The sequence below is a fragment of the Schistocerca piceifrons genome, chromosome X (genome assembly GCF_021461385.2).
Source record: "Schistocerca piceifrons isolate TAMUIC-IGC-003096 chromosome X, iqSchPice1.1, whole genome shotgun sequence".
Taxonomy (NCBI): Eukaryota; Metazoa; Arthropoda; class Insecta; order Orthoptera; family Acrididae; genus Schistocerca; species Schistocerca piceifrons.
In genome coordinates this window covers 287,125,641-287,197,729 of record NC_060149.1, presented here as the reverse complement: position 1 = coordinate 287,197,729, position 72,089 = coordinate 287,125,641, and positions in this window count along the sequence as shown.

Here is a 72,089-nt window from a genome sequence, read left to right as displayed (position 1 = left end):
ATTTTTAGTACACTACTGACCATTAAAATTGCTACCCCACGAAGATTACGTGCTACAGAACCGACATTTAAAGGACGGGAAGAAGACACTGTGATATGCTGCGAATGATTAGCTTTTCAGAGCATTCACACAAGGTTGGCGCCGGTGGCGACACCTACAACGTGCTGGCATGAGGAAAGTTTCCAACCGATTTCTCATACACAAACAGCAGCTGACCGGCGTTGCCTGGTGAAACGTTGTTGTGATGCCTCGTGTAAGGAGGAGAAATGCGTACCATCACGTTTCCGAATTTGATAAAGGTCTGAGTGTAGCCTATCGCTATTGCCGTTTATCGTATCGCGACATTGCTGCTCGCGTTGGACGATATCCAATGACTGTTAGCAGAATATGGAATCGGTGGGTCCAGAAGGGTAATACGGAACGCCGTGCTGGATCCCAACGGCCTCGTATCACTAGCAGTCAAGATGACAGGCATCTTATCCGCATGGCTGTAACGGATCGTGCAGCCACGTCTCGATCCCTGAGTCAACAGATGGGGACGTTTGCAAGACAACAACCATCTGCACGAACAGTTCGACGACGTTTGCAGCAGCATGGACTGTCAGCTCGGAGACCATGGCTCCCGTTAGCCTTGACGCTGCATCACAGAGAGGAGCGCCTGCCATGGTGTACTCAACGACGAACCTGGGTGCTCGAATGGCAAAACGTCATTTTTTCGGACGAATCTAGGTTCTGGTTACAGCATCATGATGGTTACATCCGTGTTTGGCGACATCGCGGTGAACGCACATTGGAAGCATGTATTCGTCATCGCCATTCTGGTGTATCACCCGGCGTTATTGTATGGGGTGCCATTGGTTACATGTCTCGGTCACCTCTTGTTCGCATTGACAGCACTTTGAACAGTGGACGTTACATTTCACATGTGTTACGACCCGTGGTTCTACCAATCATTCGATCCCTGCGAAACCCTACATTTCAGCAGGATAATGCACGACCGCATGTTGCAGGTCCCATACGGGCCTTTCTGTATACAGAAAGTGTTCGACTGCTGCCCTGGCCAGCACAGTCTCCAAATCTCTCACCAACTGAAAACGTCTGGTCAATGGTGGCCGAGCAACTGGCTCGTCACAATACGCCAGTCACTAAACTTGATGAACTGTGGTATCATGTTGAAGCTGCATGAGCAGCTGTACCTGTACACGCCATCCAAGCTCTGTTTGACTCAATGCCCAGGCATATCAAGGTCGTTATTACGGCCAGAGGTGGTTGTTCTGGGTACTGGTTTCTCAGGATCTGTGCACCCACATTGCGTGAAAATGTAATCACATGTCGGATCTAGTATAATATGTTTGTCCAATGAATACCCGTTTATCCTCTGCATTTCTTCCTGGTGTAGCAATTTTAATTGCCAGCAGCGTATGGTGTGAAAGGGAAATTTTAAGGTCAGTAACACTTTAGTATTCGCATTTAAAATTGTGCAAGCTAGGACCATACCGTAATTTTTGTTTATTTTATTATCCCTACAGATGAACGGAAGATGCCCCACGGAGGAGAAACGCGTTATTAATAAAAGAATAACTTGTAAACGAGACTGTTTTTAATTCAAATTTTCTACATACGGTTGATATACCAGACGGGCTAATGGAGTGGAAGATATATTACGCAAATGGAAAATCTCGGGTCCGTAGTAAAACAAACATAGTGTTCACCTGAAACCTGTCTTAGTATTTATGGGAGTGTGAACCGGCGGCTTTGACACAAGGAGCTGGTAGCGAGACTAGAAGTCGCAGCTACAGGAAGTGTGGGAGCCGGCCGTGTTTCGAAACTGTGGCCTAAATTGACGGCTCCAGCCGCAGAGTGGCCACGCGGGCTGCCAGGATCTGTTACCGTGCGCAAGGACGCTGAAGCGCTCGCTCCTCGACGCCTTCGGTTTCAGCCTTTTCCTGGGCTAGGGAAAATTTCTGTCGGCACTGATGACTCCAACATTGCTGCACACCAGCGTGAAAGATGGCCCGCCTATTGGTTGTATTCTTCTACACTTGCGGCGCTTCCTAATCTCGAGGTCAATAAATGATTAAATTCTGAGTCCCCGTTCAACGGCACAGATTCAACTTTTGAATTTCATCGACAATCAATGAGGAATTAATTAAACTGGCTGGAATGTACTCCACGAGCTTGATTCCAGGATTCACTTGCGCTTGGCACTCTGTTCCCTGTACCAGGTAGTAAGTCAAAGCCTGTCTCAATAGAATTACATAAACACAGATCACAATCAGAGTTCACAGTATCAACAGGGATTCGTCTTTTTTTTTCCAACCTCACTTCGGAACCCAATCACCAAAATGAAGTTTTGGGGGTCTAACGACCTACTTTGACAATAACTCACTCAGAAATACCTTCTGGAAACTCTCAAAAATCTGTATTTAACGTACCTTTCTCCACCAGCAAAAGGGAGACAAGGCCACTAAAACGAAGTTATTGAATTACTCGTAATGTATACAAATGTAGTTGCAACCATATTTGAGCCAACTATTCCTGCCACCAACCGTTCTGCCATCTCAACAAAATAAATATAATTTTTACGAAATAAAAAACAACTATGAAATTGTGTGTAAAATGTATTATCTTAAAGGAACTTTTGTGCTTATTCCAAAAGTGGTCTTAGATTTTGATATTCTGTAATATTTTCGAAGTCATGGACATTTAAACATTATGATTATTAATTCAGCTGAAGCATACAGGTTACAATTGTATGTGTGTAAAACGTCATTGGTTGTTCTATAGCGTCAGTTCAGTAACATTTCTTTTGAAAAAATTCACTTAAATGAATATAAATATTGCATCATAGCTTATCTCGTTAATATGTTGCGGTTTTGGAATTAGCCTGTTGAGTAGGTTCTGCATGAAACTTACCATGCTATTACGATCTTCAGCTGTTGTAGAAGTTCAAGTAATGATAGCAACATATGCAATGTTGAATTCAACTGGTTCCAATATTCAAAATAACGATTTCTTACAGGAATCCGAAAAGACAATTTCAGAAGGACTTTGTGGTATCAACGGATAGTAACGTTGTGATGTTATATACACATCTTATGTAAAAAGAAATAGAATGTACGTAGTATCAGTTTAGGTTAGGGACAATGGGTCTGTTGCTAGGAGTCACGATCGACTTTGCTTTATTAATCGATAATCGATTATGAAATCATATTACAACATCTGGGCTGTACTTCAGATTCAACGCCAACCATATGAGTAACAAGGTGCTCAGTTCTTTGAGAATATAGATATATCACGAAAAAGTCATAAATGAATCACAATTAGTCCAAATTAGACCTTTACCGGTACAACGAAACGATTAAATGTGCCTGAGAGTCTAAATCCCGCTACTCATTGCTGAGCGCAGTGACACTGAGGGGTATGCATATTCATCTCTTCTAAATAGTCTAGTAGAGACAGTTTGCCAATATCATCCTCCTACCTGTGGATAGTTAGTCAGAAATGTACGAGATCGTGCTGAAAAGTAATGCCTCCGAATGTATTGTTCTGTTCTGAATATCTGTTGAGGTATTACATGTCATGCATATTACTCGGTCGACTTCCTCGCTGACGCACGTTGCAACCCTGTGCCGCTCGAGGGCTCCGAATTGTAGCGCGTAACGTGGTGATGTGTAACGTAACTATGTTGGTACGTGAGAGGCCTTAGAAAACTGAAAGCATGAATTCGAAGAGTTCGTCCACAAATGGAGTACCCACTCCTTTTGCATGACAAGCAGAGGTTAGGCTGTAGTTCCGTCAACAAAGTCAAATATTCTACAGTGATGGTATCATCAAATTGGTCTCTTGTTGGGAGAAATGTGTTCGTCGCCAGAGTAACTATGTTGAGATAGAAATATATAGACATGACAAATAAAGATGTAGACTGTTAATAAAGTTTGTTGTATTTAAAATTCTTTAAGTTTTTCCACATAAAAAATCGGGGGCGTTACTTTTCAAAAATGGTTCAAATGGCTCTGAGCACTATGGGACTTAACTTCTGAGGTCATCAGTCCCCTACAACTTAGAACTACTTAAACCTAACTAACCTAAGGACATCACACACATCCATGCCCGAGGCAGGATTCGAACCTGCGACCGTAGCGGTCGCGCGGCTTGAACTGTAGCGCCTAGAACCTCTCGGCCACCCAGGTTCGGCGTTACTTTTCAGCACGCGCTCATAACTATATTGAGTGGGTCAGTGTGACGAGTGACTCCAAAGTGTAATGTTGTGTTTACCTTACTGTGGACTCTTGTTGAAGTAAATTGAAATCAGAACTTGCAACCCGGCATTGGCGCATATGCTATTCCTACGCAGTAGCGCGAAGAGAGCAGCAGTGTAGAGGCTCGAGACAGTGTTGAAGTCATGAATATGACAGCGGTAAATACATGCCCACTATTCATGAGACACTTTAGAGAGGTTTGTTACATAACCCAAGACCTAGGCGTATAGCATGCCTATTAATAACTGTACATCACCATACCCATTCATCTAGGACGGCCGGCCGTTGTGGCCGTGCGGTTCTAGGCGCTTCAGTTTGGAACCGCGTGACCGTTACGGTCGCAGATTCGAATCCTGCCTCGGGCATGGATGTGTGTGATGTCCTTAGGTTAGTTAGGTTTAAGTAGTTCTAAGTTCTAGGGGACTGATGACCTCAGATGTTGAGTCCCATAGTGCTCAGAGCCATTTGAACCATTTGAACCATCTAGCACGTCAAAAGCTGGCGATAAATGGCTGAAACAGCGCCCGAAGCAGCTTAAAGTTGAACGACCACATAAAACTAGTTGTAAAAAGTGTATGACAGGCTGAGGGTCATTACAAAAATCATATGGAAATGTAATTCTTCAACGAAAGAAATGATTTACAAAGTAGTCGATCGACCCACTCTTGAGTATTGTTTATTTGTATGGGATGGCCACCATACAGGTTTAATAGAGGAGGTATACAAGAACCAAAGAAGAGCCGAGTGTTCGTCATGGGTTCGCCTAGTAAGCCCGAGAGCATTGCGGAAATGCTCAAAGAACTCCAGCGGCACATGCTGCAAGTGTAATGTTGTGCAACGCAGAGATGATTACTCTTAAAACTCCGAGATCGTGCGTTCTAAGAAGAGTCTCAGATAAAAACTCTGTCCGTTTAGGCCACGGAAGGCCCAAGGGTTCCGACCGACCGCCCTTTCATCCTCATCCGACAGGCGTCACTGGATGTGGGTATGTAGGCGCATTTGGGCAGCACACCGCTCTCCCGGCCTTTGTTAGCTTTCGTGACAGGAGTCGCTGCCTCATTCGGTTTAGACGATTTGGAAAACCTAAGAAAGAACGGCCAGATTGGGATCTGAACCGCACTTCTCTAAGCTACGTTAGTATTTTTACCACTGCTCGTTATAGCTCGTTCAAACACATTCAGTGGCCAATATATAACGCGAATGAGATGTCCAGGGAGGAAATCGTATCTGTCTTTCTTTTACGTGTATAGGCAATGTCCTGTTGAAATATGGGTACAGTAATACGTTGTATAAACCGTTTAGCTTCAAGCTACAAAATTTCTCTCATCTAAATGTCATCCAAAGAAGGTGAGATTACGCATAATTCCCAATGGCGCTCTAGGTTATCACGCCAGCAGAACGTCCAGCGGCGTACATTCGTGACCGGGGTATTTTTAGCTGGCCGTCGCTCGTGTAAACCTCCTGGTTATTTTATCAGTATTGCACATTAAGCATATAATTTGGCGGTGAAACTTCAAACAACGATCTGTTTAACGGGTGCCTATCTCCAGCAAGTGATATTACTCTGAATGTATCTGAACACACTGTAATATTGCGAAAGCTGACTGGGATAACTGGGTTGATAAAGTGATTTGCTTTACGTAACACTAGGAAAACTGCAGTATTTTATAATGACTCTGAAAGCAAACACAAATATTTTCACAAGGTCCTCCCCCTTGTTTTTATTTCTAGTTTTTTATTATTTGTTTCCGGGTTTAGTCTAAATCATCATAATACTGGCGCGAGATGGATGCTGTGCACGTTCAGTCAGTAAATTCGACTATATAAGGCGTGTCATATCCTTACACACCCAAAGACGAAGACGAAGAATCGAATGCTGGTAATCACTACGTAGGTATAAGCTATAATTTGGCAAGTGAGCTAGAAGTTTTCAAGTATTTGTATATTTGGAGTACCATCTCAGTCTATTTATCTTATCAGAGATATCTCAGACTACTCCACGCCTTTCGTGTTGATATGGTTGATTTCCGGCACATTCATACAAAGCAGAAAAAGGCAGTCATTTATGTTTAGCCATGCAGGGTATAAAAAAAGTATTCCATATTTTGAGAGACGTAAACAAGAAAAAAAGTCCCGAAAACATAGGCTCGAAAATGCGTATCTTAAGGTCCATGAGCATTTTCTCATCTTCGCTACTATGAAACACAAATCTTCTACTGCAAGCTCTTTGCTATTAAGACCTATAGAATGCAGTAAACAAATGAGGACACTTTCCCCTGTTATTGGTCGAGGATACAGCATACAGTAAATATCTGTTAGTGTTGTTACTGCAAATAGTATTCACAGTTCTGGGTAACCGCAACGCACTCATCAGTTCTAAAGGCTCTAGTTTGTATCTTGATAATTTTTTGAAAGTGTAAAGTTAAAACAGTAACGTAGAAGCATTTTCAAAACAAAATCTGCTTCCATTAGAACTAATGTATGTGCTTCACTTACCCAGAACTGTTGATGCGGTTTATAGTACAAGGTGTATTGCTTTGCTTCCACCGTTTTTTCCCCAACATTTGAGGCTTTAATGAAACAAATTGGTTACACATATATCATTCAAAGTATTTTCTATCGCTGGTCACTACTCTCTCCCATCTTTCGGGCAGTGTATGTATCCCGCATCGAAAAAATTGTTCATCTTTAGAAGCGATCCTCGAATCGATACAATTTGTGACTTCTTCATGAGATCGGAAGTGTTGGTCAGCCAGGCCATGCGCCATTGATCTAAACATGTGATAGTCAGAGGGAGCAATGTCTGGAGAATGCGGTGGGTGAGGTAGGACTTCCCATTTTAACGTTTCCAAGTATGTTTTGACCTCTTTTGCAACGTGGAGTCGAGCATTGTCGTGCTGCAAAATCACTTTATCGTGCCTCTCGCTGTATTGCGGCCGTTTGTCTTTTAATGCTCTATTCAAACGCATTAATTGCGTTCGGTAACGAGCACCTGTGATTGTTTCACTTGGTTTTAACACCTCATAGTACACGACGCCGTGCTGGTCCCACCAAATGCAGCGCATGATCTTGGAGCCGTGAATATTCGGTTTGGCCGTAGACGTGGAAGCATGGCTGGGAGATCTTCATGATTTTTTGCGTTTAGCGTTATCGTAATGAACCCATTTTTCGTCCCCGGTCACAATGTGATGCAGAAATCCCTTCCGTTTTTGCCCCTGAAGCAACTGTTCACAAACAGACAAACGATGTTCAACATCTCTTGATTTCAGCTCACACGGGACCCAAGTTCCTTCTTTCTGAATCATGCCCATAGCCTTGGGACGTTTTGAAATGGTTTGCTGTGTCACTCCCACTAATCGTGCCAATACTTCTTGAGTTTGACGCGAGTCTTCACTCAGCAGTGTCTCCAATTCTGCATCTTCGAAAACATTCTCTGTTGGACCATTATGCCGGTCTACGACGTTAAAATTAGTGTTCTTGAAGCGTTGAAACCACTCACGACACGTTCTTTCACTAATAGCGTCCTTACCATACGTGCTTGAGAGCATTCGATGAGACTCAGACGCTGTTTTTTTCATATTGAAACAAAACTGTAACACCTTCCGCAAATGACGAGAATTAGGCTCGTAAACTGACATTTTCAATCAAGAGCAACCTTATGATGCAGACACAAATCGACTAATGTCTGCCTGACGTCTGCGATCTGTTTCTTTCGGCCGCTTCTTACCGTTGTCGCCACCTACCGGCATACGGCGGAAGCAAAGTTGTACACGGTTTAACAACACTGGCAGATGTTTACCTCACGCTGTATCCATGGACGACAATAACAGAGGAATGTGTCCTCGTTTGTTTACTGCATTCAGCAGGACTGTAGATTATTCGTAATAACAAAGAGCTTGCAATAGAAGAGACGTATTTCGCAGTAGCGATGATGAACAAGTTCTCATAGTTCTAAAGGTATGCGTTTTAGAGCCCGTATTTACTGGGAATTTTTGTCTTGTATTGGTCCATACTACCACCTCTCAAAATATGGAGTGCTTTCTTTATCACCCTGTAAAGGCAGAAAGAGCAGCCGTCTCATGGACATTCATTACAAAGCGTCACCAGCAAGCAGCTGCGTCTTAATTATCACCTTACAGAAACATTAGTAAATATTTCATTCTTATTTGTTACTGATAAATGTACGTCATTTCTGTCAGCGATATAAACGCGGTATTGTTAAAATTTGTTAGTAATCATCACATTTAAACTTAATTAAAGTGTGCATGTAGAAGTGTCACAATATTCTAATAATCCATTAAAGGTATACTATACTTCGATATTGTTATCTAAGAATGAGTACTGTAGTAGCGTGGGAGCTCTAGTTCCGCGAAAGATCCATAAGAATGTTGTATTTTACTTTTGAATTTTTTTCTCTTTCAATTTCATGACGTATTTCAAGTTTTCATTGGCAGTCAGGTAATATATTTTTATTTGATAAACGTGAATAAAAAATCAAGGAAAAGTAATAGTAACCCCGGCCTATTAGCCGAACAGACAGCCTGTCTACTAAATACGACTGCCTTCAACCGTTTAACCACAGTCATGCTTGAGTCTTACATTGTGCATCCTGCTTTAGTTAAAAAACGTAGCAGTAATCAACCTGAAAAATAGTTTGATTTCCGTAGTAATTTTGTAAGGTTGGTCATATTACAAACGACTTAATTGTGCTTCCTGGCCATATGACAATCTCCTAACCAGGCAGTTACGAGGTATCTGCGTGGTTTTCGAACCACATCCCAATAGGCTATTTTCATATGTTAAAAATATGGTCCGAATTGTTCTTATTCTGATTAATTATAACATTTAAACAACTTTTACGGTCAATATTCTCAGAAAGTATATATTATTTTTATGTAATTAAAGCCTAAAATTCATTAAATACCAAGATCTGATCACATGATCGAAAACGCCCTGTTAGTGGCTGATGCTCTAGTGACGCCACAGGCTAGGAGTAAGAAGAAGCGAGACGTGTGTTATAGCGAGAGAGGTGGCACACTGGTGAGTAGACTGGACTCGCATTCGGGAGGACGACGGTTCAAATCCGCATCTGGTCAGCCTGATTTAGGTTTTCCGTGATTTCCCGAAATCACTTCAGGTGAATGCCCGGATGATTCCTTTGAAAGGGCACGGTCGACTTTCTTCCCTATCCTTCCCTACTCCTATGGGACCAATGACCTCGCTGTTTGGTTCCCTCACCCAAATCAACCAACCAACTGAAGTTACGATGTTTTTCGTACTTTTTCTGCAAACAGTTTACCTATTTAGTGATTGCACCTTTTAAGTAACAATAGAAAGGAATTTTGTGAACGCTGACAGTGGAAGCCTTGTGAAAGTTGATGAGTTTATGTTACCCCATTTAGAGCGGCGATATGTGCAACGACGGGCATTCTTTTCCCTGCTCCCGGCAACATCATTAAACTCGCTCAGAACTAAGGAACTGTAGACTTTTACAAATGAGTCCCAATATTATAACTAGATTGTAAGCTATCAGTCATGAACTACGACACAAAGAACAATAAAATTCTTCTTGGCAAAGCTTAATGGTTATTTAGTCTGTAAAAGATACTCAGCAGAAACCGCTCATCCAGCAGGCGTTTGGTTGCGCAACAGGTAGCGCATCCGACTGCACAGGAAAAGGTCACATGTTCAACTCCTTGTAAAACTTTTACACGAAATACGAAAATAGTGTTAGCAAGAACTGATTGTAACAGCTGTTTCGATTGTGGGATGTGTTATTTATTGCTTCACATTAGTCTTAGTCTGATAAATGGACAACAGAGGATAAATGGATTTACTTTGCGAGCAAACAATTCACTTTTTTGGAAAGCATTGCTAGTAGTGAAGATACACCATATGCCCACAATACAAAGAAGTGTAGGACGATGAGGTTATGTGGAGAGATATAAAGCATGTACAGTATGCAGGTGAACCAAATGTAAGGGATATGACGTTTGTGCGTGTAAAATAACGTTAGCGTCTGAAACAGACTTACTTCATCTTTATGTAAGATGATGAAACTGCGAAAGTTTAAATAATAAGGATCCTAGCTGGACAGTATGAATACAAAAAACATTGTTTCCAATAAAGTAAAAAGCGTCTGGTCACATTAACTAGAGAATATCTTTTTGAACGTGACATGTATGAACAGTGATTGTAAATGTAAGCGCATGTAAGCAGCAAGGAAAACACAGTAATATTTTCTTTCTGATCGGTGAAGTGAAATTTTGTGATTTGGTTTTTATATGAGTGGGCCATCGAGTTATTTTACAAATAAATTAAAATGTTCTTTTGGGGTAGATTCGACCCAGCGAGCTATGGACATTATGTTGTAAAATTCGACGGACTTCCGCTGTAACGACTGAGCTCACGAATAATTGATATGTAGGTGGGTAAAACGATAGTTTTCAGTAGGGATTTAATTTCATTGATTGACGCTATCCTTCGTTGTAACAGTGGGAGAACATATCTCGGAGGTAAATTAATGTTAACTTCACATTTTTAATTAAGTTAGTGAACTTGTGCGTCGACGTGGTGGCAATTTTCCGGGACAGTGCAACCACATTTTACGCGTCTTCTCATTCTCTGGAACACTCAAAAACAACTTTTCGGGAATTTTTATGGGTCTAATTGTACACTACGGTACTAAACACCATTTGTAACACATTGTCCGAAACGTAAATCCCAAAACAAGACATCACTGTGAATTAGCATTATGGCAGGAGGAGCAGCGAGCTAGCCAGTGACACAACAGGCATCACATGACCCGAATGGAGCGTTTTAGCCGGCTTTCAGATTATTTGAATTTCATTTCCGTTTTTATAGAAGAATACTGAAATCCAAGTGGAGAAAAAGCATGTTGGGAACATAAAATGACATAATCAATCATTTAAGACAATTTCCATAAAATAGTCAAATATCCTATTCTTAATGTTTCATACACTGACCAGTAAGATAAGCCCATTAAATTCTTGACCAAAATAATACGAATAACCTCGCAAATTAGAAAAAAAAATTAGAGAATATTTTATTATTTATCTCAAAGTCATGAGGCCGTATTTGGTTTTCAAGTTGAAGAACACTATCTCTGAAAACGTTCTCAACCGCCAGTGCGTTTATGATTTTTGCGATATATCGTTGATGTGCTAGTGTGTCTGACTTTGCAGAGTTGTAGAGAGGGTGTACGCTCAGAATCCGTTCAGGTTGAGGCATCCGTGACAACAGTAACAAATCTATTACGGGTATGAAGAAATACTGTGTGTATTGTTAGGAAAGCATATTCAGCTCATGGAAAACACTTCGTCTGGTAAAAATGATAGAGGAGAAAACACTAAATATGTTGATAGAGACAGAAGTGGATTTATATCTCTAATACTAAGAATAGGTCCTTGAAACTACTCGTAACTCATGAGAATAATCTAAGTATAGAGAACACATTGTCAGCGGAACCAGTGTGGCAGGAGCTGGAAAAAAAACTATTTCTGGTAAAAGAAGAAGAGAGGAAAGGTTAGGGTTAATGTCCCGTCGACTACGAGCTCATTAGAGGCAAGGCAAAAAACCGACGGGGCAAAGGACGGGAAGAAAATCGACTATGTCCTAATCATAGGAATCGCTCTGGCGTCTGCCTTCAGCGATTTAGGGATCCATGGAGGAGCTACATCTACATGCCCGGACACGGATATAAACCGTTGTCCTTCCGAATACGAGTTTACTACGCTCTATATTTCTGACAGATCTTCCATTGTTGAATATTATGTGAATCATATGAATGAAAGAAACAGTTGTATTGGTGCAAATGGTTCAATACTCACAACTTCGTTCACTGGAATTATGTAATGTAGCCCATACAAGGTGATGTAGTTACTTATTTAAAACGGTTACATCTAAATACATACCTTGGAAATCGGTATTACCAATATAATGTGTTCGTTCGATTTAATATAACTAACATATCCCTAAACATATATACGATGTGACACGCTCCAGATGTCCACTGCTAATATTGTAATCGGATACCATGTTGTACTTTCGATTTGTGATAGATATTACCTGGAATTTGTGAACGTTTAAAGGTAGCTGCCACTCTTTACATCAAGTAGAAATAATATACATCAGTCTCAACTGCTGAACATCTTATAAAGACGATACTTTCCTGTAGATACTATACAGTCTAGTCAGCTTAATTTGACCACCACTTGTGTTCGACATCAAAGTGTAGTAACCAATCACAGATTGCAGGTGGCAGCACTATCAATGGGATGGGGTGGTGGTATGGTGGTATGTAAAGCGAAACGGGGGGAGGGGGGGGGGCGAAAAAAACTGCAGCAGTTGCGAAACGAGTAATGGTATTAAAATAAAAAGTGATTGAAGTAGTGTGCCAATAATTTTATATCATCTAATCTATTGCAGCTTTCATTACGGATGATATATTTGAAAAAATAGTAGTTTTCCGTGGAATCCAATGACCCGTCATCAAGGCTTTATAATCAGAATTAAAAATTAAATCAGAAACTGAAAATAAATTATATCCTTGCGTGAAGACTTACAAACTCATCATTGCCCAGAAAAGCTGTTGTTTAAATGGCTCTAAGCTCTATGGGACTTAACATCTGAGGTCATCAGTCCCCTAGACTTAGAACTACTTAAACCTAACTAACCGAAGGGCATCGCACACAGCCATGCACAAGGCAGGATTCGAACTTGCGACCGTAGCAGCAGCGCGGTTTCGGACTGAAGCGCCTAGAACCGCTCGGCCACAATTTCCGGCAAAGCTGTTGTTGCTCGAGGGATTCACTACAATCTTTTGAGAACGAAAATAAAAAAACAATGATGTAAAAGATGAAGTGTAAAGCAAAAGATGATCATTTTATTATTAATTTGGAGTCCATCAACCCTCATTGTCCAGAAAGTCGAGGAGTTTTCGAATGATGGAGAAGACGATGAAACTACAAATATGCCAATGAACCATCCCTGCGTTTGCGTGAAGTGGTTTAGAGAGATCACCAAAAACCTAAATCACGGATACTGGTCGGGGATTTGGACCGTCGTCCTCCCCAACGCAAAGTCTAATGTGCTAAGCACGGCGCTACCTCGGTCGATGGTGTTTTTAGTACTAGCAACTGAGAGACTGGAGTCCCACGAACCAGTAATGCGATCTCCATTGACCTCAGATAAGTGAGGAAAAATTCGAAAAGATGTTTTTCGCGTTATCTATTTCCTCCTCTTTACATAGCTCTTAACGTAATACTAGAAGATATCTCTCGCTGAAATGTCAGAAGTGATGAGCGCGCTGATGTCTCGTTTATTCACAAATGCGAATAGAAAGCAAGGCTGAACATATTTTCTGCTCTAGCCAGTTGTTGGCGAAAGATACTTTTGATTGTGACTGTACAGTGTCGCTTAGACAATGGCCAGGAGGTCGTAAGCTTCTTGGTGGCCATAACGCCGTATACTTTAATACAAAATCGCAGATAAAATGATCTGCATAAGATACATCGCATTTAAAGCACACAAACTCGCGCATTGACTCCTCGGACATGTGCGGTCTAAGAACGGTAAGATTCATTATGACGTTTAATGTGCTGACAGTAATTTAGTTGGGTATACCTGAATACGGAGATTCTTCCTTAATAAGTCACAAATTTTTGAGGAGAAGTATACAGACATCATTACGGGAGACAGAGTCTTATAAAAAAGCCCAGTTTTGTCCAGGATAAGAACAAAGAACGTAGAATTTGTTCTTAATTTATCGGGAACGAAGAAATATGTTGCCCGAGACGACAGAACTTTTGTCTCAGTCCACAGCACGTTCATTCTAAACTGGAAATGACAGGGTGATTGTGATATTGTTAACTTTCTTTATTTTTGCACGAAATACTCAGGCTGTATCGGAAATAGTAATCCTAGCTTACGTTTTTATGTAATTAGGCTGGCCTTTTGTGTCCATAACACATGTTCCAAAGAAAAAACAGTATTTTATAGTTACAGCAAAGCTCATTTTTCAAATGCAGAGATAATCTCATTACCCTGAATTCAACTAAACATATAAAAGTTATTAGAATTGTTGCGTTCTAAATGTAAGGTAGGAAGAAAGAGACAGACCTCGAATAACAGCTGTAATAGTTCTCCTGCCGACCGGTGTGGCCGAGCGGTTCTAGGCGCTTCAGTCTGGAACCGCGCGACCGCTACGGTCGCAGGTTCGAATCCTGCATCGGGCAGGGATGTGTGTGATGTCCTAAGGTTAGTTGGGTTTATGTAGTTCTACGTTCTAGGGGACTGATGCTCTCGGTGTTAAGTCCCATAGTGCTCAGTTCCATTTGAACTATTTTTGAATAGTTCTCCTAAAATAATTAAAATTGCGGCATATCTTTGGCGTTTGTAACTTTTTTTATAATTTTTTATGGAACCTAGTAGAATTATGCTGTGGGAACATTACGGGTGTCGCAAACGTTAGATGCAACTTCCTTTGCACCACTTTCGCAGGACATTTTAAGTATCCCCTCCTCATGCTCAGATTGATTTTATGTCTCTAAAAATCGATTCCTATCAACTATTGTTCTATACCGCTAGAGTATTATTGCAAACTGATCACGGATTACACAAAGAACTCATGAAGGAAAGAGCAATGTTTTATTAGACTATAGAAATAACCACTTGAAGCAGAAAGTTCGCACAGATATATTCTGTACTCCAAGTGTTTCTTAAGGCAGTTATTTATTATAATTATTAATTATTTCGTTAGTTGAAGAATTAGAGGAAGTTCCGTTGGCCACACGGAATGCAGTGTATTTCTAGCATGACAGGAGCCTCTCCATATTGGAGCTTACACGTGGGGCGAGATCTCAGTTAAATAGTAAACAAAGAAGTTGGCATAATCAGTCGTAAGAGGTTTGAAATCATTTATTACCGCTGCCGGCTTAGTGTGTAATTTCTTCGTTAGCTGCTATGTTCTTCCGTATTGATATAATACTGAAGTTGTAATATATGCTTTCGTTACACGAGTCTTCAAGACTTTAATATTTGCACTGAAGATGGTCACACAGTAACTGAAATCGATTTGCTGTAATAAATGATTTCAAACTTCTTACGACGGATGCTGCCAATTTTCTTGTTTATAGTACTAATATTGAGGTCGCTGAGGACATGGTGCCCCATGGAATCCAATCTTAAGGTCTCAGCTGTATTTTCCCTAATTTGTGGACTGGTCGTGGTAGTGCAGTTATTAAGTTCTCCATCATCTGCAGTAACAAAGAGAAAAAATTGGAAATTTGTGGTACGTTCTATGGGACCAAACTGCTGAGGTCATCGGTCCCTACAGCAAGACGAGTACAGTTGTATATCAACCGCGAAGTGGTGCAGTGGTTAGCACGCTGGACTCGCCTTCAAGAGGACGGGAGTTCAAATTCTCGTACAGCCATCCAGATTCACGTTTCCCTTGATTTCCCTAAATCGCTTCAGGAAAATGCCGGCACGGTTTCTTTGAAAGGGCACCGTCGATTTCCTTCCGTATCCTTGCAACAATCTGAGCTTGTGCTCCGTCCCTAATGACCTCGATGTCGACGGTACGTTAAACGCTAATCTTCCTTTGTATATGAACCTCCTCCAGTTTGGCTTCTGCAGCCAAAGACGTTCTTGTATATGACACCAGACTGCGTATTCTGATATTGATGTGTACTACAGAAATATTGCTGCAATGTGAAGTGTGATGGAAAAAGTTGGCGATCATTCTTCACTACCACCTGTGGAAGTCACAACGCGCATTAGGTCAGATTTTCTCCTAGGAGTGACTTTCGCTGTTAAGCAACAACAAGAAAGAGTCATCTGAACGGGCAGCACGTGTTAAGGTCGTCTGCTGCGAAGCCCCATTTGTAACCCTTCCAAGACATCCAGCTTTCAATTTTGATATCAATTGCGTCAAGATTGCCGCTTGTTCTGCAGAACAGAGCGAGCAACGCTTTAAGGTTTGCTTTCTCGGAATGGATATGGAAGTCCAACGCCGTGTCGTACACTAGCGTTTTAACAACTACCGACAATCACCAACTAGACGACAAAGTGTTTATACAGCAGACTTGCGTTCGTAAGAGGCTGAAATCCACATCTGCTCATCCAGAACTAAGTTTTCTAAACTACAGCTGGAAAATGCTAAGATGGTCTCTTCCACAAGACAACAGCCGATTCCTTGTCCTCTCTATGCTGATATTCCTTCCCTTATGATTGGTACGCCAATAGGGAGGTAAACTACACCTTTGCTTCCTATTCCAGAGTATGTTGAACTTTCAGATTTTTTAACCAGTTTCTCCCCAAAAAGTCTCGGGTCTGATACCCGGTCGGTCCAAAGGTTTTCTCTTGTCACTTCTCACCTCTTTCACTCCTGGCAATGTTTGTAAGTATGAGAAATACCAAGTTTCACTATGGTTCGAAGTCCTCGTTAAACTGTAGGTCCCCCTATAACTAGCTGGTTAAGTCGGTTCGAAAGTCGCCCGAAGGCAATGGCATACCACTTCTAATAGTGCCATGCCTAGTAAAGCACAGTGCCGTTCAAAACAATCTTCGGGTTGATGACAGCTATGAGTATATTTACCAGGGAAAATACCTATGTGCTCAGTCATCAACGATGTTATTCTATTACAACATGTTTTCCCACTATATCTGACACTATTTCTATAGCCGAGAGTAAAGGTGCACGAATTGCCTTCCACACACAATAATGCCCCTACATAGGGTGTTTCACAATTGCTGTTACAAACTTCTAAGGCTTGTAGAGGGGACTTAACAGATAAAGTTTTGATAACGAACCCATGTCTGGAAATATTCCGTTCGGATGTAAAGTAAGTTCGAGCGTCGAATAACTTTCATATCTCCCACTTCACGGTATACAAGTGTGGTGTGTCCGTGGAGCACCACAGTCAACTTTCCTAGTTGCTTACGTACTGGTTTCTCGTAGCTGTTGTTTTATCGGTCGAAAATGGTATGTGCTGTCATAACTACAACAACGACTCTTCATAGTTCGTATGTGTACCATGAACCTGGAAATTTGAGCCGGCCGTTGTGGCCGAGCGCTTCTGGGCGTTTCAGTCTGGAACCGCTCTGTTTCTACGGTCGCAGGTTCGAATCCTGCCCCGGGCATGGATGTGTGTGCTGTCCTTAGGTTAGTTAAGTTTAAATAGTTCTATGTCCAAGGGACTTATGACCTCAGATGTTAAGTCCCATAGTGCTCAGAGCCATTTGAACTATTTGGAAATTTGAAAGTGATCCGCTCTTCAAACTTATTTTACAACGGCCTAACAAAAAAAAAAAAAATAAATAAATAAAAAATAAAAAAATAAAAATAAAATAAAATTAAATTAAATTAAATTTTAAAAAAAACCAGAAGGATAGAAGGAAACGAAGTGAAACATAATAGGTTAAGAGGGTAAAGGATTTCATTTCCGTGATTGCAAAATCGAGTCAAATTTACAAAGAACTTGGCAGTATGAGCCCACTTATCAGTCTGACGTTGCACCCGCTCTGGCCTGGATAGATGCACTAATTCAGTTGGGAAGGGTGTAATAAGGCAGCATTGCCTTCAGGCCACAGATATATTCTGTTCAAATGGCTCTAAGCACTATGGGACTTAACATCTGAGGTCATCAGTCCCCTAGACTTAGAACTACGTAAACGTAACTAACCTAAGGACATCACACACATCCATGCCCGAGGCAGGATTCGAACCTGCGACCGTAGCAGCAGCGCGGTTCCGGACTGAAGCGCCTAGAACCGCTCGGTCTCAGCGGCCGGCTGTTATCTCTCATGCGACAGTATCGTGGTGCTATATTTCAAGAGGACAATTCTCATCTACACGTGGCACGTGTCTCTATGAACTGTCTGCATGATGTTCAGGTACTCCTGTGGCCAGAAAAATCTCCAGATCTGTCCAAAAATGTTCAAATATGCATGAATTCCTAAGGGACTAAACTGCTGAGGTCATCGGTCCCTAGACTGCTTAAACACTGCTTAAACTAACTTATGCTAAGAACAACACACACACCCATGCCCGAGGGACTACTCGAACCTCCGGCGGGAGGGACCGCGCAATCCGTGAGATAGCGCCTCAAACCGCGTGGCCACTCCGCGTGGCTGATCTGTCCCCGACAGACATGTGGGACCAGGTCCGAAGTCAAGTCTGACCAAGCGCCAATATACAGGATATCAACGACCAATTAAACAGTTGTGGGCCAACTTGCCTCAAGGGAGGATACAACGTCCGTATTACATCCTTCCCAACCGAATCAGTGCACGTATCCAGGCCAGAGCGGGTGCAACGTCATACTGATAAGTGAGCTCATAGTGCCGAGTTATTTGCAAATTTGACTCGATTTCGTAATCACTGAAAGAACATCACATACCGTCACAACTTGTGAGGTTTCATTTCGTTTCCCGCCGAGCGGTCTAAGGCACTGCAGTCATGGACTGTGCGGCTGGTTCCGGCGGAGGTTCGAGTCCCTCTCGGGCATGGGTGTGTGTTTGTCCTTAGGATAATTTAGGTTAAGTAGTGTGTAAGCTTAGGGACTGATGACCTTAGCAGTTAAGTCCCATAATATTTCACACACATACATACATTTCGTTTCCTCCTTCTCTTCTGGGTGCTTCACTCTTTCTATCAGGCAGTGAATCACCAAACTTTAGGTTTAGTTTCCTGGAAACGTGATTCTGAATCAGTTAAAGTGGGAATACATTTGCTCTCTTGTGTTTGGCTCCAGACACTCATCTTTAGCGACCAAACGATTGTGAACGAAGTACGAATATCGTAGCTATTAGTGAAATCACTAATGGCTATGAGAAACGATATTTGACTGATTGGTTGCTATCAGACTACAAATCCCAAATTTTGGGGGTTCAGTCACCAGTCGTTCCTGGCGTGTTGAATCATTTGTCGCTTCTTTCGCCTCTGGCAATTACGTGTACACATGCAAAACGCCAAGATGCAATGTGGTTCGGAGTCAACGTGAAGCTGTAGTTCTGTCTATATCTGGCCTCATTAGTCCATTCGCAGATAGGCGGAAGACGGGGGAATATCTCTCCGATAGCATCATTCCTAGTAGAAAATTAATGCATTCAAACTATCCTTCGGTTTGGGGACAATTTTACTTAACGCAAGTTTTGGTTGCAAGTACCCTAAATGGACGCATTAGCCGGCCGTGTGGTCATGCGGTTCTAGGCGCTACAGTCTGGAACCGCGCGGCCGCTACGGTCGCAGGTTCGAATCCTGCCTCGGGCACGGATGTGTGTGATGTCCTTAGGTTAGTTAGGTTTAAGTAGTTCTAAGTTCTAGGGGACTGATGTCCTAACATGTTGAGTCCCATAGTGCTCAGAGCCATTTGAACCATTTTTTTTTTTTTTTTTGGACGCATTAATAAAGCTCTTCCAATTTCGACTGCATCAAAAATTAAGTGTCCGTTACTTCCATCTGAGCCGGCCGGTGTGGCCGTGTGGTTCTAGGCGCTTCAGCCTGGAACCGCGTGACCGCTACGGTCGCAGGTTCGAATCCTGCCTCGGGCATGGATGTGTGTGATATCCTTATGTTAGTTAGGTTTAAGTAGTTCTAAGTTCTAGGGGTCTGATGACCACAGATGTTAATTCCCATAGTGCTCAGAGCCATTTGAACCACTTCTATCTCAAGAGCAGTGTACTGCCCCATGCCTCCCCCATACGGTGTCCAATGACGCCTTCGGGAGAGGATGACACTGCGGTCGGTCGGTATCGATGACGCAGACGGAGCTTGTGGAGTTACTTCCGTTTGTCTATTCTATTTCCGTAGATACACATTACAAAGCAGAAAACACAGATAAACTGTCCAATCACATTAATGTGATCACCTGTGAAAAGCCTGAATAACCACCTTTTCAAGAGCGAGATATGCAGGAAGAGAGTCGATGAGATTCTGGAATTTATCGACAAGCATGTGGGGCCATGAAAACTCCAGTGCTATGGCCTGCTGCGCTAGGTTTCTCGTCTGAGGATCCATGGCGTGAACAGCCCGATCAAGGTCGTCCCACAGATCCTCTGTTGGGCTTAAATCCGGGTTGATGACCGTATGATAAACTCATACTGGTGCTCTTCAAACCACACACGTACACTCCGAGCTGTGTGACATACTGTATTGTCCTGCTGGTAGATGCAATCGTGACGAGTTAAAACAAACTGGATGTACGAGTGGCCATGGGACTCAAGGATAGATGCATACTCTTGTTGATCCATTATGCCTTCCAGAATGACAAGATCGTCTAGGGAATGCCACAAAAACATTCACCAGACCATAATGCTCTCTCCTGATTGGAGGGTGTTTCCTTTCAGAAGTTTCACACCGTACATGCCAACAGCCATCTGTCCCGTGTAGCATAATACGTGATTCATCTGGAACGGCCACCTGTCGCCACTCAGTGGACATTAAGTTGTGGTATTGGCGTGCAGATTCTAACCTTCATCGCCGATGAACAGCTGTTGGCATGGGTGCATGAACCAGGCGCCTGATGCGGAGACTCATACGCAACAATGTTTGCTGAACAGTCATTAAGGAGGCACTGTCGATAGCCCCTTGGTTCATCTAGCGAACAGCTGCTCAACAGTTGCACGATAATTCGCCCGTACACATCTCCGTAGCCTGAAGCCTTCGTCCACCTATATCGCCAATGTACGGACCGTGGTGCACCACAGTTGCCTTGGCGCCGGTCTGGGTAGTGCCCTTTGGTCATGCACGACGTACTTAACAAACTTAGCCATTTCGGAAATGCTTTCACTTTTGGCGTGAAAGCCGATGATCATGCCATTTTGAACGTCAGGTAAATCCCTCCGTTTCCGGATTACAGCAACTAGTCGGATGCCAGCATCATCAGGTAAAGGACGATGCTTGTACAAGGTCGACTTAGCTTGTGACATAGACATGTGTTGTCTATGCGACAGACAGCGCCTTTGCACGGAGGTTATGTCTCGTCCTGCACTGACTGAGAAACGTTAGCGTTATTTGCAACATTGAAATGATTTGTACACTGTCGCACACATATGTGGAAGCAGTACATATCTCGGTGAATATATTTCCTGTAAGTGACGATGGTCGAAGTAGAAAGGATATAAAGTGTAGACTGGCAATGGCAAGGAAAGCGTTTCTGAAGAAGAGAAATTTGTTAACATCGAGTATAGATTTAAGTGTCAGGAGGTCGTTTCTGAAAGTATTAGTATGGAGTGTAGCCATGTATGGAAGTGAAACATGGACGATAAATAGTTTGGACAAGAAGAGACTAGAAGTTTTCGAAATGTGGTGCTACAGAAGAATGCTGAAGATTAGATGGGTAGATCACATAACTAATGAGGACGTATTGAATAGAATTGGGGAGAAGAGGAGCTTGTGACACAACTTGACAAGAAGAAGGGACCGGTTGGTAGGACATGTTCTGAGGCATCAAGGGATCACAAATTTAGCATTGTAGGGCAGCGTGGAGGGTAAAAATCGTAGAGGGAGACCAATAGGTGAATACACTAAGCAGATTCAGAAGGATGTAGGTTGCAGTAAGTACTGGGAGATGAAGAAGCTTGCACAGGATAGAGTAGCATGGAGAGCTGCATCAAACCAGTCCCAGGACTGAAGACCACAGCAACAACAACAAGCGTACACCATGTGTTTGCCACTACTTTTCACTGTCACAATACATTAAAAAATGATGGTGTTTACTTTCTCATGTCCTTCCCAATGAACTGGATGTTATTGTGGATGCTGTTGAACACCCGAAGGTTGGGCTGGATGAAAAATGTCAGACTGGAGTGGAAACTATCAGGAAGATAGATGTAGCCAACGAAACTAGCCTTCACTTAAAAACAACTAGTTGCAGGGGCTGTCGTTGCCTGGGACTTCAAATATGTGCCACACAAAGGGATTCACCCAGTGCCTTGTTGACACTCATAGCAAATGCAAGCCACATGGAAAACTGCAAATGCTTTATATCGAAGGGCATATTTGAATTACTGGGTGTCAACGGAATGCGACGAATGATTACGTCTTCACCTTTATAAAAAAGTGATTAGTTGTGCAATCCGTTGTTACATTTTGCTTTAAGTATCTCATAGTGTTTTTGAAAAATTCGTCTTCTGTTGTTTCAGCTTAGTTTTCACTGTTTCAAGTAGGGTTGTGTTTGAGCACATCAACTGTCGGAACAGTTTACGTCACAGTTCACCAAATCTCGGGTTCAGTTCAATCTTTTCATCGACCCGCGATTGTTGGGACTGTATCTACGACCTGTCTTAGCGTGTGTAAGTATTGTGCATTTTAATAATAAAGATAACTGTGAAACAGGGACTAATATATCTTCTAGGGTATATGACATATTTAACAACGGCAACTAATCAATAAACAAGAGTTTGCAATCAGGTTTCTGCCAAATTCTCGAGCTTTCGCTCGTCCCGCGATCTAATGACGTCTGATGGTACTATATATATATATATATCTATATGTGTGTGTGTGTGTGTGTGTGTGTGTGTGTGTGTGTGTGTGTGTGTGGTGTATATTAGAAATATATAACCTACATCCACCAAAATGTTGATTAGCGGCCAACAGTGTTTAGAGAATTTTGGTAACAACCTTTCCCCTTCATATATTACATACGTATATGTTTCTTCAAAGGGAAAGTGTACGAAATTTCATCAAGATCGGAATAAAACTGTAGATTTGTATGAAAGAAAAAGGGTACTCATCTTCATATATACAGGGTGAGTCACCTAACGTTACCGCTGGATATATTTCGTAAACCACATCAAATACTGACGAACCGATTCCACAGACCGAACGTGAGGAGAGGGGCTACTGTAATTGTTTAATACAAACCATACCAAAATGCACGGAAGTATGTTTTTTAACACAAACCTACGTTTTTTTAAATGGAACCACGTTAGTTTTGTTAGCACATCTGAACTTATAAACAAATACGTAATCAGTGCCGTTTGTTGCATTGTAAAATGTTAGTTACATCCGGAGATATTGTAACCTAAAGTTGACGCTTGAAACCTCCGCCGTTCTGTTGCGTGTTGTAACAAACACGGGCCACGGTCGGCGAGCAGCATCTGCAGGGACATGTTTACGATGACGACCGTGTTTACGAGTATGGCTGTAGTGCACTGTTGCGGTTTGGTCTAGCTGTCGCAGTGTCCGCATATAGCGCTTGCTGCTATTGTTATTGTTATTCTGCATTCGTCTCCGCACGCAGACCAACTGTAGTACACCGTGTTACCAGACGTCTGTGATAGTGTAGTGTGCTAGGAACTGTGACCATGGTGTATTCGAACTCTGAAAAGGCGGAGATGATACTCATCTATGGCGAGTGTCGACGAAATGCAGCTGAAGCCTGCAGGGTGTATGCAGAACGGTACCCGGACAGAGAGCATCCAACGTGCCGCACATCGCAAAACATCTACCGCCAACTGTATGCAACAGGTATGGTCGTAGCACGCAAACGGGTCTGTAACAGGCCCGTCGCAGGAGAAGCGGGTGCGCCGGCCGCGGTGGTCAAGCGGTTAAAGGCGCTAGGTCTGGAACCGCGCGGCCGCTACGGTAGCAGGTTCGAATCCTGCCTCGGGCATGGATGTGTGTGATGTCCTTAGGTTAGTTAGGTTTAAGTAGTTCTAAGTTCTAGGGGACTGATGACCTTAGAAGTTAAGTCCCATAGTGCTCAGAGCCATTTGAACCATTTTTTTTGAAGCGGGTGCAGTTGGTGTGTTAGCTGCTGTTGCCATGAACCCACACATGGGTACACGGGACATTGCGAGAGCCGGTGGACTGAGTCAAAGTAGTGTCATGCGCATACTGCACCGTCACCGCTTTCACCCGTTCCATGTGTCGCTACATCAGCAATTACATGGTGATGACTTTAATCATCGAGTGCAATTCTGTCAATGGGCATTAACAGAGAATGCGTTGCAGTTCTGTCTGTTTACCGATGAAGCGGGTTTCGCAAACCACGGGGCAGTGAATCTACGGAACATGCATTACTGGTCCGTGGACAATCCTCGCTGGCTCAGAGAGGTAGAGCGACAGCGACCGTGGACTGTAAATGTATGGTGCGGAATCATTGGCGACCACCTCATTGGTCCTCACTTCATTGCAGGGGCCCAAACAACTGCAACATACATCGCGTTTCTACAGAATGATCTGCCAACGTTGCTCGAAAATGTTCCACTGGAAACGCGTCGACGTATGTGGTATCAGCATGATGGTGCACCTGCACATTCCGCAATTAACACTAGGCTGACCTTTGACAGGATGTTCGACGGGCGTTTCATAGGACGTGGAGGACGCATAAATTGGCCAGCCCGTTCTCCTGATCTTACACCTCTGGACTTCTTTCTGTGGGGTATGTTAAAGGAGAATGTGTACGTGATGTACCTACAACCCCAGAGGATATGAAACAACGTATTGTGGCAGCCTGCGGCAACATTACACCAGATGTACTGCGGCGTGTACGACATTCATTACCCCAGAGATTGCAATTGTGTGCAGCAAATGGTGGCCACCACATTGAACATCTATTGGCCTGACATGTCGGGACACACTCTATTCCACTCCGTAATTGAAAACGGAAACCACGTGTGTACGTGTACCTCACCCCTCATGGTAATGTACATGTGCGTCAGTGAAAAAGACGAATAAAAAGGTGTTAGCATGTGGACGTAATGTGCTGTTCCAGTCTCTTCCGTACCTAAGGTCCATCACCGTTCCCTTTGGATCCCTACGTAATTCGGTGCTCTCCGATACACACGATCGAACAGCGGAGGAGTGGTACTCAAGTGTCAACTTTAGGTTACAATATCTCCGGATGTAATTAACATTTTACAATGCAACAAACGGCACTGATTATGTATTTGTTTACATGTTCAGATGTGCTAACAAAACTAACGGGTTTCCATTTTTAAAAAAACGTAGGTTTGTGTTAAAAAACATACTTCCTTGCATTTTTTATGGTTTGTATTAGCCAATTACACTAGCCCCTCTCCTCAAGTTCGGTCTGTGGAATCTATTCGTGAGTATTTGATGTGATTTACGAAATATATCCAGCGGTAATGTTAGGTGACTCACCCTGTATATCCAGGGTGAAGCATTTAAAAATGTTTATCGGAATATTTGGCGAAATACATATCGGATTGAAAAAAAGTGGAGATAAACATTGTTCACTTCAAAGAGGGACATCCATTAACATAACGCTCGACCCTCCTGCGCAGATTTAGATTCTCCGTGAAAAAAATATGTAACTTTTGTATGAAACATTAATTTCGTTTTATGATAGATGGTGCTGTAATCGGCAGACATGGAAATGAGGTGACAATTGTGGCAAAACGGTACTATCTCAAACACATACACATCCGATTAGGCAGTCGAAGTACTTTTTTGATATTTTTGATAATGTTATCGTGTGATACCTCCCACAATCCAACGAAGCACAGACCGTGGTCATGCGCTCAGACCGCGGTCAGACTGTGCATATTGGGATTGTACACATCTCCTCGCAATTGTTCCACACTGTTAACGATTGCAGAGAGGGCCGATATCATTGTCGTGTACTTTGAGACTCATAGAAATGTTGACGAAGCTCGTCGAAGGTATGCTACTCTGTTCCCCGATAGGAATGTTCCGTCTGCAACGACGTTTCGCAGTATTGTCCACCTGTTAACTGAAACGGAAAGTGTTAAACCTAGAGAAAGAGTCCGACCCCGGCCTGTGGGAAACGAAAATAACACAGTGTATGTTTTAGATGCGGTTGCTGCAAATTCTCACATTGGTTCTCACCAAATTGCGTGAGGTTCAGGAATTTTGCAAAGAAGTGTTCTATGCATAGTGCGTCCACACAAATGACAAAAATTTCGTTTATGACTGCATCAAGAAATGCATGGTGACGATTTTCACAATCGTCTGAATTTCTGCAAGTGGATACAGGAACAACTGAAAGTCAATGATAATTTCGTTTCACAGATACTTTTCTCCGATGAATCAAATTTTACGAATCGTGGTCAAGTGAATCGACATTATATGTATTATCGGCCAATGGAGAATCCTCATTGGGTAAGGCAAGTAGAACATCAACGTATATCGAGTGTCAATGTTTGGTGCGGTATTTTAGGTACACAGGTAATTGGGCCATACCTCATAGAAGGTAATCTGACATGGTCAAATATGCAGCGACATTGTGGATAATGTTTTACCCATACTAATGGATGATGTTCCACTTCAAACGAGACTGGGTATGTGGTTTCAACACGATGGTTGCCCACGACTAGCTCAAGAAGTTTTGAATTGAAACCATCCGGGTCGATGGATTGGACGAGGAGGTTCTCAAACGTGGTCCGCACGTTCACCCAATGTGATGTCTGTCGAGTTTTTCCTGTGGGGAAGGCTAAAAGAGAGAGTTTACATGGATGTACCAACAACCCCCGAAGATATGCGGTAGCGAATTCGCAGTGAATGTGAAACATTACAAAAATCAAAATGGTTCAAATGGCTCTGAGCACTATGGGACTTAACAGCTATGGTCATCAGTCCCCTAGGACTTAGAACTACTTAAACCTAACTAACCTAAGGACATCACACAACACCCAGTCATCACGAGGCAGAGAAAATCCCTGACCCCTCCGGGAATCGAACCCGGGAACCCGGGCGTGAGAAGCGAGAACGCTACCGCACGACCACGAGCTGCGGACGTGAAACATTACGGCAGAGACACTAATGCATGTCAGATTGTCTTTCAGAAACAGAGTTGCAATGCGCATTAGAAACAACGGACAACATTTCGAACGTTTGCTGCACTGAAACACTTGTGAGAGGCAAGGGTGCACACAGTATTCAAGCTCCCCGAGATAGTGAGAGACAAGGGGACTCACAGTAATCAAGTACCTCGAGATAGTGAGAGGAAATGGGACTCACAGTAATCAAGCACCCCTAGATATTGAGAGGGAAGGGGACTCACCAAAATCAAGCACCCCGAAGGAAACACATTACTACTAGGTTCACGTCTTTGTTCCTGGATAACGCTGAATGTAGTCTAAGAATGCACTGCGGGAGGGTAGTAGGTATCACATTTTCCCAAATGTTAAATAATGTACTTTGATTTTCCTAATCGGATGTGTATTTTTGTGAGATATTACCGTTTTGCAACAATTGTCACCCCATATTCATGTGTGTCGATTACAGCGCCACCTACCACAAAACAAAACAAAAAATGTTTTGTACAAAAGTTACAAATATTTTCACGGAGACTCAAAATCTACAATAAAAAATTTTGGTTCCAATTTAGTATTTCAAAGTCACCCCTCCTCCCTCCCCCGGGGGTGGTGCAGGGGGGTCGAGCGTCTAACAACCCTACCACAACAAAGGTCAGAATTTAATAACGATTGTGGTGTTGCTCACGCTGCTAAATACTGCATTTTAGGGCAACAACAGTCATATTATGTGGCAGGTGTCATTAGAGCACAGTTAATAAAGTCATTTCATCTATTTCCCACGCTGGTCTCGTCGTAAAATCATGGCTCAATCGTTGAAAATCTAGGTGGTTATGATTCCAAGCTCGGATGCAAAAAGGCCTAGGTTTTATTCTGCTATATTCAAAAGTTTTGTAGATGCGCTTCTCAAACCGTTCTTGGAGATTACACTTTTGCTGGACAATGGTGATGTAAAAAAATAATCAGCACTCCGAAATTAAGTTACACTTCCTTTTAATTGCTTTTATTGCAATATCACGCGACACACTAAACATCACTTCACAATACAAAACATACTTGAAAACATCTTCCTCACAGTCACTGTTAAAGTTCACATTTTATAAGCTGACGACAATATTCGTCTTTCCAACATAACGTCCAAGACTTGACCTTCTCAAGGTCCGACTCTCTAACAACTCAACAACTAACTAACAATCGCTTACGCGCCCAAAAATCAGAGTTACGAGTACGTCAAAGATCATAGTGACAAAAGAAAGAATACACATAAGAATAATATCATTGCAATATAAACATATCGATGTATCAAAAGTGAAATCAAATCTGAATGTTGTCTCAGAAATATGTTAAGTAGTTAACAGAAACACAGTAGAATATAGCTGGTATCGAGAGGTTCAGATGAGGTGCCGTAATGGAGGAGGAGTTTAACGTCCCGTCGACAACGAGGTCATTAGAGACGGAGCGCAAGCTCGGGTAAGGGAAGGATGAGGAAGGAAATCGGCTGTGCCCTTTCAAAGGAACCATCCCGGCATTTGCCTGAAGCGATTTAGGGAAATCACGGAAAACCTAAATCAGGATGGCCGGAGACGGTATTGAACCGTCGTCCTCCCGAAGCGAGTCCAGTGTGCTAACCACTGCGCCACCTCGCTCGGTGTGCCGTAATGGTTGCGTAATTCAAGTACCATTACAAGCGTTATGTTAATGTTGCTCGCTCTTCCATGTGGACAACGTTTATTACCACTTTTTTTTAATCTGATGCGTATTTCGCCAAATGTTCCGACAAACAGTTTTAAGTCCCTCACCCTGTAGATATACTGATCAGCCTCAACATTATGACCACCGACCTACTGTCGACACAAACCCGTCCAGGCGATAGCAGCGTCGCCTGTTGAGGACTGACTGCTAGTCAGACACAAGCATGATGCACGTGGTATCAGTGAGCGTGATGTCCGTGTGTAAAATGGGGAAGGCAGACGATCTATCTGAGTTTGTCCGAGGGCAGAATGTGATGGCCCGGGGCTCGGCACGAGCATTTCGGAAACTGCACGACTTGGCGGGCGTTCGAGGCATGCTCTGATGAGTGTCTTCAACACGTGGCGAAACCAAGATGAAATCACGTCCAAACGTCGTTCGGTTGGGAGGTCACCTCTCATTACAGATCTCGGACGTCGCAGGTTGGGCTGACTGGTAAAACAGGACAGACGGTGAACTGTGGCGGAACTAACATCAAACTTTAATGTTGGGCAGCGTACGAGTGTTTCTGAACACACAGTGCACCGAACACTCCTAACGATGGGCCTCCGCAACCGACGGCCCATGCATACGACAATGTTAACATTACGACATCGGCAACTACGCCTGAAATGGATATGTGATCATTGGCACTGGATGTAGGCACAGTGGCAGAGCATTGTATGGTCTGATGAATCCCGATATCTTCTTCATCATACCAATTGGAGGGCGTGAGTCTGTCTTCCAGGGAAGCAGTTCCTTGACACCTGTAGTGTGGGACGGAGATAAGCTGGCGGCTGCTCCATTATGCTGTGGGGAACATTCACGTGGGCGTCCATGTGTCCAGTGGAGCTCGTGCGTGGCACCATGAAGACTAAGGAGTATCGTAATACAGGTCGCAGACCACGTGCACCCCTTCATGAAGATAATGTTTCCCGACGAAAGTGGCATTTTTCAACAGGATAATGCGTCATGGCACAAGGCCAGGAGTGGTTCGAGGAACACAGGGGATAGTTTCAATTGATGTGCTTGCCCCCCACCCCCGAACTTGCCAGATGTGAATTCGATCGAACATATCTACGAAGTTATTGAACGTGGCGTCAGTGCTCATCACCGCCTCCCCTTAATTTACGGGAATTAGGTGACTTGTGTGTGCAGATGTGGCGCCAACTCTCTCCAGCGACCTACCAAGTCCTCATTACGTCCTTGCCACAACGCGTTGCCGCTGTTATCCATGCCAGAGGTGGACACACTGGCAGATCAGTGTAGATCTGTTCAACAAAATAAGAAAGAAAGCAGACTGTAATAATAAGCAAAATGATATCCTCACTGTATATATCTCACACTAGGGAAAAATTCCTCAAAAACTTGCCAACATCTTCAGGTCGTATAGCATTAGATCAGCTTTATGCGCTGGGCTACAGTTCATCCCACAAAACTGAAAACAAAGCTACAACCCTAACCATAGATGTAGCCAAGATTTAATTTGGGGAGGTTCAACAAGTGGACATTGCACTGAAGTTAAGTTTTAATAGAACGTTTTAGTGTGTGTGTATTTACATAAAAAATTTAAGTTATTATAGGTTATTTAGTCAATACATTGTAAAATTCATCATCATGCAGAAATAAGTCATTAAAAGTTTTTGTCGATGATATATCCATGTAGACGTATTTTTGTATGGCAGTAAACGTTAATTAGTCATAACAGTAAACATTTACGCATACATATCGGCAATCCCCGTCTTTCCAAAAAGTGGCATATGATCCAACAATTGTAAGTTAGTGAGCTGGGGAAGCAGCAAAATAATTGTCATGAAGAGAGGAGAAGTATTTAGAAAAGAATTTCCATCTTGCTCAAAGCTGACAACACACTCACAGTTTGCACCTCGTTGACCCATTGATAAGGAAATAACTTTAATGTTTTATGTATCGCCGTCATTAGAGGCGAAGCTTTGTTCGGATTTTTGAATGTTGGAGAAGGAGGAAGCGGCCGTGGCATTTTCAAGGAGCCATGTTCGGCATTCGCCTAGAGTGAACTAAGAAACAATGGAAAACGTTATCTAGATGGCTTACTCTGGGGTTGAACTCGGGCCTCTCGAATGTGGGTCTACTGCATTAGGCACCAGGCTGAGTGCTATGGTATGAATTATAGACGAAAATTATAAGGTTTCTTGAAAACACAGAAGAGGAACGTTTATGTTCAAATGTGATAATTATTAATAGTAATGAACATAAAATCAAATTAAATATGTTGTAACTATGTTAGATCGGTAAGATTGGCAATGGGCAGCTACTGCATGAATTTTACCGACTTTTGTCGACACATAGGCCTACTGATTTCAACTATAGCTCGTAAAAATTTTCTTGAGAGTTTCGCCCCTCTTCTAGTCGGTAGAAGTCGTACGTCGTCATGCCATTTGTCTTCTGTTTGAGGTCCCTGTCAACTTAAGTAATCAACTGAACAGTTGTGTTAGAACAGGATTACTTTAATTTCTTCCTCATTACTACAAATAAGCACGACATTTGAATGTGAACGTATGTACGCTGAAGCGCAAAAGAAACTGGTATAGGCGTGCGCGTTCAAATACAGACATATGTAAACAGACAGAATACTATCATATTTCGATATGTCTTCCAACAATAAAGAAACGTTGCTCACTGGACGGTCATTGTTATTTTATTATTACCCATTTCATCTCCAGCAACCATTCTAGTTTAAGAACTGTTTACTGCAAAACCATTTTCAGATTCGATAGCTTTTGAATATAATGACCGAGCGAGGCGCGCAGTGGTTAGGACACTGCACTCGCATTCAAAATGGTTCAAATGGCTCTGAGCACTATGGGACTTAACTTCTGAGGTCATCAATTAGAACTACTTAAACCTAAGGACATCACACACATCCATGCCCGAGGCAGGATTCGAACCTGCGACCGTAGCGGTCGCGCGGTGTCTGACTGTAGCGCCTAGAACCGCTCGGCCACTCCGGCCGGCGCACTCGCATTCGGGAGGAGGACGGTTCAGACGCGCTTCCGGTCATTCCTGATTTAGGTTTTCCAAAATCGCTTCAGGCAAATGCCGTGATGGTTCCCTTGAAAGGGCATCACCGATTTCCTTCCTCATACTTCCCTAAACCGAGCTTGTACTCCGTCTCTAATGACTTCGTCCTTGACGGGACGTTAAACACTAATCTCCTCCTCCTCCTCCTCTTACCGAATTGGTTTGAGGGACAGAGGAAGAACGAGAAGTTTGACAGCTAGCTGCCTGTGGTTCTGTCAGCCACCGGCTGGCGTCTGGCTGTGGATCAGCAGAAACTATGGAATGGAGAGTCCAGAGGGACCCTATTTATAGAAACCAGAGGAGGATGAAGTGCATCTGGCTGGGGGATGGGGATCGGTGTCCCTGGCAGGTGGATAGCCAACGCACCTGAAGTGGGTGTAGTGGAAGCAATAGAAGGGCCCCAACTGCCTGGGGAGCCGGCATTAGCGGGCGACTCTGAGGGCCCACTGTAAGAGGCGCAACAGAGGAAAGGACCGTCGACAGAGAAGCTGACGACGCTGCGGCTGTAGCGTAAGATTGTGTCATTTGCGTGGGATTAAGACGCTCATACCTTTTTCTGTCCTCTTGATATGTGAGCTTGTCCATCAGTGAGAATGGAGCTCGGTGCAGTTTACAGAGATAGTGGGAGTGGCATCAGGAACATTCACGTGCAACGGACGTCCACAATCACTGCAGGCATGTGACACGGGCAGACGTATGTCCGAACTTCATACACTTGAAGTATCTCATAGGAGGAGGAACATACAGTTTCACGTCACACTGGTAGACCATCACCTTGACCTTCTCAGGCAAAGTATCACCATCGATAGCCAAGATGCAGACCCCGGTAGCAACTCTGTTTTTCCCATTGTCCCCTATGGACACGATGGATGAAATTCACACCCCGACGCTCTAAGTTGGCCCGCAGCTCATCATCAGATTGGAAAAGAAGACCACGCTGAAACATGACGCCCTGGACCACATTGAGACCCTTGTGTGGATTGACAGTCACGGGAATGTCACGCAACTTTTCACATGAGAGCAGCGCCTGTGACTGAACAGGAGATGAAGTTTTAATCAAAAGAGAACCGCTCTTCATCTAAGATATGGCTGCAACTTCCCCGTATTTGTGCCGGCCGGTGTGGCCGTGCGGTTATAGGCGCTACAGTTTGGAACCGCGTGGCCGCTACGGTCGCAGGTTCGAATCCTGCCTCGGGCATGGATGTGTGTGATGTCCTTAGGTTAGTTAGGTTTAAGTAGTTCTAAGTTCTAGGGGACTGATGACCTCAGAAATTAAGTCCCATAGTGCTCAGAGCCATTTGAACCATTTGAACCCCGTATTTGTCTTCAATGTGTTTGACAAAAATTAAAGGGTCTGTGGCCGAAAAGGCGTCCTGGAGTAGGTCAGGTATTGGGGGAGTGGTTTTCTCCTTGTCGTCTAGTCCCAAGTTCCTTCCGCGACGTGGAAAGGGAAGGGAATGTGCTGGGATCATATTTCGTTTAATCAGACAAGGCCTTCCCGTTTAAAAAGACTGCTGAGGCTGTGTCACCAAGCGCAGGTGAAAGTTTAAGTCGCTTCATGTGCGAACAATCTGCCATGGAGCCACCCAATCCGAATGGGGCTCTCCCCATGAGCGCCACCCAGCCTCAGCAAGGGCTACCTGGCCAGTAATCCGTTGCTGGGAGTCCCCGTGCCCCAGTCATGATGGACACATACTCAATGGCATCCATGGGGATTGCAGGCACCAACACTGCTATCCCTGCATTCAAATGGTTCAAATGACTCTGAGCACTATGCGACTTAACTTCTGAGGTCATCAGTCGCCTATAACTTAGAACTAATTAAACCTAACTAACCTAAGGACATCACACACATCCATGCCCGAGGCAGGATTCGAACCTGCGACCGTAGCGGTCGCTCGGTTCCAGACTGTAGCGCCTAGAACCGCACGGCCACAACGGCCGGCGATCCCTGCGTGGTAAGGGGGCTATAACCGTGCAGGTGCTCGACGAACCCGCACAATGGAACGGCTACTGTGCTGGGTTTTGGCCGTACTACGACAACAGGAAGGAAGGGTTCCAGAATGGAAGGGCACAGAGGTGGAGCATACACCACAGTGGGCGACCTTCCCTGCACTACAGGCACTTCTATAAAATTTAGAAAAGATGGCAGGTCAGACCCATACGCGTGTCATCCTCTGTTTCAATGCCATCATCATCCCGGAGTGTCTGGATATGCTGCTTCGAGCCACTTACTGATTTAACGTAAGACCAGAACTTCCTAGGATTTTCTGTCAAGTCGGTACATAGAATTTTACTTTCGAATTCACTGAACGCTTCACGCATAGCCCTCCTTACGCTAACTTTGACATCCTTTAGCTTCTGTTTGTCTGAGAGGTTTTGGCTGCGTTTACACTTAGAGTGAACCTCTCTTTGCTTTCGCAGTAGTTTCCTAACTTTGTTGTTGAACTACGGTGGGGTTTTCCCGTCCCTCACAGTTTTACTCGGCACGTACCTGTCTAAAACGCATTTTACGATTGCCTTGAACTTTTTCCATAAACACTCAACATTGTCAGTGTCGGAACAGAAATTTTCGTCTTGATCTGTTAGGTAGTCTGAAATCTGCCTTCTATTACTCTTGCTAAACAGATAAACCTTCCTCCCTTTTTTTATATTCCTATTAACTTCCATATTCAGGGATGCTGCAACGGCCTTATGATCACTGATTCCCTGTTCTGCACTTACAGAGTCGAAAAGTTCGAGTCTGTTTGTTATCAGTAGGTCCAAGATGTTATCTCCATGAGTCGGTTCTCTGTTTAATTGCTCGAGGTAATTTTCGGATAGTGCACTCAGTATAATGTCACTCGATGCTCTGTCTCTACCACCCGTCCTAACCATCTGAGTGTCCCAGTCTATATCTGGTAAATTGAAATCTCCACCTAAGACTATAACATGCTGAGAAAATTTATGTGAAATGTATTCCAAATTTTCTCTCAGTTGTTCTGCCACTAATGCTGCTGAGTCGGGAGGTCGGTAAAAGGAGCCAACTACACTCCTGGAAATTGAAATAAGAACATCGTGAATTCATTGTCTCAGGAAGGGGAAACTTTATTGACACATTCCTGGGGTCAGATAGATCACATGATCACACTGACGGAACCACAGGCACATAGATACAGGCAACAGAGCATGCACAATGTCGGCACTAGTACAGTGTATATCCACCTTTCGCAGCAATCCAGGCTGCTATTCTCCCATGGAGACGATCGTAGAGATGCTGGATGTAGTCCTGTGGAACGGCTTGCCATGCCATTTCCACCTGGCGCCTCAGTTGGACCAGCGTTCGTGCTGGACGTGCAGACCGCGTGAGACGACGCTTCATCCAGTCCCAAACATGCTCAATGGGGGACAGATCCGGAGATCTTGCTGGCCAGAGTAGTTGACTTACACCTTCTAGAGCACGTTGGGTGGCACGGGATACATGCGGACGTGTATTGTCCTGTTGGAACAGCAAGTTCCCTTGGCGGTCTAGGAATGGTAGAACGATGGGTTCGATGACGGTTTGGATGTACCGTGCACTATTCAGTGTCCCCTCGACGATCACCAGTGGTGTACGGCCAGTGTAGGAGATCGCTCCAAACACCATGATGCCGGGTGTTGGCCCTGTGTGCCTCGGTCGTATGCAGCCCTGATTGTGGCGCTCACCTGCACGGCGCCAAACACGCATACGACCATCATTGGCACCAAGGCACAAGCGACTCTCATCGCTGAAGACGACACGTCTCCATTCGTCCCTCCATTCACGCCTGTCGCAATACCACTGGAGGCGGGCTGCACGATGTTGGGGCATGACCGGAAGACGGCCTAACGGTGTGCGGGACCGTAGCCCAGCTTCATGGAGACGGTTGCGAATGGTCCTCGCCGATACCCCAGGAGCAACAGTGTCGCTAATTTGCTGGGAAGTGGTGGTGCGGTCCCCTACGGCACTGCGTAGGATCCTACGGTCTTGGCGTCCATCCGTGCGTCGCTGCGGTCCGGTCCCAGGTCGACGGGCACGTGCACCTTCCGGCGACCACTGGCGACAACATCGATGTACTGTGGAGACCTCACGCCCCACGTGTTGAGCAATTCGGCGGTACGTCCACCCGACCTCCCGCATGCCCACTATACGCCCTCGCTCAAAGTCCGTCAACTGCACATACGGTTCACGTCCACGCTGTCGCGGCATGCTACCAGTGTTAAAGACTGCGATGGAGCTCCGTATGCCACGGCAAACTGGCTGACACTGATGGCAACGGTGCACAAATGTTGCGCAGCTAGCGCCATTCGACGGCCAACACCGCGGTTCCTGGTGTGTCCGCTGTGCCGTGCGTGTGATCATTGCTTGTACAGCCCTCTCGCAGTGTCCGGAGCAAGTATGGTGGGTCTGACACACCGGTGTCAATGTGTTCTTTTTTCCATTTCCAGGAGTGTATTAACATAGCTCGGTTGTTGAGTGTAACCTCCACCCATAATAATTCACAGGAACTGTCCACTTCTACTTCACTACAGGATAAACTACTACTAACAGCGACAAACACGCCACCACTGGTTGCATGCAATCTATCCTTTCTAAACACCGTTTGTGCCTTTGTAAAAATTTAGGCAGAATTTATCTCTGGCTTCAGCCAGCTTTCTGTACCTATAACGATTTCAGCTTCGGTGCTTTCTATCAACGCTTGAAGTTCCGATACTTTACCAATGCAGCTTCGACAGTTTACAATTACAATACCGATTGCTGCTTGGCCCCCGCATGTCCTGACTTTTCCCCGCACCCTTTGAGGCTGCTGCCCTTTCTGTACTTGCCCGAGGAATCTGCAGCCCACACGGTCGCAGAACCGTCTCAGCCTCTGATTCAGACCCTCCACTCGGCTCTGTACCAAAAGTCCGCAGTCAGTCCTGTCGACGATGCTGCAGATGGTGAGCTCTGATTTCATCCCGCTAGCGAGACTGGCTGTCTTCACCAAATCAGATAGCCGCCGGAAGCCAGAGGGGATTTCCTCCGATCCATAGCGACACACATCATTGGTGCCGACATGAGCGACCACCTGCAGATGGGTGCACCCTGTACTCTTCATGGCATCTGGAAGGACCCTTTCCGCATCTGGAATGACTCCCCCCGGTATGCTCACGGAGTGCACATTGGTTTTCTTCCCCTCTCTTGCTGCATTTTTGGTAATTTCGCAAAAACAGACGGGAGGATCGTCGCAGTATACAATAATTCCTCTTGTTTGAAGGGCTAATTAAATCTGACACTTTGCGTTAGTTATAATGCATGCAACAGTAACTTAAAATCACAAACGCCAATTTACTACGGAGTACCTTATGTACACGCGTACGCACGCGCGCACACACACACACACACACACACACACACACACACACACACACACACACACACACAACTTCGGAAAAATCAAAAAATATTATTTTATTTTGATAGATATGTACTGAAATTTGACGTGAACAATTTTTTAAACTGGGATACTATTGCTAAAGTTGTATAAAGCACAAATGTAGACGACAACTGATGATAGCATAGAACAGTTTTTCAAGACGTTCAATGTTCGAAGATCGAAACATGTCGCGACACACGCACGATTATTTGTACAATTAACACAAAAAGCACGTTTAAATTTGAAATGAAGCTATAGGATGTTGGTTTCCGAAGTGGATTGCTCTGGATACGTTATTTTATTCGGACACAAAGAAAAGTCGACATACATAGATAAATACATGAAATGACAACTTGAAAAATAAGAAATTCTGTTGTTAATTATTCTACTACCTCTAACCTGCAAAAGTGGTTCATTGCGTGAACTGTGAAAAGTGCCGATCTCTTATTAATGAACTGCATTCACATTTTACAATTATCGCATTGGGATATTTCGATCACCGCAGTTGTAATTGTTTTTTCTTTAAAAGTTCTCCGGATATGTAAGGACATGTTTCGTGAGCATGTGTCATAGATACAGGGGTTGATAGGAATAAAAATAAATAAATGAACAAAGTCTCTAATATAAGAAAATTACAATGCACTAGCTTTTTTAACCAACATGCTTCTTCCTCTGTTTAGATATCTCAATTCAGCAATATATGTTGTTACTACTTTGGTTTTAGCTGAATGAGTGACATGAAAGCAATAGAAGTATTATCGCAGACCTCCACAAAATTTAAGAAGATTCATCAGCTTTTTTAGTAAGGCACTTTGCAGCAGTAGCTCTCTTTCTTATGTATAACTAGCGACCCGCCCTTTATTCACACGGCCAAACGACTTGTCTGGTGCATCGGTATTTTTGTTGATGGGGCCACAGTGTCATGATTGAAATTCAAATAAGAACGTTAAGTAACTGCCTGTCATCACTTTCATATAACTTACAAGATTTAAGCATCGCAAGCCAGAAAAGTCTGAGGAGGCACGAATGTTACCTGTGCCATGTTTAACTGGTATTACGAGTGGCATCTCGTGCCAATGGCGGGAGCTGCGAGCTACTGTAGCGTCCGTCCGCCCGGCTGCAACGCCAGTTCGGCGTCAACTACGACCACTTGCTGGAAATCCGACTCCAACGCGAGCTACATTTTCTGTGTGACCTTTTATGCATTTCCTACGTCACATCACTACGAAGAACCCTCAGACGCGTAACATCGGTAAGAAGCACCCTCTGCCATGGACAAAATGGTTCAAATGGCTCTGAGCACTATGGGACTTAACTACTGAGGTCATCAGTCCCCTAGAACTTAGAACTACTTAAACCTAACTAACCTAAGGACATCACACACATCCATGCCCGAGGCAGGATTCGAACCTGCGACCGTAGCGGTCACGCGGTTCCAAACTGACGCGCTTAGAACCGCACGGCCACACCGGCCGGCTGCCATGAACAGTCGGTACAGAGCATCCTCCACCATGTAACATTTTACGAAGCTCCCTCTACCAGACAAGTCGGGCATGAAACATCCTTTGCCATAAAACACTGCTGCAAAGCACTCACGGCCACCCAGCAACGTTGCGATGCACCCTCTGTCGCATAGCATTGGTAAGGAGCAACTTCCGCCGCTCCACATTGGCACGAAGCACTCTCTGCAATGTCACATCGCTACGAAATACCTTCTGCCACGCAACATCGAGACCAACCGCCATCAGCCATGTAACATCGCTAGGGTGCTCCCTCTACCACGCTACTTTGGTATGAAGCACCCTCTGCCGCGCAGCATCTGTACGAAGCACTCAATGCCACACGATATTGGTTCGACATCTGCCACACGACATCGGTACGAAGCAGCCTCTGCAACGCAGACTTGATAGGAAGCGCCTTCTGCCACACAAAATTAACATCGTTGGAACTGATTGTGCTAGCACCATTTACGGCAGTTTCCTGTACCACCGGTCTCCCTCGCTGTGCCAGCTCACAGAGTGGCAGCATTCGGCCAATTAACCTGTATACCTGTTCAGATAATTCAGTTTATGCTTCGTTCTTCTAACTATGCTTCTTCAATACACATACACTACTAGCCATTAAAATTGCTACACCTAGAAGAAATCCAGATGATAAACGGGTTTTCATTGGACAAATATAATATACTAGAACTGACATGTGATTACATTTTCACGCAATTTGGGTGCATAGATCCTGAGAAATCAGTACCCAGAACAGTCACCTTTGGCCAAAATAACGGCCTTGATACGCCTGGGCGTTGAGTCAAACAGAGCTTGGATGGCGTGTACAAGTACAGCAGCCCATGCAGCTTCAACACGATACCACAATTCATCAAGAGTAGTGACCGGCGTATTGTGTCAAGCCAGTTGCTCGACCACCTTTGACGAGACATTTTCAATTGGTGAGAGATCTGGAGGATGTGTTGACCAGGGCAACAGTCGAACATTTTCTGTATCCAGAAAGGCCCGTACAGTACCTGCAACATGCGGCCGTGCGTTGTCCTGCTCAAATGTAGGGTTTCGCAGGGATCGAATAAAGGGTAGAGCCACGGGTCGTAACACATCTGAAATGTAACGTCCACTGTTCAAAGTGCCGTCAGTGCGAACAAGAAGCGACCGAGACGTGTAACCTATGGCACCCCATACCATCACACCGGGTGATACGCCAGTATGGCGATGACGAATACAGGCTTCCAATGTGAGTTCACCGCAATGTCGCCAAACACGGGTGCGACCATCATGATGCTGTAAACAGAACCTGGATTCATTCGAAAAAATGACGTTTTGCCATTCGTGCATCCAGGTTCGTCGTTGAGTATACCATCGCAGGCGCTACTGTCTGTGATGCAGCGTCAAGGCTAACCGTAGTCCATGCTGCTGCAAACGTCTTCGAACTGTTGATGCTGATGGTTGTTGTCTTGCAAACGTCCCCATCTGTTGACTCAGGGATCGAGACGTGGCTGCACGATCCGTTACAGCCATGCGGATAAGATGCCTGTCATCTCGACTGCTAGTGATACGAGGCCGTTGGGATCCAGCATGGCGTTCCGTATTACCCTCCTGAACCCACCGATTGCATATTCCGCTGACAGTCATTGGATCTCGACCAATGCGAGCAGCAATGTCGCGAACCGATAAACTGCAATCGCGATAGGCTACAATCCGACCTTCATCAAAGTCGGTATGTGATGGTACGCATTTCTCCTCCTTACACGAGGCATCACGACAACGTTTCACCAGGCAACGCCGGTCAATTGCTGTTTGTGTATGAGAGATCGGTTGGAAACTTTCCTCATGTCAGCACGTTGTAGGCGTCACCACCGGCGCTAACCTTGTGTGAATGCTCTGAAAAGCTAATCATTTGCATATCACAGCATCTTCTTCCTGTAGGTTAAATTTCGCGTCTGTAGCACGTCATCTTCGTGGTGCAGCAATTTTAATGGCCAGTAGTGTATGTCTCAGTTATAAAACAACATCTGTCGTCCTCGTTTCTGTGGCGTCGCTAAAGGCACCTAAGAATTATACTATAAAAAAGAAATAGAGAGTATCAGAAAGTTCTCTGCACAAATTCAAACCTTCATTGACTCGTCAAAGCAAATGTAACGGTGGAAACACTTTTACTCCGTTGTTATCAAATGGCGAAGTCGTCTAGAGCTCACAGTTTCTATTCCAAAGTGCTATCTACTGTGTCATTTGAAACGTATCCAGCACAAGGAGTGACATTAAGGTCGGGGCTTCCAGCACGGATGATCTGCAAATGCCCAACAAAAAGGGAAAGTGTTCACGCGATGACAGCTATTAGTACCTACCACTGTAGCAGTCGACTTAGTGGCAGCATCCAGCTGGTGAAACGAATATTCACCGCCAATGTTTCCCTGACAAGTGGTGAAGAGGTAGTGGCGTGAAGTTCCTGATCGCAAGATTGTGTGAATCTACCCTGGATTAAATTCTAAACCTTTCTGCAGTATCTCATCGAGGAATGTTTGTGACACAGTTGATGATGAACAGTCTTTCGGATGGCTATCCAACAGTAGTAGGCTATATACCAGCACCGGGTTTCAACCTCTACCTCCTCTGTCACCAACAACACAAACACTACACTCCTATTCAAACATAATCGTCGCAACAACCTGCTATAAACAGTCACACTTGAGACACAACACTCAAGAGGTGGTTGAAATCCTAGGGTACACCCAGCTATCACTGAGGGAAAAAAACTGATTTTCAGAATGCAGGGCATGACACTCGTTTCAAATTTGATTCTTCTATTTGGCAAGCCAGTAATTTAGCTATGCAGTGTACTCTCCCCCATATCTAATAATCAGCACCGGGCAGTGGCGGATACAGAAAAACCTCAAGGAGAGGGCGCTAAAGATATCTTGAGCTGCCTTTAATCTTGCCGTAATAAAAAGTAATCATGTCTATGCAAAGTTTAAGAAAGTTTTATTTAAACTGATTATACACATATACAAGAGAATGCCGTCTTATGATACGAAAAAGTTACAATTGTAGTTCTCTTCCTTAAATAATGAATTCTATGCGCTTATTCTTCCTGGCAAATTGGTTTATTACATCGTCATTAGGACACTCAATGTCAGGGTGAGTGTTCAACAGAGCTAAGCCATTAAGTCGATCCTCCTTCATTGTCGACCTCAGCCATGTCTTTGCACGCCGCAATGTTGAAAAACTTATTTTTGCTGTAGCAATAGATGCAGGTAGACAAGCAAATATTTTGTACAGCGTGTGCAAAGTAGGATAGTCAGATCTAGGACAAACATACAACGCTTGTATAGGAAAATCACGATCATTAAGGGCGCTTATGCTCGTTTTCTTATATCGAAGGACCTCTCCCATTAGTCTCTTTTTAATCACAAAGAGTGATTCTTCTTCAAAGAACGGTAGTTCAGTGAAGCAGTGATTCAAATTATGTGCCAGATCATTACCGCCATGTTATCGAACAAATGCCAGACAGAATAACGTATCGAGATCACTAGAATTGGTGCGACTTTTCTCTTAGGTATGTGTTAGCTATTATGTGCCAGACAGAAACGTATAAAATACGATGACGCGGACGCGCGTGCTACATAGGAAAGTACAACTACTGATAACTCGATTCAGTCGAATCGAACGAATAGCGTGCGGGCTGACTGGCGTCGGGAAAGGGTGCATTTGCTCACACAACTGAGATCCTGAAGTTAGTTTTCAACAAAAAAGAACATCTGTCTTACAGACGGACGATTAAGGTTTAACTTCCCGTCGACAACGAGGTCATTGCAGACGGAACACAAGCTCGGATTGTTTCAAGGATGTTGGAGGAAAGCGACCGTATCTTTTCAAAGGAACCATCCCAGAATTTGCGTGGAGTGATTTAGGGAAATCACGGGAAACCTAAATCACGACGGCCGAACGTGGATTTGAGACGTCGCCTTCCCGAATACGAGTCCAGTGTGCTAACCACTGCGTCCCCTCGCTTGGTATAAATGTTACATACGTATAGAGGTGGATGTTGTACTCCGCTTTCATTTGTTTAGAAGCCTGCTTATGTCGAAATTTAAGTCTTTTTCTGCTGATCCTCCATTAAATCAAAAACTAATCTTCTAGCATGTATTAGATAAATGCTACGTTGACAGCGGTTTTATTACTGTACTGCAGGTTGCAAATAGAATAATTTTGTCCACGTACTCCTGTCACTAACAACATGGAGTCTTATGTGTGGCTGAATATGAGAAAACCACGTGGACTTCCACTGTTTACTCTGTGCTGGTGTGCCGCAGCCAAATCGCATATAGTTTACGAAAGAAAACATGTTTTATGTTTTATCGAACACATACAGATTGTCCACACCATTCAACAGCCAATGTTAGATACAGATGAAACATAAATGACAAGTTAATTTACGCAGTACTAATCAGTTTATAGTGACGTGCTTGAGAGTGAAATATTTATTCTTGAATATTTAGACACTTTGACAAAGACTGGGTGTTGTGTGATGTCCTTAGGTTAGTTAGGTTTAAGTAATTCTAAGGTCTAGGGGACTGATGACCATAGATGTTAGGTCCCATAGTGCTCAGAGCCGTTTGAACCATTTGACCACTTTGACAAATTCGGAAACAGGCATACACAGGTCGTCAAGCGTAGAATTTTCATCCATCCGAAACCATTTGTTTTTACTCAGGATGTGTTTGTTTCGGATTTTTCTTTTTTTTTACACTTGGAAACCTAGTGAACGAAAAGCATTAAATATTCTTGTGTCATCCAAGAAGGTGAGCATTCGAGGCTTGTTTAGATTACACCATATACATTGTTCGTTCAGATCGTGGGAGATCTTCGAGAATGTAGAACTTAACAGAAAAAGAAAAATACACAATATCTATTAACAAAACAATAGTTATCCTAACGTTCGACTGCCAGACCCTAAATAAGATGGTTTTAAAGGAAGTTGAAAAAGTAAAAAATAGGTATTACGCATTTCTCTTTTACAAATTAATTAAAAATCATACCATAGACATTTTAACGTATGCATATTAAAGTGCTTATGATGATTCCAATATTATTGTAACCAAACATCGTCCAAAACAAAAACAATTTGCAAACCTTGTTCAGTTATAGCGCATTACTGCACTGAAGTTGAAGTTATATATATAAGACGTCAACTTATGTACGTATTCGTTTTCGGGCCGTACCCATCCAACTATCTCAATAGTAAGGTCAGTTATGACGATACGAAAGTAAAGGCAACACAACACTCAGCCTCGAGATCTCCTACCGGACTGGGAATCAATCCTGGGTCCCTTCGCTTAGTAATCCCCCGTGCTGACCGCGCAGCTACCGGAGCGGACTGAAGTCAAGTTATGAGATAGAAGCACTGGGCGTCAAAAAATTAGAAATCCTCAGGGGAAAGAAATAAATATCGTGTAACGTCTCTTCTAGCCTACGCTGTGACACCAGTTTTGCGAGCCTACTTGTTTTTTCTTTTTTTTTTTCACCAATGCTATATCCAACTGAAGCGACTCATTGATGACTGGGATCCGTAGAGTTGTCCAAATTGTTGGGATGTTGAGTGCTACGTTTCACCCGCTATTCCGTGTAGTCCCATACATTTCCTACGAGGTTAAGATTGACTGACTTACCTGGCCAATCGAGGTGCGTTAAGGCTCCTGTATACCTGTCAAAGCAGGAACGTATGTTTGCACCTGTGTAAACGCAATACTGTTGTCAACTTGGAGGCCGAGAATGTCCACAGCATACTCGTCATGAAGATGTACAAGAAACGGCAACATTCGGTCATCGAGAATATTGAAATAAAACTACATGGATCAAGTTCATAATAGCCTTAATGGGTGCGGCCACGTAATGGTACGAAAAACGCCCCCAAAACATCACAGAACCACCTCCGGCCTGAGCTACACCCTGTGCACATTGCTGGTTAAAATCCTCATTGGGCCGTCGGTGGAACTGACGCCCTGCATCATTTGAAAAAGACGCAAAACTGCGACTCGTTGGACTACACTACACGCCTCCAGTGGGATACTGTTCAGTTTTTGTGTTGTTTGGCCCACTGAAGACGTGCAGCTTAAAGTGCCGCTGTGAGAAGTGGCCTTTTGCGAAGTACACGTCTCCAAATGTCCATTGCATGCAGTTCCTTTTGCAATGTGGCAATGTTTCCTCAGAAATGCCTACACTTATGACTACATGATTACTCTGCAATTCACAGAAGGTTCATCGAACCACCTTCAAGCTACTTTTCTACCGTTCCACTCTCTAAAGAGGTGCGGGGAAAACGAACACTTGAACCTTTCCTTGCGAGCTCTGATTTCTGTTATTTTGTTATGATGATTATTTCTCCCTATGTAGGTGGGCGCCAACAAAATATTTTCGAATTCGGAGGATAAAGTTGGTGACTGAAATTTCACGAGAAGATCCTGCCGCAACGAAACACACCAATTCGTATCTCATACCTGTGTCACTTTCTCTCCTGTTTTGCGACAATATAAAATGGGCTGCTTTTCTTTAGACTTTTTCGATGTCCTCCGTCAGTCCCATCAGATGCTGCGGATCCTACATGTCACAGCAGTACTCCAGAAGTTGTCGGACAACCTTGGTGTAAGCAGTCTCTCTAGTAGGCTGGTTGCACTTTCTAAGTGTTCCGCCAGATCTCAGTCTTTGGTTTGCTTTGCATGTGATCATGCCAATTTAGCCGGCCGCGGTGGCCGTGCGTTTCTAGGCGCTCAGTCCGGAACCGCGTGACTGCTGCGGTCGCAGGTTCGAATCCTGCCTCGGGCATGGCTGTGTGTGATGTCTTTAGGTTAGTTAGGTTTAAGTAGTTCTAAGTTCTAGGGGACTGATGACCACAAATGTTAAGTCCCATAGTGCTCAGAGCCATTTGAACCATTTTGAACCATGCCAATTTAAGTTCCTCGTAATTGTAATTGCTGAGTATTTAGCTGCATTTATAGCCTTTAGATTTGTGTGGTGTGTCGTGTAAAACGAAATTTAGCGGATTTCTTTTAGTATTCATTTGGATGACTTCACCCCTTTCGTTATTTAAAGTTAACTGCCATTTTTGCACCATACAGATGTCTTGCCTAAATCATTTCACAACTGTTTTTGATCATTTGATGACTTTACAAGACTGTGAATGAAAGCTTGATCTGCAACAATCTGCATCAAAAAATGGCTCTGAGCACTATGGGACTTAACATCTGTGGTCATCAGTCCCCTAGAACATAGAACTATTTAAACCTAACTAACCTAAGGACATCACACACACCCATGCCCGAGGCAGGATTCGAACCTGCGACCGTAGCAGTCGCGCGGTTCCGGACTGAGCGCCTAGAACCGCTAGACCACAGCGGCCGGCCAATCTGCATCGTTTATGTATATCAGAAATAGCAGAGGACCTAGGCACGCAGTTTAATTAGAAGTCTCTTGTGACGAACGGTGTCAAATCTAAAAATATGGAACCAGTTTCACATTCCCTGTAGATAGCACCCATTACTTCGCGAGAATAAAGAGCGAGTTGTGTTTCACAAGAACAGTATTTTATGAATCTGTATTCACTATTTGTCAATAAGTCGTTTTCTTCGAGGTAATTCATAATATTCGAAAACAGTTTATGTTATAAAATCATACTGTAAATCAACGTTAGTGATATAGGTCTTTAATTCAGCGTATTATTCCTATTTCCTTTTCTTGGATATTGGTGTGACTTGTGCTTTTCAGTCTTTAGGTACGGATCTTTCGACGAGCGAACGGTTGCATATGATTGTTAAATATGGAGCTACTGTATCAGTATACTCTGGAAGTAACTTGTCTGATATACAGCCTGGACCGGAGGCCTTGCTTTTATTAAGTGATTTAAGTTGCTGCACTACTCCGAGTACATCAACTTCTAAGTTATTCATGTTGGTAGCTGTACTTGTTTCGAGTTCTGGAGAATTTATTTCGCCGTCTTTGGTGAAGGGGTTTCGGAAAACCGTGTATAGTAACCCTGCTTTAGTGGCACTGTCATCAGTAACATCACCTTTGTTATCGCGCAGTGGAGGTATGGATTGCGTCTCGCCGCTGGTGTACTTCATTTACAACCGGAATCTCTTTGGATTCTCTGCCAGATTTCGAGACAAAATTTCGTTGCAGAAACTATTAAAAGTACCTCGCAAAGAAGTTCGGACTAAATTTCGAGCTCCAATAAAACTTCGCCATTTTTGAGGATTTTTTCTTCTTTTAAAAATGTCGTGTTTTTTTCGTTGCTTCTGCAACTGTGTTCTGACCTGTTTTGTGTATCTTGGTGGATCAGTACCATCTCTTATTGGTTTATTTGGTATGTATCTCTCAATTGCCGCCGATACATTTCTTTGAATTTGAAGCACCTCTAGTCTACGCTTACATAGTCAGATTGGAAGGAGTGAAGACTGTCTTGGAAAGGTATCAAGAGATATTTTTATCTGCTTTTTTTTAAATAGATGTACTTTGCGTTCATTTTTGATGAATGTGGATGTTACGGTATTCAGTCTTACTACAACCACCGTGTGATCACTAATCCCTGTATCCTTATTTGCTCAGGATTATTTGTTGCTAAGACATCAAGTGGGCACCTGAACCAACTGTTCAATAAAAGTTTCTGAAAAAGCATTCAGTACTATTTCGGACCAAGTTTTATGCCTACTGCCGACTTGAAACATTTATTTCCGCCAACATATCGAGGATATTCTGAAGTCACCAGTAACTGTTACGGTATGAGTGTGGTACCTATATGAAATGACATAAGACCCAAGTTTTCTTTGAACTGTTCTGCATCTGTATTATCTGAGTTGTGGGGGATCGGTAAAAGAAGCCAATTATTAATTCATTCCGGTTTTCAAGTACAACCTCTACCCATCTAACTCACAGGAAATATCTAGGTCTATCTTCTTGTTTTTGTCCTGCGACCTTTGAGACTGAAGCTCTTTCTGTTCCCTTTTAACATAGAAAACCACCCAGTCCCACCCATAAGCCCATGCTACCCGTGTAGCCGCTTCGGCACCTTAGGGAAACTCACCAACCGATGGCGCAATTTGAGGAATCTGCAGCCCATACGGTCGCAGAAGCGTCTGAGCTTCGTATTCAGACTCTGGACTCGGCTCTTTAACAAAGGATCGCAATCAGTTCTGTCGACGATACTACAGATGGTGAGCTGCACCTTCATCTCACAAGCAAGACTGGCAGGCTTTACCACTTCAGCTAGCCGCCCGAAACCAGAGAGAACTTCTTCCGATACAAAGCGACAGACATTTTTGGTACCGACATGAGCCACCACCAGCAGCTGGCTGAACGCTGTGCTCTTCATCGTATTTAGAAGCACCCTTTCCACATCTGGAATGACTCTCCTGATATGTACACAGAGTACTCACTGGATTCCTTCCACAACTTGGCAGCCATATTCCTAAGAGGTCACATTACGTGCCTAATGCTGGAGCTCCGAACTACCAGTAATCCAACCCTCTGTGAATGCCCAGACCTTGTTGGTCGAGAGGCTGCCTCTGGCTCAGGGCCTTTGTCAACTACAAAAAAATGGTTCAAATGGCTCTGAGCACTATGGGACTTAACTGCTGAGGTCATCAGTCCCCGAGAACTTGTAACTACTTAAACCTAACTAACCTAAGGACATCACACACATCCATGCCCGAGGCAGGATTCGAACCTGCGACCGTAGCGGTCGCGCGGCTCCAGACTGTAGCGCCTAGAACCGCTCGGCCACTATGGCCGGCTGTCAACCACAGGTGGCGCCCGAAGCATGTTCGTCAGACGAGCCAGGCAGGCCCTCCAATCGGCCGCGTGGATAGCCTTTTACTGCCTGCCACGGCAGCCATGGCAACAGTAACTTCTTCAACAGTTAACGGTCTAATTGGTCGTTCCCAAGTCGTCAGTTAATTCGGACTTCCGAACCATGTTATTCAACTCTGGCGTTTAAATAGGACTTCTCTGTATTCATTTAACGCATCGATATTCGCGAAGAGCAGTAGCACTACTGCTGTCGTTCTGAAAAAAAAAGAAAAAAAAGAGATAGAGGGAAACCTGTATGAGTAAAGCTCTGCTCTCCCAGTCAGACCCATATTGGCTGTCTACAACTATGATGCACGCTGATGCTTCTGTTTCAACCCTGTGTCACCATACCAGTATCTGCGTCTTACGGCAACATTAATACTAACAACGCAAACCCTACAGTGCACAGTCTCATATTATTATTATAAAGTTTGGTATCCATGCGGTAAATAGTTTTACATGTACACTGGCTCGGGTAGAGAAAGTTTAATTATGACCACCCTGTAGATGTAGAAGTTAACACAAAAAAACATGTATGTATACGTCACAGGACAATAAGAGCAATGTTCTCAGGGAGACTTAGAGCTACAATCGCAGTTTTTATTAAAACTATAGGGATCACAGTGTCAAACCTTTACGCCCTATGTGATCTTCAAGCAGTGCATGATCTGTGTCAATTGGGGGATGCTCATTCGTGACTTTGCGGACACCTGTGGTGGTTGCATAAGGCACTACGAAAGCTGTTGACTACGTCATAATTGCTTCTGACCGCTAGTATTGTTTCATGTCTTTTTTGACCTCTTCACCAATGCACATAGCATTTTTCAGGAATTGCCGTACTGTTTGCTTACAGTCGTACTGTTAAGTTCTAAAAAGTATGTTAATGAATTTCATTAGATTCCCTGGGACTCGATATCATTGCAAGTTCATGCTACAGACAAATCTATAATGTTATCAAGCGACGTTCTTCGAGCTCACACATCACGTCATTGAAATCAACAGGAATTGCACGCAAGTCAATAGGCATCTGGTGCCGACTCCCTTCAGTTACCAGCAGAAGATTTCTGTGGTCCATGCTACGACGATATGCAGCTACTTTTCTTCCCAAAGGTAGACCAACAGGCAACAACATACGGAGTCTCCTCATAACGATGTTTGGTCAGTGTATTTCACGTCGCAGACTAAAGACAAATGTGCGAAAAAGTTGACTTCCTTCCTGTGTCCTACAGAAAGAGCACTCATTACAAATGCCTAAGGAAAACAAATATTTTATTTTTTACGAAATTTGCATGTGAAGTCGAAATCTGTGTTTTCGTGAACGGTTCATTATTTCTATTGGACAAGGATAGATGAAGAAATAGTGTCGACGTACGCCCGAAACGCCGGCCGATGTGGCGGAGCGATTCTAGGCGCTTCAGTCTGGAACTGCGCGACCGCTACGGTCGCAGGTTCGAATCCTGCCTCGGGCATGGGTGTGTGTGATGTCCTTAGGTTAGTTAGGTTTAAGTAGGTCTAAATTCTAGGGGACTGATGACCTCAGATGTTAAGTCCCATAGTGCTCAGAGCCATTTGAACCCTTTTCTTTTTTTTTTGTACGCCCGAAATAATTTAGTGTAGTAAAGAGATTTGATGTGAAGTTGCGTCCTCGTGCATACGATTAATCTTAGGACATTATTAAGGACAATAGGTCACAATATGAACTGCAGGTAATCTACTGACTAAATTAATAGCCTCCAACCTTTACAGGATTTTTTAATACACGCTCCTCCGTATCCCAAGATCACACTAAGAGCTCAAAATTCAGTTAAAATACAGCTTATGTTCATACCGATTCATCACAGAACTTTCCTTGGTGGTGATTATGCGGTTTCTTCAAAGACAAATCGTGTGACGTTTCGTTGTGAATGGAGTACGTAACCGTACAATTGAGTTCCCGTTCAGTATTATCTTACATGAATACAGCTAACTGCCTACAATTATTCAGCACATATAAATGAATTCTAAATGCTTTGGTGGGCAAACAACATGACACACAATTAAAGACTCATTAGAAAAGCATAAAATTTGTGGAGTACAAATTAATGGCTATATAAATAAACGATTAAGGTATCACCCAAATACATTAGCCTTAGAAAATCGGATACATTGTGCTACGGCTCCTTCAAAATAACTGACATCAGTAACGTAGTGTTTAAGACAGTAGAAAAGTATTTGCTAAGTGCTAGTCTCAAAGAACGGCCGTCGTCAAACACGCCCAGATGAAGCAAGTGAGAAATATACTATTGATGGTTGCAACGTCTGTGTTTATAGCCTCTGTATGTTCACATTACCCGCAAACGCTCGCGATAAGCGGGAAATTCGGTTCCGAGCCGGTACAAAATTCGCAAAATGTGAATCAATTTAGTAATATTTATCACACCTGTCATATTCACAACAGCGCCTGTTTCTTCAGAAGTGCATGTGTGTCTGAAGGACATCGTAATATGAAGATACAGACACTGTACAAACACAGACATTATGATCATCAATGATGTATCCAAGCCTTAGTGGGCTAAAATGACGATAAAATATATGCCTCTCTCTCTCGGCGGGATCACAAAATGTTTGGGCGTAAGGGTTGTGGACCGCATCATACATGGACGTTTGGGTTGATCCTGGAGGCGTACTCATATAGCTGAAGTGGTTAAGGCGACCGCTCGCAATAAGTGGCAAATCCAGGTCTGAGTTTCAGTCTGGCAGTATTGTTCATCTGTCACAAACAGCTGACGTCAAAATACTAATATATTGCATAATATTTACCACGGCTGTAATCGTCAGAATAACGTTAATTCCTTCGGATATGCATTCATGTTTGAAGGACATTGTGATGTGAAGATGGACATTTTATAATCTCAGACATTATAACCATGAATGATGTATCCATGCCTCGACAGGCAAAAATGTCGATAAAATATTTGTCTTTCTCTCTACTGGAATCACGAAATGAGCAGGAGCAAGGGTTGTGTACTTCAAGCATGTAGAAGTATGGGTCTGTCCTGGAGGTTTGCTCAAATAGTAAAAGTCGTCTGTCTGCCTTCGACAGTGGCGCGGATGTCCTGTTTACGTCCTTGCCACGCTAGTGCATGAGCGGTGTTGTCGTGTACCTCAGCCATCTTTCATGCTCTAAGCATACTTCGAGGAAGAGTGAAACATCCATACCAAAAATCGTCACTGAAGGACGAATATACAAGACTGAAGGCAATGAAAATCGAGAAATTTCTATTAGATGAAGTTCGGGTTGATTATAATGAAGTTATCAACATCCAACTTTCTCAGTTGTAAGCAGTGTGGTGTATATGAAGATGATCAACAACATGGCTTGTGACGGGATTCTCAACGCGACGCGAGGTGGTCTTAAATCCCAACATTCAGATGGACATATAAGTAATGTGCAGGTGGAACATGCAGGAGTCAGACATAGGACGATCTGGGTGTTTGAACTACCGTTTGAGGTTCCCACTGAGATGGTGGTTAGTGCACTGAGCACCTATGGAAAAGTGGTTAGCTATAGAGCTGACAATTGGGCATACTTCACGACATACCCGGTTCTTAATGGGATGCAACAGGTCCTTATTGAACCTTTCAAGCATGTCCTAGTTGTACATCAGCGGCTGTCGTGTCATCATCATTCATGCCGGTCAGCTGCAGATGTGTTTGGCATAAGGCCAAGAAGGTTAGTAGGACGACACAGAAGGAACAAAGAGGTTGACGGAGCTCCCTTCACTTATGCCTTCATTGTGACCCATGTGATATGGATGGAAGTCACCTCCATGGTTGTGACAATCAATGTATTCATCCCCAACAGTCAAGACCCTCCGACATCTTTGGACACTGATGCCCATGTGTGCAAACAAATGTCTCTGAAGAGGCTGCAGAAACGTTGGCTGGCTCTGTCAGGCACCTGCCAGACGCTTTCTCAGGAAGAAGATGATCCCACCAGCAGCAGTCTTTGTCTGCAGGATGACACCATCACGGAACGATCGGTCTGGCCCCAGTTGGCGGCAGCATCAATGACACACATGGATGTATGAAGTAGTCAGAATCAAACCACGACTCCGTAGTGGATGCAACCTTGACCCTACAGATATAGTGCCTCAACCGAATGAACACCGACCAAGCACGATGCTGTGGTCCGAAAACTTTGATAAAGGGTCACAGGACGGAGTGGCTGGAGCGGCTGCAACTTCGCCGCTTCACGAATCCTAACTGATAGTGGGTTTAGGTGGGGGGTGCTGCCGACGGCAGAGCCGTTTTAGAATCCTCCGTCTCTCCCTACTCTCATGAACGCTGCCCCTCGCCATTCCTCAATAAGTTTATCCGATAGGCACTATCAGTCTTAACACTATTGGCACATGGGTCAACCTCAGACGCTCCGTGACTAGTTGAGGGCGGTGGACCTCGATATGGTCCTTCTGCAGGAAGCTCGCCTCGATCTGCTTCCACCTATTTATGGGTACTACATCTAATATACACCATGCGTCGATAACGATAGTGGGACGGCCGTACTCCTGAAGAAAGGTATCGAGGTGGACGACGTAAGTTACCTCCCATCAGCTCAGGGCGTCGCTGTCACTTTCTGGGGCATCAGGATCATCAACGTTTAGGCTCCAACTGACACTGATAAATGAAGAAAGTGAGCATAATTTCATATGGAAGACGTAGTGCCATTATTTGGGGGCCACTACGGCAACATCATCCTCGGAGGCGACTTCAACTCTGTATTGTCCTCAAAGGACCAAATTCCACACCACAATCCCGGAATTGAACCACCTGGTAAACAAACCGCACCTCATAGATACCTGAGAACATGTACAAGGCGGCCAGCAAGGATTCAGTTATATCACCAGCCACTCGGCTAGCTGTCATGACCGTGTTTACGTCTCCCCAGGTCTTCGGCAGCGACGCTCGCTGCGGAGCTACGGCCGACGGCATTCTCTGATCATGTTGCGTATGTCTGCATACTGTATTATCCTTACCACGGCAGGAAGTGTAGTGCGTGTGGGACATATGGAAACTGTATGATGCGCTCCTCAAGGAACCGTAGTGCCAGCAGCAGACGACGAAGAAATGGAGGGAATGTGAGAGGCGCCTTCCGTCACATCCATATACACTTAGGTGGTAACTCGAGTGCACCAAGCCGGCCGTCAGATGCACGCTGATCCAGTATGACCATGAAACAAAAGTGTTGGAATTGCCATACAGTGGAATGCTATTGGCTGCTAGTATGGGAGCTAGCCACACAAGCTCCGTCTGCTGCAAGCCAGAGGGAATTACAGAGGATAGAAGCAAAGTTTATCATGCTCACGCATCGCAGTCTGGAGGGCACACTTGTATATGCGCACTGTCGGAATTGGCTCGGAGGCGAACCACCGTCCATGTACCATTTAATCTGTGAAAAACAGCGATGCCGAAGAACGATAGTACATGCACTCAACATGCCACTTGGCCGACACCTGACGGCCCAAAAGAATATTGCAGACGCCTTTGTGGAACACTATCGGCGGTTCTATTGTGAGCGTAGGGTTGATCTGAGATTCTGTTATTCTGCGCAACGGATTAATCTGAGATGTACCCTTTACCCTGTGACTCCTGCAAGATGCAATTTCCACCTCCACACTACTACAGAAGTCAGACAGACGCTCCTAACGTTCTAAAGAGAAATGCCTGAAAAACTTTCAGCAATAAATATCTTCTGGAGTCGTCCGCTCTAAGGAAATGACACAAAAATTCACAAAATTTCTTACGTAACTAGTGGGATACTTGGTTACTGGAGTAGTGCTAGTTAGTGTAAGAAAAACATGAAACTAACGAAAGTTATTATTTATTTTGCAAAAATTCTGAGAAATAACAATGGCACTTTTAGTTATGAATTGAACAAGTAATATCCCGGTTCTTTTCGGAATGTGAAGTTACCTCTCAAGGATAGGATTCGCTAATGAAATTTCTATGCAAAGTTTAAGATGGTTGTTGACTTGGCAGAATGACTGAGAGGCGCCTACTTAACTTGAATAATTATCCTTTAGAATGTTGCTAGGTACGGTCGAGGCTGTCGCGTGTGAAATGCAGTGAAGTGTACTGTTGTGTAGGAAATATGGGGCTCGCAATAGCTGTAGCGCACAATACCGTAAGCTGCGATAACTGCTGTCTGCGCCGCTCGCTGCTGACAAATAAGATAACTCTCGTTCTGTCTGGATTGACCTTCGCCAATTAAACTCTCCCTACGCCTTGATGAAGTCAAGGATTCCTATTCGCCCCTAGTCTAACTATTGGCGTGGTACACCGGTCAGATAAAAAAAACGGCTCTGAGCACTATGGGACTTAACATCTATGGTCATCAGTCCCCTAGAACTTAGAACTACTTAAACCTAACGACATCACACAACACCCAGCCATCACGAGGCAGAGAAAATCCCTGACCCCGCCGGGAATCGAACCCGGGAACCCGGGCGTGGGAAGCGAGAACGCTACCGCACGACCACGAGATGCGGGCACCGGTCAGATAGCTAGTCCACCGCGATGCCACTCAAAAATGCTTGCCTGACACGGATGTACATCGCCGGAGTGTGGACCTTTCGCGGAGATATAGCTATTGATAAGAAAAATGCTTGCCCTACTTCTTCGCACAGCACCATATGCAGTGCTCCCACAGCTGCTTTTGTTCCCGGATTAGACGTTTTTCCCTAGAACTAAGACTAATCAAGGATATAAAAAATGGTTCAAATGGCTCTAAGCACTATGGGACTTAACATCTGAGGTCATCAGTCCCCTAGACTTAGAACTACTTAAACGTAACTAACCTAAGGACATCACACACACCCGTGCCCGAGGCAGGATTCGAACCTGCGGCCGTAGCAGCAGCGCGGCTCCGGACTAAAGAGCCTGGAATCGCTCGGCCACAGCCAAGGATATCAAAGAAATGTCAATATCGTATCAGTTCCACGATGGTGACAAGAGTACTCTAGATTTTAGGGCTTTTTGCAGGAACTTTGTAGTCGTCTTCAGCACTATCCGTGCTATCGATAATAATAAGCCAATTTTTTGGGCAGTATTTTCTTGGACCCTCCCTACAGCTTGTGCTGGCCATCAGAAGGTAATTTCATTGTGAGTGTCTAGTTCTCAACACATGACCAATAACAGGAACATAAGGCATTTTTCTTCCGAGTCTACGTGCCCGGACCTTGCATTCAGGACAAGGGAATGAACTTTTAACTAATCACATACAGCCTTTTGTTCGTTCTCCCAGGAGGGCGGTCTCTTCCTATTTTTCAGTATTGCACATTGTGTTGCTGTTGCGTACTTACCACAAGGAACCCACTGTGCAAAACAAATTCTGATGTGGCCCCCTTCACTAACTTTTCATTATTGTGCATTGTGATGTCGGTGGAAAAATATTGAGATCAAAGTTCTTAAAAAAATGGATGCTAACGTGAAAAAAGAAAGAAAGTCCCAGTCCGGCACAAATTTTCGTCTGGCAGTCTGTCATTAAAAGCTGACCCCAATCCGGGTTGGCAAAAAAAGAATCAGTTTTGTGACGAGAAATACACTGCTAGCAATGAAAACCGCAATAGCTGGAAGGATATGAAATATAAATCTTTTACTTATTGTGCGTATACAATATGTTAGTAATAGTGGATGATTAAATTTGTAGGTCACTTGGTAGTACACAGGGTTCACAGTAATGCAACATCTGGCAAAATCCACGGCTCTAACACGACTGACATCGAGTCGAACTGAGTTAGGATAGTAGTTACAGGTGCAGCATGCGTCAGATTTATCAGTTATAGCCGGCCGCTGTGGCCGAGTGGTTCTAGGCACTTCAGTCTGGAACCGCGCTGCTGTTACGGTCGCAGTTTCGAATCTTACCTCGGGCATGGATGTGTGTGATGTCCTTAGGTTAGTTAGGTTTAAGTAGTTCTAAGTCTATGGGACTGATGACCTCAGGTGTTAAGTCCCATAGTGTTTAGAGCCTTTTTTATCAGTCATACCGGCTGGCAAGTAGTGGTGTACTAGTCTCTCGGCAACCCATGACCAGATGTTTTCTACATCTTCATGGATACTCTGCAAATCACACTTAAGTGCCTGACAGAGGGTTCATCGAACCACCTTCACAATTATTCTCTGTTATTCCAATCTCGAACATCGATCGGAAAAAACGAGCACCTACATCTTTACGTGCGAGTCTGATTTCCCTTATTTTATTATAATGTTTTATTATAATGCTCGTTTCTCCCTATGTAGGTCGGCGTGAACAAAATATTTTCGAATTCCCAGGAGAAAGTTGGTGATTGAAATTCCGTGAGAGGAGCCCGCAACAACGAAAAACGCATTCGTTTTAGCATATTATGACAGTGTCACTCTCTCCTTTAATTCACGATAATACAAAACGTGCTGCTCTTCTTTAAAATTTCTCGAGGTACTCCATTAATCCCATCTGGTAAGGATCCCAGATCGCACAGCATTACTCCGAAAGAGGACGAACAAGCTGTCTCTTTAGTAGATCTGTTACATTTTCTAAGTGTTCTGCCAATAATACGCAGTGTTTGCTTTGACTTCCCCACAATATTTTCTATGTGTACTTTCCAATTGAAGTTGTTCCCAATTGTAATTCCTAGGTATTTAGCTGAATTTATGGCCTTTAGATTAGACTGATTTATCGTGCAACCGAAGTTTAACGGATTTCTTTTAGCACTCATGAGGATGACCACACACTTTTCATTGTTTAGGGCCAACGTGCAATTTACGCACCCTTCAGGTATCTTTTCTAATCCATTTTGCAATTTTTTGATCTTCTGATGAGTTTACTAGACGGTAAACAACAGCATCATCTGCAAACAACCTAAGACGGTTGCTCAGATTGTCTCCTAAATCATTTATGCAGATAAAGAACAGCGGATGTCCTATAATTATTACTTCTGTTTTACTCGATGTCTTTCCATCAGTTACTACGAACTATAGCCTCTGACAGAAAATCACGACCCCAGTCACACAACTTAGAAGATATTCCATAAGCACGTAGTTTCACTACAAGACGCTTGTGTGGTACACTGTCGAAAGCCTTTTAGAAATCTATAAATACGGAATCAATTTGAAATACCTTGTCAATAGCACTCAACACCTCGTGTGTGTAAAGAGCTAGTTGTGTTTCACAAGACCGATGTTTTCTAAATCCATGTTGACTGTGTGCCATTAGATCGTTCTCTTTGAGGTAATTCATAATATTCTAACACAATATATGTTCCAAAATCTCGTGCATGTAGAAGTTAATGATATGGGCCTGTAATTTAGTGGATTACCCGTACTATCTTTCATGAATATGCTCTGATGAAAGCTTCCTGGAAGTTTTATAGTGAACGGATTTACCATCCGTTTCTATGCACCAGTGTGTGAAGAAAGTAGTGGATAACAGATTTGGTTATGTCTCAGGACGAGCACTGGTAAGGGGATTGAGAATGTGACAAAAATAAGGAGGCAAGAGGCGGGCTTGATCGGCGCAGCACGGAAAGCTGTGCCGGGGAGTGGTGTCGGAGCCTGCGCAAACCGGCCGGAGAAAGCGAGTGCCTGATATAAGCCTGCATGCGGCTCCGCGCCGGGCTCTGATGTAACCCCACAATCGTGACATTACTGGCTTACTTACGCTCCTATAAATGTCGATGGCGTGATTATGCATTTCTATCGCCGAATACACATTTTGACATTTTTGAGCAAACGCCTCCTTCGCAGAGGACTGACATATAAAACCGAGAAGAACACGCACCGTTTCGAAAAGAAAAATCAAATTTCAGGTATAGTTATCGTAATAAAATACTCGAACAAGCTACGGAACAAGTATTCAGCCGCATCTTTTGTAGTGGTTTTTGGTTTCGGTGCTTGCAAAGAAAAAATATTTCGATGAGTTAGTAACGGAAATAAAACGAAATATTACTTACTTCGCCGCATAAAGAAACAGATTTACGTTTGGATAATGCATTATTCACCGCAGACCACATAATTATATTTATAAAATGCAAAAAGTGCGTGAAATAGGTAAAACCCCGAAAGTAGTAAGCACCGCATGAAACAAATTTCCAATTAGTTTGTGACTGCTAGTCAAAAATGCTGTTGCTACACGAACAAAACGTTTATAAACATCGTTCCGGTGGTATAGACATACTTAAGCCTACTTTCACAAATATAGCACGAATGGTTTTTCACAGGATTTTCCATACAATAAATTTGTTATTCATTCACTTGTATTTTCGAACCGTATAAAGAGCATTTTGTGTTCTGCTTAACAAGCTGGAAATTTATACTATTTGGTACTGGTTACACAATCGGTTCTCACTGACAGCAATTAAAGTTGTGTGAAGTACTCGAATTATTTATTTTGACACTTTCTGAAAGTCGTTTTCTATCCACATGTTTTTATAAAACAGGTAGAAACAGGTAACGATAATACATAGTTTGTGACTGCCAGTCAAAGATGCGGTCGCTATATGAGCTAAACGTTTATGAACATCGTTTAGATTGTGTAAGCATATTTAGCACAATGGTTTTTGTAAAATTTTCCGTGCATTAATTTGTTATTTTCTACCAGGTAATTGGCCAAGGAGATTATTACAACAAACTTACTTAAAAAGGCAGTTCAAAAGTGCCTGTTAAGCAATAATGGTTCAAATGACTGAGCACTATGGGACTTAAGATCTAAGGTCATCAGTCCCCTAGACTTAGAACTACTTAAACCTAACTAACCTAAGGACATCACACACATCCATGCCCGAGGCAGGATTCGAACCTGCGACCGTACAATGCAAAGGAGTGTGAAACATGTATAGGTGAAACAACAAGAAAGAATTTTTACTTCCATAATGCTAAATTCTCACCGTAATAATTTTATGTCTTAATATTCTCTGTTCCCGTTGGAGTTAAGACAAAAGTAGAATTCGTCTACAATACTTCTCAGACGACATTTTACTTCTATGAAGTCTACAGCAGTAAGTATTTTATTTTTGAACTCAACGAAATCAGTCAGAACTGGAAGTACAACACTGTCTCGTGTAAATCGACATAAAATTTGGTAGACGTTGTGTCTGGAGGCTGGGAAGTCTTCGATAGTAAATATGTGGTGTCATTCCTCACGCTTTTATGAGATACATCTGGTAATAAAGCAAAGAATAATTCAGAATTTGGTGTTCTCCAAATATACAAATCATTACGAGAGGGGAATGAAGCGATAAGAGCTAGAAAAAGAATCCATGGGAACCCCCAGACCTTTGAGTTTAGTGGTTTGACACTTGTCCACGTGTGAAACCTGAGTTTCTCCTGGCATATAGAATTTTAGAATGTTCAAATAACTTACGGGAGTACAGCCAGGTAATGTCTTCGACGACTGCCGGTATTTAGACAGGTGCACACTCTGTCATTTTCAAGGCCCAAACGCAGCGAGGACGCGTTGTGCGAGGCAATTTTAAACACACAAACCACACACACACACACACACACACACACGAAACAAACACACACATACATACATACATATTGTACATACTAGAGCCACCACACAAGCGAAGATGTCCGACGTCAGAAACGATAATGAATATTAATAACCAACGAATGAGGTAGCAATAACTTTCTTCCTCTGTTTTTGACAAGGGAGAAGGCATAACTTCTGACGCTGGTTTGTGCCTTGCGACAAAGTATGAACCTGGCGAAATATCGGCGGTAGTCGAAGATGTCAACTAGCTGCATTCCCGTTAGTCATTTGAACACTTGTCCACACTTGTCCACTTAGCCACCGAACCACACTACGAGACTCGCTGTCAATAATATTGAAGAGGTATTTGGGATGAAGTATACCATTTTCTTAATATTATCCACGCCGAAAAAAGTAAACATTTAGAATACTCTTGATGAAACTTGCAGATGACCGAACTATTGTGTTCTTTTACGCTATTGTAATAAATATAATTATTTTATTTTTTTCCTCTAAGAGATGTTTTATCACCGATGCCGCAGCCGTAACTGTTGAAACTTTTTATTTTTCCATTTTTTGTCGAGTTCAAAATTATTTGAGAAAATGTCATCTAAAAATAGTGGTCGAGCTTATTGTAAAGATCAGTTCAAAACATAGCGAATTTTAACTAAACCATGTAAGTAGGCTACGTTTCCAAACCAGTCTTACATACCAAAAATAGCATTAATAATTGATAACTACTGCAAAAACAGATTTATCTGCGACCATGGAACAAGAGCTAGATTAAACTTAAATTAACAAAGAAAGAAAAAAAGAAACATAACACTCAAATCAACATGTTCTACCAGGGAATTGGCCAAGGAGGTTAATACAACAAACTTACTTAAAAAGGCAGTTCAAAAGTGCCTTTTAAGCAATACATAGGCCTAGTATACATTAAAGGAATACTTAGATAACATAACGAAGGGGTTGTTAAAAAAATGTAACACATATAAGTAATAATAACGTCAATAAAAATATGCCACTTCACATATCATTTTCACATTACATTTCTTTTCTTATATGGAGAAACCCACTTCCAAAACTATTCAGTGTATAATGCTAATACCGCATTGTCATTTTGACCTCAACATCTGACTTTTTTCATAGAGGGATGCTGATTCAATTTTTCAGGCTAGTCAGTGGCAAGCTGCATAATATGAAATGGAATCCAGACATCGTCGTTATGGTCCTGACATCAGCTGGTAGTGTGTGTAGTGTTGAATTAAGAAACCGTCTTAGTATGGTGTGTGTGGTGTGCGCACTGAATGGGAGTGTTAAAGGATTGAACAATGTACCACTAGCCTTTTACATTATTAGATATCTTCTTTGTAAAGCAGTATTGTACACTAGGGATAAAACTAATGAGGTAGCACTGTTTTAAACAGACTGGCCTTGTATTCGGGAGGGTAATGGTTCTAATATACATTCGGCCATTCTTTCGTGGAATCCCTAAATTACTTCAGGCTAATGCTGGGATGGTTTCTGCTATCAGGCCAAGGCCGACTACCTGTTACATCATTATCGAACTAGACCTGTACGTATAATTTACGTTATTTTTGTTTTTCTTACATATTAATACCAAAACGTGGCCATTATCCTTGTAAAAGTGATCTATGGATTAATATACTACTACCACTACTATCACTGCTGCTACTATTACACAATTTGTACGCTTAGGATTCTTCCCAAAGACTAATTTGCTGCTTCACAGGCAGCGTGGAGGTAATTTAAGCTGAGGGAGCGAGGAAATGGTACAGAAAAATGGAGCTGTTGAGTCTCGCACACAATATTTACCAAGTAAGATTACTTTACGCGAGGACTACAGTGCACAGTCGTGTGAAGCTGCGTCATCTAGATGTTTACTAGAGTCAAATATCCTAACGCAAACAGTTTTGTCAGTCGGCGCATATAGTTTTTCGCAGTGGAGAGAAAATTGTATGTTTCTAGCTGGTATCTTTGATAACATCCATCTGAGACGGAATCCAAGTTACTTCTCTTGTAGGCGATGTAGGCCTATGGGTAAATACAGAAAACCAACAATATTTTGCAGAAGATGGTCTAATTAATGTTACATGATTCTTGAATACATTAATGTAGTTCTTATGCAACCTAAAGTACCTCCTTGGTATAAATAATAGACACTGACAGAAGTATAAAAGTGCAGACACGAGTTTAAAGCAGGGAAGCACTCCGTAGAAAGGGAATATAATGATACATGATGAACAATTTTGCACAGCTCAAAAAGTCCACCAACATATTTCTACGGATTATTGTTTATTTTAACTTTATTATGAGCTAGAATCATTTTAGAATTCAAAATATTCACTGCAGCTGACTTTACATATTCAAGTCCGAAACCACTCATTACCGAAAATAAAGTATTGGTGAAGCAGTAACTTCTTTTTAGCATACGTTTCATATTTACATAATACTATTTCACTTTCATTTACGACGTTTCTCTTCTTATTTACGGATTATTTTGCCAGATAATAAGCCCACTGCCTTCCTTTGTTAGCTCCTATTCTGCGACACATTGCTACGAAGACTTTATGACATATAAAAATCATGCCCTCACACCAAGAAAACATGAAAAGATTCTTCTCGTATCTGTATTCCATAATATAATTAGAAAAATTTACAACTTAATATGTGTGGTATATACATACATATGATACTATCGTGACTCACTGTTAAGCAAACAAATACAGCCCAACAAAATTATGATAAATCTCTCCTTGTTTGGAGCTGTCTTCGTTTTTAAGCTTAATCGAAGTAGTAATTATTAGAACGTAAATTCAGAAGCCAGGATATGCAGTTACATTATATATACAAATATGTTTGCCTATTGCTTTATCTGAGGAGTGGGATAACAGCTCCAAACATGTAGGAACTCATAATAAAGTTTTGCATTGGTTTTTTCGATTCGCGTGTGTCAATTTCATCTCATTTACCATTTATAAATTAAATAGCTATTAAGAACACTGAAATGAAACACTAAATAAATACTTGGCACTATTATTTTTCGCAGTAACTCACAGTGTATAATATGGCAGGGTACATGTCTATATGCTGGATTGGTTCTAGAGCAGTTTTCTAGGGTCTTATAGAGTCCATAATTTCTCACCAAATGGAGCTGTGTGTCTAGTAACCTTCGATTTATTACAGAGTAATTTTACAGGTATCTGTTAGACGTGTAATGTCACATGGACAATAAAAATAAATCTTTCACCTAATAATTACATTCACAGCACAGTACCAGCAGTCTTATACGAACAGAAAACCAAAAGTAAAACAAATTTATCACTCAAGTAATGCAAAAACTCTCAGACTAACATGTAACCATTTTTAAAGACATCATCGTCGCCTTCAATTATTAAAATTATTTATTTCTGAAGTTTGCGATTGCAATTATGCCTTTGGTAATTTGTAAGGGGGACAGGTATGATTATTAATTATATGACAGTTCTTTGATTTTATCTATAATGTAATATTAAAACGTAGTGGAATATGTATAATAAATAATAATAATTATTATTATTATATATGAGCAAACACATGCAGTATTTTTTACTGACCTTGGGAAAGCATTTGTCTCTGTAGACAGAGAGTACTGGATAAAATCGTTAGGGATTTTAACATTTAAAAAATTTAAATACAATATTAAAAGCGAAATTCGTGGTAGAAATGTCTTACTCATTTGAACTGAAAACTGATACTAGACAAGGGGACGGCTTATCACCTATAGTGGAAAGTTTTGTACTTGGAGCATAGTGTACCTAGGAACACATAATGTTTCCTAATCGGTGTTTCAATCTAGTGACTGACTTTAGAATCATATGAAGGAATGAGCACTAGAATCTGCCATAAGCAATTTCCAGCATCGTCTACAGCTTTTCTTGTTAGAATATGAGGTTGTATTTTGTGCAGCATTTATAAATATTAAGAGTGCTACATATTTAAGTGATGTATACGATATTAAAACTATCTGGAGGATATTGTTAATTCTTCAGTTACAGGGTTTTATGGTGAGTAAAATTCTATGTATGTTTCAAACTAGTTACATAACATCTTGATCATTAGGCCATACTTCATCGGTCGTGCACTGTGCTCTACATTGAAACAGAAGAAAGTCTTTTACCATGGAACACGCTATGTTTACAAATAAATGAGTTCCTTTAATGTCTTAACAATTTCCCCTGTCTTGAAAGTGGAAATTTGTGTTGGTTGGCAATAGTTTGTTTTTCAAAATATTTATAACTTGTAACTGGTTTTCGACAGGACTTTTCTTAATTTTAACTTACTGATTATTGATGTGCATCAGAGTAATAATGCAATACAACGATTAGTAAATACAGTGTTCACAAGATTTTCTCGATCGCAACACTTTTAAATTTGAATATAATATTTTTTCCTTGATACATGACCATCATGTGGCTTGGAAAGATTTTTCACATTTGCAAAAACCTTACTTTTCTGAACTAACGGTTATAATTTCAGAAAAAGATTGTAGCACACAAAGTAAATGCTATTATTTCAAAATGGAGTGAGAAAGTACATCAAACTTCTATTACAGAGGTAACTAGACGCGAAAGCCTGAAACGTGTTCGAAGGTACAACTCTCTCTCCTACTGTTTAAATGTGTTTCGGAATAAAAATTGCAAGGATCTGAAATTTGGAAACGAAAATTTCAAAACAACGAACCAATAATTCTGAGAAGAAAATAAACTGGAATTAAGATAAGTTGCTTGGGTTTTGCAGACGATTTTGCAATACTTTCAGAAAATCTGACAGAAGCTGATGCTCAGGTTAGTCTGATGGAAAGAGTATGGAAAAAACTCCTCTCAGAACTTCGCTTAAAAAAAAGCATGAAATATTCTTGAGTTTTAGACACGTTAGATTGACATACGGTTCTAGCGACCGCGACAGTCCCAGAAATGAGGACCATCGGTATGTCGACTGGAATCTGTAACCGAGGTCACTATAACACTCTATCGCAGTGGTGCCCCACCGGGACATAAATGGTTAGTAGAAATGTAGAAATTTTCGTCATCAGTACTTGGCGGTGATGGGAGTGGAGTAAAGTTTCTGATCACTTGAGCGCGCCCAAACGGCCTGGTTAAGTACGTAACAACTTCGCATTACGTTATCGAGTGCGGGCATGTGTCACTGTTCATGGTGATCAGTGCGTAGGATGAGAAAGTTTGTCTTAGCGACATTTCGGATTTAAAGTCGAACAGGCTATGCGCCAGCACTGTGTTTCGCAGCTCCCCTTCTGTCTTTCACCATCAACAAAACAGATACCGTACAGCACTATACTCTACACACACTGAGTAGCCGCCACACAAAGGAGTTATAAATTAAGATTTTTACTGTAATCGTGTATAACAGGGTCGGCATCCGACATCAAAAGAAGGCTGTCGACATTATATTTTCTAATGGACCTAAACATGGAACAGGGCTACGATGACCAATGCTTCACATCCGAAATTGATCACAGTGCTGCGGTATCCAGTCTGGTTGGAGCCACGGAAGGCTACACACCTTCCCAGAAACTTGGAGGAAATATTCTACGAATTTGTTGTAGACTTACGCTATCAGTCTCTCTGGAAATGCTGTTGCTAGTGACGAGCCACTGAGATAATGGATTCATTATATGAAACCACTTGTCGAATATTTCTAAACAACCTTCCGAAATCTGTCGACAGAGAACACATCAACCCAGATTTGTTACTGATTCATAACATTTCGCTTAGATGCATATACCTACATGGTTAAATCAACTGTGTTTTTTGTTTGACGTAAGCAATGAATCTATTTAGCTATTCATGTAGTTAATAATGTCAAGTCCGTAAATCGACTCTCACGAATATATTAAATTTTTATTTAAATTATCGTCAGTGCCAAATTGCCATAAACAAAGACGTAACCAATTTTTACTTTTTTATTTTCTTCCTTCAGAAAAACATGTAAAGCGAAGGAAAATTACATGTAGAAAAAGAGTTTTCATTATTTACTTGAAAATGGAGTCCAGTCAATCGTTGTTACACATTTCCATCTTCAATTACTTTCTAAAGTTTTATTATTCACTGACGAAAGTGTTGATACGGCATTTAATAAAGAAATAATTTTTTAAATAAAGGAACTAGTGAAATATTATTGTATTAGGTACACAAACTGTTACAAATTTGGCAGTTTTAGAATAAGAGGAAAATAATTTTAAAAGAAGACAAAAAATTGTTTTAAAAGTTCTGAAAATGGAGAAATCGATGAAGTACCAAAAAAATAGTGTCATCATATTTATTATCGACGGTTGGACTATATACTTAAATAATTGTAAATAGTATTCATAGGATTAATGGGATCACAGGAGATGTATAACCCTGATTGGTTCAGACTCTTTCATGAGCTACGGATGGCTGTCTTACAAATCACAGATCCTAAAAAATGTCTTACAAAACCTCAGTTGAATTCACTAAAGGTTGAAAATTATCCTTTCCCATAAACGTTACAGGTGTTGGAGGTAAAGTCAGAACGCTAAACATTATGTACAAGGGTAGAAAGTTTTTCAGAAATTCATTGTTTATGGGACTGTTTGTTTTCGTTAGTGGAGCAGCAAACTGACTTTACGTGATCTTGTGCCAATAATTTCTTAGTTCGTTCAGAGTGTACGCTACTTGTACTCCACATTATACGCTGAAAGTAAATCAAAAAGTGGCATGTTACACTTCATCTACCTTGTTTACAAGTAAGATTGTTTAAAAAATTGTCTCAGTCCTGCGATACTGAACAAGATAATGATTAACAATGAATATAGCATATGAATTTTATCTGTGTTGTTTCTGAATAAGGCAGCCTCAGAAACATGCCGAAACATTTGTAGATATACTAACATGATCGTGAAAGTGCCTCTCCGTCTTAAAAGCACTGTTATCTGGTATTTAAACTGAATAAGTGACACAAAGCCTTAAAATCTTGCTATACAAAGAGACTGGTCTCAGTATTATAGCCAGTTCATTAACCTGTATTCTCACTTTGGTGGTCATCTAATATTTACGAAGAATCGTTGTGCTAAGTCATAACATTCCTACAGTTGAGAGAAGAAGTATTTAGAGTTTCATTAAGGACTAATCATGAGAATGTTGATGTCTAGTGATTCAGTTCTCCAAACGGATAGACAGGCAGTATGTTGCAATACCTCTACTAATCATCAGATTGATCTCTACCAACTTAAACTACCAATTGTTCCCAAAACTGGATAGAAAAGGAAAGGACAAAGTAAGGATATGAGGATCGGCCAGTTCAAGTGCAGCTTAAGGATCATCATAGATCAAAATATAACAGTGTCACAGCAGGTTTTAAGTAACCTGGAGCCATGACAAGTGGCACTGCTGTGAAGACAGCTGACCTTCTACAGTTTTTAGTGCTTGGGGAATATTTTGTATCGTGCGTGAACTTTCTTGACTCACGTTGCCGTGACGTCTGATACACTATGTTGCAGATTCCATACATGGATGGACAGGGAGTAACTCAGCTATAACATCTGGCTTTTGTTTATCAAATTGGGTTGCTCATACGGCTATGTCCTTTGAAAATTACTGGTTCACATGCAATCGATTTGGGGTTGACTTATAGCTCAATCGCGTTCTAGAGTTCACCAGTAATTTCACTAAGTAGTACAGTGTCAAATGAGGACATTGTCATAAGAACGGAACAACCATCAACCAAATGGGATCCAGCCAATGGGTCCAGTAGCAGGGCAAACAGAAGAAGAAAGTGGTATCAGGAAATAGGGACTGTCGGAATTTATCAGTACCTGACGGGTTTTCCACTGTCAAAAAATAAATATCGTGATGCTAGTTCCTCTGTTAGATATGCAAGAATCTCAGATAGATGTAGCTGCAGCTAAGGATTAGAGTGTTTACAATAATCGACCAATAGTTTTAGAGAGAGTAGGGAAGATTGGGCAAGGTCATGGCGTTAGGTAACAGTCATGCTAGAGATTTGGGTCAGATGGTGAAGGGACGATTAGAAAACAAGTACCAGATCACAGTGCTCGTTAAGACAAGAGTATGCCTTAACCAAGTGGATCTTAATAAATTCTGCTTCCTGCCGCAAGCATTATCATAACATGATCACCCCCCCTAAAAATGAGAGTGATATTTGAAACAGTAGTTCAGAAATTCAAACACCAGTTTTGAAACACTGACAGGAAAGAAGTACATAACATATCTGGTACAAACTAAAAATATAACATATTCAGTAAAATAGTCATAGGTTACTTTGAAAACTGTTGCCATAAAAATTGAACAGCGTCAGCAACTAAAATGACAGTGCCAGAATATTATGAAAACTGAAGTATGACTTTACTTATTATCGAGAAACACTGACGATGCCTGGGTTAAATTATACAACAAAGAAAGTTGTAAAATTATTAAGTAAAGCATCAGAACATTAAAATACATCTAATTTTAAGAAAAAGTGTCTTCTGTTCGTAGCATAAAAACTATTTCGAACATAGTGGAAAAAGTCAGCAAAACCAGATCAGACAAAGGAAGAAAATAAATAATGAAGTGGGCAAAGATGGTCCCTCTCCACGCCAAAACTAACCTCTGACTTTTCTTTTATGTTATTAGTAGCTAAATAGGTTTGAACACCCCCCTCCCCCCAACTGGATGGTATACACATCTTAAACGATGTTCCAAAACAAGTTCGATACAAAGTAGATACATCCTATAAGTCCCAAAGAGATTTATGAGATTTTCATGCCTCCAAAAAATAAATATCATAGTGATTCTAATGAAATAAGTAACAAAGTAATGAAATATTTACCTGCAGAGGTTTTTGCTACACTTAGTCATTTATGTAATGAATATGTTTATAGCGGAACTCTTCAGACAGAGGTAAACATGTCACTTTCACGCCACTTCGCGGGAAGGCAAGCAGTAATAGCATAACTGACTCATATATTATATCAACATTTTCAACGTTTTAGAGAATATAATGTATAACAGAATATGTAAACACTGAGTGCAGTAAAACAGTGTAAGTGACAAACAGTTTCGATCTGAAAAATGGCTGTCCACTGCACGTGCTATATTCAACTTGGTAAATGATATGTTAGACTCAGTAAAGCAGGAGCTATCACTGTTAATAATATTTTGTAAATTTGCGAAGGTCTTGATAGTGTTAACCATGTTGCCATACTGCGAAAGGTAAAATATTATAGAACAGTTGACAGCGTTGATTCATGGTTGATGACTAACATGTATGATAGTAAACAGTGTGCTTAAATTCTATTTCCATCACAGAGCAAAGGGAACTTTCAGTTTGAAGCAGTAAGATATGGCATCACAAGTGCGTATTCTCGGTAATTTCTGGTGTATAACGTACCGTATTTTACGGACTATAAGACGCACTTATTTCTTGGAAAAATTGCTTCCAAAATTCAGGTGCATCTTATATACGAAATTAATATAAACATGTCCAGTGTTTGATTTAATATTCCTGCCAGTCTTAAAAATGGTCATATATACGATTCCATGGGAACCTGTCTCTGTCTGGAAACATTGGATTGAACTGGCAGCAGCAGTGCACCATGCGACGAACATGAGTTGCGGGGATTCACAAGCTTCCTAACACTGCCGCTCTCCCGCCCAGCCATCGCAAACCCAGAACACTGTGTAGCCAATGATGCCTCACTGCAGTTTAGGGTGCCAGTGAACTTGAACTGAAAGTGGTTTCTGTTATCGGTAACAGTACAATATTTTAATTGTTGTAATTGAATCAACTGTGGGTTCTTGGTGAAACAATGTAAATTAATTAACACACACTGCTTTTTGCCTTGTTTCACAAATTTTATAATGGCTACTGCAAAGCCTGGATTTCGGGTTATAAGCCTGTTTTCAAGTACATTACTGGTTCCAAGGATGATAAAGCAAAGATAAACATGATGATAAGGTAAAGACAAGCATCTAAACCTCTTAACGTATCGATCCTTGGCTTAATGTAAAATTACTTCAAAGACCATTTTTTGACAAATTACCTATGGAATTATACAATTCAGCAATTAAACTAACATGACTAAACATACCTTGGAATAAAGTTGTGAATCAGTCTAGAACTTTTTTATCTACTGATGGATTGAGACCTAAAGTTTTATTCTATCTAGTTGTTATATCATCTTAAAGAGGTGAACAACTGAGTTTGATTTGCTCATTTAATAATAGGTGTGGGGATGTAAACATCTGTTATTTTTTTTACTTCGAGAATATCTAACTGGTTGTGTTTTGCCCCTTTTCCTCTGTGTGCAAGGCTTCTACGTCTACTGTGTGCTTGTGGGTTTTGTGAAGGCAATATTCCGCAAGGCTATAAATATGAAGCATTTCACCACATTATCCTCCGTCTCCTTTCTTCCCCATGTCCCAAGAAGTCTATGACCAGGAACTTAATACAATAACAACAATAGCCACAAATCACGAATCTGAAGCCAGCATCATTGACAAATTTCTAAGTAAAAAGATGAAGAAGTAAGCTGGTCCCTATTGTTCCCAATGAACAACACCAATAAACTGGAAAAGAAATGGTACAGATTACTGTTTATAGAGAAAACGTCAAACAGGATAAGTAACATTTTGAAGGCAAAGGGTTTCTCGGCGCTTTTCTATGTCCCTCAGACAATAGGTAGTTGTTCGTTGAATACAAAAGACAAACAAACAGCCATCACAAAAAGTGGGGTTTATCAGATCATATGTATATCTTGCTACATTGGACGCACTGGGAGGTCAGTCTGCACCAGACATAAAAGCTGGAGATTGAAGAAAGCTGATTCAGCCTTTTCGGAACATTGCTTTAACAAAAACCACAAATATGTAATAGATGTAGAAGTCTTACACACACACTGAAAGGGGACAAAACCCAGCCAATTAGAATTTCTCGAAATTAAAAAACAGATGTGTACATCCCAACACCTATTATTAAATGATCAAACCCAATTCAATTATTTACCTCTTTTAGATGATATCACAACTCTAGACATAAGTAAAAATTTGGTTCTCACTCCATCAGTAGATAAAAAAGTCGTAGGCTGATGCATAATTTTGGTCCTAGCTATGTTTAATCATGTTAGTATAATTTCTGAATTGTGTTATTCCATAGGTAATTTGTCAAAAAGTGGTCTTTGAAGTAATTTTCCATTAAGCCAAGGATCGATACATGAAGAAGATGAGATGTTTATCTTTTACTTGTAGTCATGTTTATCTTTGCTTTATCATCTCTGGAATCAGTAATGTACTTGAAAATGGGCTTATATCCCGAAACCTAGGCTGTGCAGTAATCATAATAAAATTTGTGAACCAAGGTAAAAAACAGTGTTTGATTAGTTAAGTACAATAGTTTTGTTAGTAGCTAGTTTCGTAATGGAAAGTATAAAGGTATTCATGTAATGTGGCTATAAATTGAAAGTAATAGCATTTGCAGAACATGGAAACAGACAGAGCAGCCGAGTGGCATTTCGGCCCTCCACCAACACACACACACACACACACACACACACACACACACACACACAAAAACATTCGCGACTGGCGGGCTAGTAAACAATAACTGAAAACAATGAGGGAGACTAAATGCGCAAATAGAGAACTGTGTGCAAAATGGCCAAAACCAGAGGATGACATATTGAAATAGATTCAAGTATACCGTCAAAATGGCATTGGAATTAATACAAAAATGATTCAAATAGATGATCGTAAGTTAGCGCTACAGTGGAACTTAACAGACTTTAAGGGTAGAGTTGGTTGGTGCCACACGTTTATGAAGCGTCATGCGGACCAAAACCAAAATATCTCAGAAAACGCCACAAGTGCATGAAGAGAAAATATTATCTCTCCATCGTTTTATCATTCAACATCGAAAGAAAACCAGTGTGGAACCAAGTCAAATAGAGAATATGGTCGAAACTCCTCTGACAATTTGATGTGACGGGTAA